Genomic DNA, 72,089 nt, shown 5'->3' with positions numbered 1-72,089 from the left:
AACAGAAAATCCACTGGACTTTCGCTAATCCTTCTCACTTTATTTCTTGCGCGTAAGAAACACAAAATCCACTGGACTTTCCCTAATCGTTCTCACTTTATTTCTTGCGCGTAAGAAACACATAATCCACTGGAGTTCCCCTAATCGTTCTTACTTTATTTCTTGCGCGTAAGAAACAGATAATCCACTAGAGTTTCCTTAATCGTTGTCAGTTTATTTCTTGCGCGTGAGAAACACAAAATCCACTGGACTTTTGCTAATCGTTCTCACTTTATTTCTTCCGGGTAAGAAACAGAAAATCCACTGGACTTTCGTTAATCGTTCTCACTTTATTTCTTGCGCGTAAGAAACACATCATCCACTCGACTTTCCCTAATCGTTCTCACTTTATTTCTTGCGCGTAAGAAACACATAATCCACTGGACTTTCGCTAATCGTTCTCGCTTTATTTCTTGCGCGTAAGAAACACAAAATCCACTGGACTTTCGCTAATCCTTCTCACTTTATTTCTTGCGCGTAAGAAACAGAAAATCCACGGGACTTTCCCTAATCGTTCTCACTTTATTTCTTGCGCGTAAGAAACACATCATCCACTCGACTTTCCCTAATCGTTCTCACTTTATTTCTTGCGCGTAAGAAACACATAATCCACTGGACTTTCGCTAATCGTTCTCGCTTTATTTCTTGCGCGTAAGAAACACAAAATCCATTGGACTTTCGCTAATCCTTCTCACTTTATTTCTTGCGCGTCACAAACACAAAATCCACTGCACTTTCCCTAATCGTTCTCAGTTTATTTCTTGCGCGTAAGAAGCACAAAATCCACTGGACGTTCCCTAATCGTTCTCTTTTTATTTCTTGCGGGTAAAAAACAGAAAATCCACTGGACTTTCGCTAATCGTTCTCACTTTATTTCTTGCGCGTCAGAAACACAAAATCCACTGCCCTTTGGCTAATCGTTCTCACTTTATTTCTTCGGCGTAAGAAACACATAATCCACTGGACTTTCGCTAATCGTTCTCACTCTATCTCTTGCGCGTAAGAAACACATCATCCACTGGACTTTCCCTAATCGTTCTCACCTTATTTCTGGCGCGTAAGAAACACATAATTTACTGGACTTTCCCTAATCGTTCTCACTTTATTTCTTGCGCGTCAGAAACACAAAATCCACTGGACTTTCCGTAATCGTTCTTATTTTATTTTTTGCGCGTAAGGAACACAAAACCCACTGGACTTGCCCTATTCCTTTTCACTTTATTTGTTGCGCGTAAGAAACACAAAATCCACTGCACTTTCCCTAATCGTTCTCACTTTATTTCTTCCGCGTTAGAAACACAAAATCCACTGGACTTTCCCTAATCGTTCTCACTTTATTTCTTGCGCGTAAGAAACAGAAAATCCACTGGACTTTCGCTAATCCTTCTCACTTTATTTCTTGCGCGTAAGAAACACAAAATCCACTGGACTTTCTCTAATCGTTCTCAGTTTATTTCTTGCGCGTAAGAAACACAAAATCCACTGGACTTTCGCTAATCGTTCTCACTTTATTTAATTGCGCGTAAGAAACACAAAATCCACAGGACTTTCGCTAATCCTTCTCACTTTATTTCTTGCGCGTAAGAAACACATAATCCACTGGACTTTCCTTAATCGTTCTCACTTTATTTGTTGCGCGTAAGAAACACATAATCCACTGGACTTTCGCTAATCGTTCTCACTTTATTTCTTACGCGTTAGAAACACAAAATCCACTGGACTTTCGCTAATCGTTCTCACTTTATTTCTTACGCGTTAGAAACACAAAATCCACTGGACTTTCCCTAAGCGTTCTTAGCTTATTTCTTGCGCGTAAGAAACACAAATTCCACTGGACTTTCCCTAGTCGTTCTCACTTTATTTCTTGCCCGTAACAAAGACATAATCCACTGGACTTTCCCTAATCGTTCTCACTTTATTTCTTGCGCGTAAGAAACACAAAATCCACTGGACTTTCCGTAATCGTTCTTACTTTATTTTTTGCGCGTAAGAAACACAAAATCCACTTGACTTTCCCTAATCCTTCTCACTTCATTTCTTGCGTGTAAGAAACACAAAATCCACTGGACTTTCCCTAATCGTTCTCAGTTTATTTCTTGCGCGTAAGAAACACATAATCCACTGGACTTTCGCTAATCGTTTTCACTTTATTTCTTGCGCGTAAGAAACACAAAATCCACTGGACTTTCGTTAATCCTTGTCACTTTATTTGTTGCGCGTAAGAAACACATAATCCACTGGACTTTACCTAATCGTTCTCACTTTATTTCTTGCGCGTAAGAAACAGAAAATCCACTGGACTTTCGCTAATCGTTCTCACTTTATTTGTTGCGCGTAAGAAACACATAATCCACTGGACTTTCGCTAATCGTTCTCATTTTATTTCTTGCGTGTAAGAAACACAAAATCCACTGGACTTTCGCTAATCGTTCTCACTTTATTTCTTGCGCGTAAGAAATACAAAATCCACTGGACTTTCCCTAATCGTTCTCACTTTATTTCTTGTGCGTAAGAAATACAACATCCACCGGACCTTCCGTAATCGTTCTCACTTTATTTCTTGCGCGTCACAAACACAAAATCCACTGCACTTTCCCTAATCGTTCTCAGTTTATTTTTTGCGCGTAAGAAACACAAAATCCACTGGACTTTCGGTAATCGTTCTCTCTTTATTTCTTGCGCGTAAGAAACAAAAAATCCACTGGACTTTCGCTAATCTTTCTGAGTTTATTTCTTGCGCGTAAGAAACACATCATCCACTGGACTTTCCCTAATCGTTCTCACCTTATTTCTGGCGCGTAAGAAACACATAATTTACTGGACTTTCCCTAATCGTTCTCACTTTATTTCTTGCGCGTCAGAAACACAAAATCCACTGGACTTTCCGTAATCGTTCTTATTTTATTTTTTGCGCGTAAGGAACACAAAACCCACTGGACTTGCCCTATTCCTTTTCACTTTATTTCTTGCGCGTAAGAAACAAAAAATCCACTGCACTTTCCCTAATCGTTCTCACTTTATTTCTTCCGCGTTAGAAACACAAAATCCACTGGACTTTCCCTAATCGTTCTCACTTTATTTCTTGCGCGTAAGAAACAGAAAATCCACTGGACTTTCGCTAATCCTTCTCACTTTATTTCTTGCGCGTAAGAAACACATAATCCACTGGACTTTCCTTAATCGTTCTCACTTTATTTGTTGCGCGTAAGAAACACATAATCCACTGGACTTTCGCTAATCGTTCTCACTTTATTTCTTACGCGTTAGAAACACAAAATCCACTGGACTTTCGCTAATCATTCTCACTTTATTTCTTACGTGTTAGAAACACAAAATGCACTGGACTTTCCCTAAGCGTTCTTAGCTTATTTCTTGCGCGTAAGAAACACAAAATCCACTGGACTTTCGCTAATCATTCTCACTTTATTTCTTGCGCGTAAGAAACACAAAATCGACTAGACTTTCGCTAATCGTTGTCATTTTATTTCTTGCGCGCAAGAAACACAAAATCCACTGAACTTTCGCTAATCGTCGTGACTTTATTTCTTGCGCGTAAGAAAGACAAAATCCACTGCACTTTCCCTAATCGTTCTCACTTTATTTCTTGCGCGTAAGAAACACAACATCCACTGCACTGTCCCTAATCGTTCTCACTTTGTTTCTTGCGCGCAAGAAACACAAAATCCACTGCACTTTCCCTAATCGTTCTCACTTTGTTTCTTGCGCGTAAGAAACACAAAATCCACTGGACTTTCGCCAATCGTTCTCACCTTATCTCTTGCGCGTAAGAAACACAAAATGCACTGGACTTTCCCTAATCGTTCTCACTTTATTTCTTGCGCGTAAGAAACACAAAATCCACTGGACTTTCCCTAATCGTTCTCACTTGATTTCTTGGGCGTAAGAAACACAAAATACACCGGACTTTCCCAAATCGTTTTCACGTTATTTCTTGCGCGTCAGAAACACAAAATCCACTTGACTTTCCCTAATCGTTCTCAATTTATTTCTTGCGCGTGAGAAACACAAAATCCACTGGACTTTCCCTAATCGTTCTCACTTTATTTCTTACGCGTAAGAAACACAAAATCCACTGGACTTTCGCTAATCGTTCTCACTTTATTTCTTGCGCGTAAGAAACACATTATCCACTAGAATTTCCCTAATCGTTCTCACTTTATTTGTTGCGCGTAAGAAACACAAAATCCACTGGACTTTCCCTAAGCGTTCTCACTTTATTTCTTGCGCGTAAGAAACACAAAATCCACTGGAGTTTCCCTAATCGTTCTTAATTTATTTCTTGCGCGTAAGAAACAGATAATCCACTAGAGTTTCCTTAATCGTTGTCAGTTTATTTCCTACGCGTAAGAAACAGAAAATCCACTGGACTTTCGCTAATCGTTCTCACTTTATTTCTTGCGCGTAAGAAACACAAAATCCACTGGACTTTCGCTAATCGTTCTCACTTTATTTCTTGCGCGTAAGAAACACATAATCCACTGGAGTTCCCCTAATCGTTCTTACTTTATTTCTTGCGCGTAAGAAACAGATAATCCACTAGAGTTTCCTTAATCGTTGTCAGTTTATTTCCTACGCGTAAGAAACAGAAAATCCACTGGACTTTTGCTAATCGTTCTCACTTTATTTCTTCCGGGTAAGAAACAGAAAATCCACTGGACTTTCGTTAATCGTTCTCACTTTATTTCTTGCGCGTAAGAAACACATCATCCACTCGACTTTCCCTAATCGTTCTCACTTTATTTCTTGCGCGTAAGAAACACATAATCCACTGGACTTTCGCTAATCGTTCTCGCTTTATTTCTTGCGCGTAAGAAACACAAAATCCACTGGACTTTCGCTAATCCTTCTCACTTTATTTCTTGCGCGTAAGAAACACAAAATCCACTGGACTTTCCCTAATCGTTCTCACTTTATTTCTTGCGCGTAAGAAACACATAATCCACTGGAGTTTCCCTAATCGTTCTTACTTTATTTCTTGCGCGTAAGAAACAGATAATCCACTAGAGTTTCCTTAATCGTTGTCAGTTTATTTCTTGCGCGTAAGAAACAGAAAATCCACTGGACTTTTTCTAATCGTTCTCACTTTATTTCTTCCGCGTAAGAAACACAAAATCCACTGGACTTTCGCTAATCGTTCTCAGTTTATTTCTTGCGCGTAAGAAACACAAAATCCAGTGGACTTTCCGTAGTCGTTCTCACTTTATTTCTTGCCCGTAAGAAACACAAAATCCACTGGACTTTCCCTAGTCGTTCTCACTTTATTTCTTGGGCGTAAGAAACACATAATCCACTGCACTTTCCCTAATCGTTCTCACTTTATTTCTTGCGCGTAAGAAACACAAAATCCACTGGACTTTCCCGAATCGTTCTCAGTTTATTTCTTGCGCGTAAGAAACACAAAATCCACTGGACTTTCCCTAATCGTTCTCACTTGATTTCTTGCGCCTAAGAAAGACAAAATCCACTGCACTTTCCCTAATCGTTCTCACTTTATTTCTTGCGCGTAAGAAACACAAAATACACTGGACTTTCCCTAATCGTTCTCACTTTATTTCTTACGCGTAAGAAACACAACATCCACTGCACTTTCCCTAATCGTTCTCACTTTATTTCTTGCGCGTAAGAAACACAAAATCCACTGGACTTTAGCTAATCGTTCTCACTTTATTTCTTGCGCGTAAGAAAGACAAAATCCACTGCACTTTCCCTAATCGTTCTCACTTTATTTCTTGGGCTTAAGAAACACAAAATCCACTGGACTTTCCCTAATCGTTCTCACTTTATTTCTTACGCGTAAGAAACACAAAATCCACTGCACTTTCCCTAATCGTTTCCACTTTATTTCTTGCGCGTAAGAAACACAAAATCCACTGGACTATCGCTAATCGTTCTCACTTGATTTCTTGCGCGTAAGAAAGACAAAATCCACTGCACTTTCCCTAATCGTTCTCACTTTATTTCTTGCCCGTAAGAAACACAAAATCCACTGGACTTTCCCTAATCGTTCTCACTTTATTTCTTACGCGTAAGAAACACAACATCCACTGCACTTTCCCTAATCGTTCTCACTTTGTTTCTTGCGCGCAAGAAACACAAAATCCACTGCACTTTCCCTAATCGTTCTCACTTTGTTTCTTGCGCGTAAGAAACACAAAATCCACTGGACTTTCGCCAATCGTTCTCACCTTATCTCTTGCGCGTAAGAAACACAAAATGCACTGGACTTTCCCTAATCGTTCTCACTTTATTTCTTGCGCGTAAGAAACACAAAATCCACTGGACTTTCCCTAATCGTTCTCACTTGATTTCTTGGGCGTAAGAAACACAAAATACACCGGACTTTCCCAAATCGTTTTCACGTTATTTCTAGCGCGTAAGAAACACAAAATCCACTTGACTTTCCCTAATCGTTCTCAATTTATTTCTTGCGCGTAAGAAACACAAAATCCACTGGACTTTCCCTAATCGTTCTCACTTTATTTCTTACGCGTAAGAAACACAAAATCCACTGGACTTTCGCTAATCGTTCTCACTTTATTTCTTGCGCGTAAGAAACACATTATCCACTAGAATTTCCCTAATCGTTCTCACTTTATTTCTTGCGCGTAAGAAACACAAAATCCACTGGAGTTTCCCTAATCGTTCTTAATTTATTTCTTGCGCGTAAGAAACAGATAATCCACTAGAGTGTCCTTAATCGTTGTCAGTTTATTTCCTACGCGTAAGAAACAGAAAATCCACTGGACTTTCGCTAATCCTTCTCACTTTATTTCTTGCGCGTAAGAAACACAAAATCCACTGGACTTTCCCTAATCGTTCTCACTTTATTTCTTGCGCGTAAGAAACACATAATCCACTGGAGTTTCCCTAATCGTTCTTACTTTATTTCTTGCGCGTAAGAAACAGATAATCCACTAGAGTTTCCTTAATCGTTGTCAGTTTATTTCCTACGCGTAAGAAACAGAAAATCCACTGGACTTTTGCTAATCGTTCTCACTTTATTTCTTCCGCGTAAGAAACAGAAAATCCACTGGACTTTCGCTAATCGTTCTCACTTTATTTCTTGCGCGTAAGAAACACATCATCCACTCGACTTTCCCTAATCGTTCTCACTTTATTTCTTGCGCGTAAGAAACACATAATCCACTGGACTTTCGCTAATCGTTCTCACTTTATTTCTTGCGCGTAAGAAACACAAAATCCACTGGACTTTCGCTAATACTTCTCACTTTATTTCTTGCGCGTAAGAAACACAAAATCCACTGGACTTTCCCCAATCGTTCTCACTTTATTTCTTACGCGTAAGAAACACAACATCCACTGCACTTTCCCTAATCGTTCTCACTTTATTTCTTGCGCGTAAGAAACACAAAATGCACTGGACTTTCCCTAATCGTTCTCACTTGATTTCTTGCGCGTAAGAAAGACAAAATCCACTGCACTTTCCCTAATCGTTCTCACTTTATTTCTTGCGCGTAAGAAACACAAAATGCACTGGACTTTCCCTAATCGTTCTCACTTTATTTCTTAGGCGTAAGAAACACAAAATCCACTGCACTTTCCCTAATCGTTCTCACTTTGTTTCTTGCGCGTAAGAAACACAAAATCCACTGGACTTTCGCCAATCGTTCTCACCTTATTTCTTGCGCGTAAGAAACACAAAATGCACTGGACTTTCCCTAATCGTTCTCACTTTATTTCTTGCACGTAAGAAACAGATAATCCACTGGACTATCCCAAATCGTTCTCACTTTATTTCTTGCGCGTAAGAAACACATAATCCACTGGACTTTCGCTAATCGTTCTCACTTTATTTCTTGGGCGTAAGAAACACAAAATACACCGGACTTTCCCAAATCGTTTTCACGTTATTTCTTGCGCGTAAGAAACACAAAATCCACTTGACTTTCCCTAATCGTTCTCAATTTATTTCTTGCGCGTAAGAAACACAAAATCCACTGGACTTTCGTTAATCGTTCTCACTTTATTTCTTGCGCGTAAGAAACACATCATCCACTCGACTTTCCCTAATCGTTCTCACTTTATTTCTTGCGCGTAAGAAACACATAATCCACTGGACTTTCGCTAATCGTTCTCACTTTATTTCTTGCGCGTAAGAAACACAAAATCCACTGGACTTTCGCTAATCCTTCTCACTTTATTTCTTGCGCGTAAGAAACACAAAATCCACTGGACTTTCCCTAATCGTTCTCACTTTATTTCTTGCGCGTAAGAAACACATAATCCACTGGAGTTTCCCTAATCGTTCTTACTTTATTTCTTGCGCGTAAGAAACAGATAATCCACTAGAGTTTCCTTAATCGTTGTCAGTTTATTTCTTGCGCGTAAGAAACAGAAAATCCACTGGACTTTTTCTAATCGTTCTCACTTTATTTCTTCCGCGTAAGAAACACAAAATCCACTGGACTTTCGCCAATCGTTCTCACTTTATTTCTTGCGCGTAAGAAACACAAAATCCAGTGGACTTTCCGTAGTCGTTCTCACTTTATTTCTTGCCCGTAAGAAACACAAAATCCACTGGACTTTCCCTAGTCGTTCTCACTTTATTTCTTGCGCGTAAGAAACACATAATCCACTGCACTTTACCTAATCGTTCTCACTTTATTTCTTGCGCGTAAGAAACACAAAATCCACTGGACTTTCGCCAATCGTTCTCACCTTATTTCTTGCGCGTAAGAAACACAAAATGCACTGGACTTTCCCTAATCGTTCTCACTTTATTTCTTCCGCGTAAGAAACACATAATCCACTGGACTTTCCCAAATCGTTCTCACGTTATTTCTTGCGCGTAAGAAACACAAAATCCACTGGACTTTCCCTAATCGTTCTCAATTTATTTCTTGCGCGTAAGAAACACAAAATCCACTGGACTTTCCCTAATCGTTCTCACTTTATTTCTTACGCGTAAGAAACACAAAATCCACTGGACTTTCGCTAATCGTTCTCACTTTATTTCTTGCGCGTAAGAAACACATTTTCCACTAGAATTTCCCTAATCGTTCTCACTTTATGTGTTGCGCGTAAGAAACACAAAATCCACTGGACTTTCCCTAATCGTTCACACTTTATTTCTTGCGCGTAAGAAACACTAAAGCGACTGGCCTTTCGCTAATCGTTCTCACTTGAAATCTTGCGCGTAAGAAACACAAAATCCACTGGACTTTCCCTAATCGTTCTCACTTTATTTCTTGCGCGTAAGAAACACAAAATCCACTGGACTTTCCCTAATCGATCTCACTTTATTTCTTGCGCGTAAGAAACACAAAATCTTCTGCACTTTCCCTAATCGTTCTCACTTTATTTCTTGCGCGTAAGAAACAGATAATCCACTAGAGTTTCCTTAATCGTTGTCAGTTTATTGCTTGCGCGTAAAAAACAGAAAATCCACTGGACTTTTGCCAATCGTTCCCACTTTATTTCTTCCGCGTAAGCAACACAAAATCCACTGGACTTTCGCTAATCGTTCTCACTTTATTTCTTGCGCGTAAGAAACACAAAATCGAGTGGACTTTCCGTAGTCGTTCTCACTTTATTTCTTGCCCGTAAGAAACACAAAATCCACTGGACTTTTCCTAGTCGTTCTCACTTTATTTCTTGGGCTTAAGAATCACATAATCCACTGCACTTTCCCTAATCGTTCTTACTTTATTTCTTGCGCGTAAGAAACACATCATCCACTCGACTTTCCCTAATCGTTCTCACTTTATTTCTTGCGCGTAAGAAACACATAATCCACTGGACTTTCGCTAATCCTTCTCACTTTATTTCTTGCGCGTAAGAAACACAAAATCCACTGGACTTTCGCTAATCCTTCTCACTTTATTTCTTGCGCGTAAGAAACAGAAAATCCACTGGACTTTCCCTAATCGTTCTCACTTTATTTCTTGCGCGTAAGAAACACATTATCCACTAGAATTTCCCTAATCGTTGTCACTGTATTTCTTGCGCGTAAGAAACACAAAATCCACTGGACTTTCGCTAATCGTTCTCACTGTATTTCTTGCGCGTAAGAAACACAAAATCCAGTGGACTTTCCGTAGTCGTTCTCACTTTATTTCTTCCCCGTAAGAAACACAAAATCCACTGGACTTTCCCTAGTCGTTTTCACTTTATTTCTTGGGCGTAAGAAACACATAATCCACTGCACTTTCCCTAATCGTTTTTACTTTATTTCTTGCGCGTAAGAAACACATAATCCACTCGACTTTCGCTAATCGTTCTCACTTTATTTCTTGCGCGTAAGAAACACAAAATCCACTGGACCTTCCCTAAGCGTTCTCACTTTATTTCTTGCGCGTAAGAAACACAAAATCCACTGGACTTTCCCTAATCGTTCTCACTTTGTTTTTTGCGCGTAAGAAACACATAATCCACTGGACTTTCGCTAATCGTTCTCACTTTATTTCTTGCGCGTAAGAAACACATAATCCACAAGAGTTTCCCTAATCGTTGTCAGTTTATTTCTTGGGCGTAAGAAACACAAAATGCACTGGACTTTCGCTAATTGTTCTCACTTTATTTCTTGCGCGTAAGAAACACAAAATCCACTGGACTTTCCCTAATCGTTCTCAGTTTGTTTCTTGCGCGTAAGAAACACATAATGCACTGGACTTTCGCTAATCGTTCTGACTTTATTTCTTGCGTGTAAGAAACACATAATCCACTCGACTTTTCCTAATCGTTCTCACTTTATTTCTTGCGCGTAAGAAACACAAAATCCACTGGACTTTAGCTAATCCTTCTCACTTTATTTCTTGCGCGTAAGAAACACAAAATCCACTGGACTTTCGCTAATCCTTCTCACTTTATTTCTTGCGCGTAAGAAACACAAAATCCACTGGACTTTCCCTAATCGTTCTCACTTTATTTCTTACGCGTAAGAAACACATTATCCACTAGAATTTCCCTAATCGTTGTCAGTCTATTTCTTGCGCGTAAGAAACACAAAATCCACTGGACTTTCGCTAATCGTTCTCACTTTATTTCTTGCGCGTAAGAAACACAAAATCCAGTGGACTTTCCGTAGTCGTTCTCACTTTATTTCTTCCCCGTAAGAAACACAAAATCCACTGGACTTTCCCTAGTCGTTCTCACTTTATTTCTTGCGCGTAAGAAACACATAATCCACTGCACTTTCCCTAATCGTTCTTACTTTATTTGTTGCGCGTAAGAAACACATAATCCACTCGACTGTCGCTAATCGTTCTCACTTTATTTCTTGCGCGTAAGAAACACAAAATCCACTGGACCTTCCCTAAGCGTTCTCACTTTATTTCTTGCGCGTAAGAAACACAAAATCCACTGGACTTTCCCTAATCGTTCTCACTTTGTTTCTTGCGCGTAAGAAACACATAATCCACTGGACTTTCGCTAATCGTTCTCACTTTATTTCTTGCGCGTAAGAAACACAAAATCCACTGGACTTTCGCTAATCGATCTCACTCTATTTCTTGCCCGTAAGAAACACAAAATCCACTGGACTTTCGCTAATCGTTCTCACTTTATTTCTTGCTCGTAAGAAACACAAAATCCACTGGACTTTCCCTAATCGTTCTCAGTTTGTTTCTTGCGCGTAAGAAACACATAATGCACTGGACTTTCGCTAATCGTTCTCACTTTATTTCATGCGTGTAAGAAACACATAATCCACTCGACTTTTCCTAATCGTTCTCACTTTATTTCTTGCGCGTAAGAAACACATAATCCACTGGACTTTCGCTAATCGTTCTCATTTTATTTCTTGCGCGTAAGAAACACAAAATCCACTGGACTTTGGCTAATCGTTCTCACTTTATTTTTTGCGTGTAAGAAACACATAATCCACTGGACTTTCGCTAATCGTTCTCATTTTATTTTTTGCGCGTAAGAAACACAAAATCCACTGGACTTTCCCTAATCGTTCTCACTTTATTTCTTACGCGTAAGAAACACATTATCCACTAGAATTTCCCTAATCGTTCTCACTTTATTTCTTACGCGTAAGAAACACATCATCCACTAGAGTTTCCCTAATCGTTCTCACTTGATTTCTTACTCGTAAGAAACACATCATCCACTTTACTTTCCCTACTCGGTCTTACTTTATTTCTCAGCCGTAAGAAACATATTATCCACTGGACTTTCCCTGATTGTTCTCACTTTATTTCTTACGCCTAAGAAACACGTAATCCACTGGACTTTCCCTAATCATTCTCACTTTATTATTCCTTGCGGGTAAGAAATACATAATCGAGTGGACTTTGCCTAATCGTTGTCACTTTATTTCTTACTCGAAAGAAAGAAATCATCGCCTAGACTTTCCCTAATCGTTCTCACTTTATTATTTCTTTCGCGTAAGAAGCACATAATCCACTAGACTTTCGCTAATCGTTCTCACTTTATTTCTTGCGCGTAAGAAACACATAATCCACTGGACTTTCGCTAATCGTTCTCACTTTATTTCTTGCGCGTAAGAAACAAATCATCCACTAGACTTTCCCTAATCGTTCTCACTTTATTTCTTACGCGTAAGAAACACATTATCCACTACACTTTCCCTAATCGTTCTCACTTTATTATTTCTTTCGCGTAAGAAGCACATAATCCACTAGACTTTCGCTAATCGTTCTCACTTTATTTCTTGCGCGTAAGAAACACATAATCCACTGGACTTTAGCTAATCGTTCTCACTTTATTTCTTGCGCGTAAGAAACAAATCATCCACTAGACTTTCCCTAATCGTTCTCACTTTATTTCTTACGCGTAAGAAACACATTATCCACTACACTTTCCCTAATCGTTCTCACTTTATTTCTTACGCGTTAAAAGCACATCATCCACTGGACTTTCCCTAATCGTTCTCGCTTTATCATGTCTTACGCGTAAGAAACACAAAATCCACTGGACTTTCCCTAATCGTTCTCAGTTTATTTCTTACGCGTAAGAAACACATCATCTACTGGACTTTCCTTAATTGTTCCCACTTTATTTCCTATCCGTAAGAAACACATCATCCACTGGCCTCTCCCTAATCGTTGTCACTTTATTTCTTACGCATAAGAAACACGTAATCCACTGGACTTTCCCTAATCATTCTCACTTTATTATTCCTTGCGGGTAAGAAATACATAATCCAGTGGACTTTGCCTAATCATTGTCACTTTATTTCTTACGCAAAAGAAAGAAATCATCGCCTAGACTTTCCCTAATCGGTATCACTTTATTATTTCTTACGCGTAAGAAGCACATAATCCACTCGACTTTCCCTAATCTTTCTCACTTTATTTCTTAAGCGTAAGAAACGCATCATGTACTGGACTTTCCCTAATTGTTCTCCCTTTATTTCTTACGCGTAAGAAACACATCATCCACTAGACTTTCCCTGATCGTTCTCACTTTATTTCTTGCGCGTAAGAAACACATAATCCACTGGACTTTCCCTAATCGCTTTCAGTTTATTTCTTACGCGTAAGAAACACATTCACCCTATTATTTCTAAAACCTTAGAAACGCATCGTTCTTATTCATCATATCTCTTCTCAAACTCTACTTTATTCGTTTGATGCTTCATATTTAGTTTATATGGGACTATATACACCAACAAATAATATTCTAAACAATACGGACAGAACCAACGTGTAACTTCCATATATATTACTTTAATAATCGGTTCAGTTTATTCCAAAATGATTCTTTTTTGTAAACAAAGTAGAACCTTTTATTCGAAAATTTACTTGATACAAATGAGTATACTTCATACTTGTTCATACAATATTGGCACATAATTTTATCCATTCTATTAATATGAGTCAATCATGGGACACAAGTCAATCAAGCCAAAGTGTAAGCCAATCGAGCCAATCGAGTCAATCAAGTCAATCAAGCCAAAGTCAAACCCAAAGACTAAGTCAATCAAGCCAATCAAGTCAGAGTTCAATTTGGGATTCTCAACCTTCGGATGAAGAGTGGTTGCCATCAGACTACGAAGAAACTGATTCAGACTAAAAACATATGGAGAGAAAACAAGATATATTATTGGTGATGGAATTGAGTGAAACAAATAAGTTTAATTGTGGAAATGTTATCCACGAAGAAATGATCAAAATGGACTACATCAATTGTCCATTTTGCGATGAAGAATTACAACAGCCAACAATTAAAATAGTGTCATGTTGTGAAAAACAAGACATGATAAATAACAAGGGTACAAATGTATGCCGCAATTGTGGTACAGTAAGTGGTTATGATACAGCCAGTGAGTACGTTGATTTTCATGAAAACAAGTACAAGATTGTCGGTTTAACAAAGAAAATATCATTTAGACAATGTGTTAAACGATATCACTAGTAAAAATGGATGGCAATTATCAGTACACAATAAAAATAGAATACATGATATTTTCCGAAAAATAGACAGGATAATGCCACAAATTAATGGTGATCGTAAACGAATGATTAACATTAATTTTATTCTAAAAAAATTTTCGAATTTTTGGATTTACCGACTGATAATATACCAATAACGAGGTCCAAAAAACTTTGCTGATGTTGAATATTATTGGAGTAAAATAATTAATCTTATTCACTTGTGAACAATTTATTAAACTTATCCTCAAACTTGTCGTATAATGGACACATGTCTATTACGATAGTATTTGTACAAAGCTTTCAACTCTGATATCTCAGCTTCGGTTAAATTGTTATCGATATGATTGAAATTGAAAGCAGTCTTTGATGCTTTCATATATATGGTTTAGATATTATTTAATCCAATTCAAAATATGTCCCCAACCTTTTTTTTCTGCTGCTACCATAGCGTGAAAAGCATCTCCACCAATTGCATAAAGGTTTGTTGTGAACCCCATTCGATATGTATTTTTGAAGATGTAGGTTGAGGAAAAGAACGTGTTGTTGTTATTGTACCAGGTATTCCTGCAATTTCGGCATTTATATTTTCACCGTTTTTAACAACCCATATCATGAATTGTTTATTTTTGAAATTATTTGTTATATCGATAAATAGTTGTTCGTTACGATTGAATGTGATTGTAAGTCGGTAAGTTCTACCACCACTACCACTACTGTCTAAACGATTCAGTATTCTTACATAGAATATGTCTCTCTGAGTATTTACAAACGCGCCAAAATTCTCTGAAAAATTAGTATCATGTTTGATAACGAAAAACATGGAGAAATCTTTCTGGACGTCGATATTGACATTCATTTCGCCATAGAAACCACGGAAACGGTAAGGTAAATTGAAAACAGAAAATGGTATACTACTCGGTGAACCAGTCCGAGTAGTCACTTTCAAATCGTCCAACGCAGTCACACTAGGACCACTTCTTTTGAACTCTTCTGGATCTAACAAGTCTGCGTAAAATTCGAATAATCTTTTTAACACCTCGTCGTGCAATGCCACTCGGGCTATTTGTTTTTCAGCAACGTATACTTTTGTTGTCAGTTCAGTGATGTTGTAGTTGAAAGGATCGATTTTGGTTTGCATTTCTCTTCTGAAAAATTTTACAAGATTATCTTCAAACTCATTCAGCTGTTTGATATTCACAGTATCATTATTTTCGACACTGTTTTGGACATTTTTTTATCTGATTTTTCATGTCAATATTTTCACTAAAGTTTGCCGTTTGAAATTCAACAGCAGTTTTGAATGTCAGTTTGCCATTTTCTAAATAATACAGCTCATCGAAGACATCTTAGCTCAGAGCGCTCTGTTTTCCCTCGATCCCATAAATAACCAAATGACCACGCCCCTGAGATGGACTGTTTGTAATACCCTGACATTTCAAGTCAAGTTGAACGTTGAATATGAACTCGCAGCGTGTTACACTACTTGTCCTCTTAGATTTAAGCGCTGCTTTTGACACCGTGGACCACGCGATTTTGCTAAAACGCTTGACCACTGATTTTGGTATAGGCGGGAAGGCTTTAGAGTGGTCCTCGTCGTATTTGTCGGGACGCAGCCAGCGTGTTTTGTTTGAGGGGGCTACATCTGGTAGCTTCGATCTGCGTTTTGGTGTCCCACAAGGCAGCTGTCTCGGCCTGCTTCTGTTTGTGGTTTACGCCTCCAAGCTCTTTGAGATAGTACAAGTCCACCTGCCGAATGCGCACTGCTTCGCTGACGACACGCAACTTTACTTGTCTTTTAATCCTAACAGGCCTATGGATCAAGTGAAGGCATTGGAAGCTATGGAGCGATGCATTAGTGACTTACGTAAATGGATGTACCGGGACAAATTAAAGATCAACGATGATAAGACTGAATTTCTTGTTATCGGATCGAGACAACAGTTGCTGAAAATTAATCACAGTTCAGTCCGTGTTGGCATGATCGATATTAAGCCTGTTAAGGTAGTGCGTAATCTAGGCGCCTGGTTGGACTCGCATTTTTCTGTGAAGGTGTTTTATTAAAGCATCCTTCGGGGAGAATGAAAAAGTCATTTGGTGACAGATCCTTCACTGAGTGTGTCTGCGCCCACTCTGTGTAACGCTCTTCCTGTTAGCCTCCGCATGATCAAATGTATTTCCACGTTTAAGTCAAATCTTAAAACTTATCTTTTTAAATTAGCTTTTAATATTTCTTAAATATGTATATATAAATAAATGATGTAGTGTTTTTTAAATTATTTTTAAATTTTATTGTAGATTTTTAATACTTGTATAGTTTTAGGTTATTTATTGTTGTAATGCGCTTTTGATCAGCTGGTATGTTAAAAAGCGCACTATAAATGAATAAATTATTATTATTATTATTATTATTATTATTATTAACGTAATTGTATTCAGGTGGAGTTACATCGTACTTATGGAAGTGAATGATGAATCCACTATATTTCGAAAACAGCCTGATTGTTTGTTGACTGATATTCAGTTAGGAGGAATCAACTGACACTGTCACCTGATCCATAGCTGGTGGGAAGAATTCAATCACCAAAGTGAATTCACCCTCAGGAAGTAGATACATGTTGAATCCCAGTCGAAATGAATACCAGTTTTGTGCGTCTTTTCCAATTCTGAAACTGTAAGCTTTCTTACTAATATCATGAGGTGAATCAGAAAAGTCTTCGATACCATCAACAATAATGTTACTCTCACGTGTTGATTGATTAACATCATCCATAAGATATTGGAAAACACTTTTTTTGTTTGTTGAGTCGCTGATATGTGAGTCATTTATTTTTTTTGTAAAACTATCAGTCAGCGTTATAATCATAGCCCCGTTGACTTGGTTTACGTACCTGATATTGGTGGCTGACAGCACGTTGTGGGAGTCAGTGGATAAGTTGATGATTTTGTTGTTACTCCTGTCTAAATCAGCAGCCATTTTATTTGAACCATCAAGTAAAAGCGTTTGATTTTCGTTTGCTTTGGTTGTTAACTGTTGATAATTGACTGCATCATTGTTGTCGCTGCCAGGTGTAATGTTTATTATTTTGTTGTTCCCCATATCTAAATCCACATTCATGGAAGTTCCACCGTTAATATTCAATTTATGACCAGTCTGACAAAAAGATGATGACGATGATAAAAAAGATGGTGATGATGATCTTGATAAACATCCAATAATTTTAAAATTTCAGTACTCCACCTACAGAGTATTAATAAAATTGAAAACAGGCTACCAACTAGATCTCACCCAATCAAATTTTCACGAGCTCGTTGGCTTTCTTAAAGATGCTGAAAATTATGGGTCACGAATGCCTGATTTAAGTCAAGATACAGAAATGCTAAACATACACTGTGATTTGGTTAATATCAGCCTTGTTAATGGAGGAGATACAGATATAATTTAATCTTTCTCAACCAGTATCCTCAAACCGTCATTTAGTTTCACTATGGAACCGCAAAGAGTCACATTTAATCCTGTGAATAAGAACACCATTTCAAGAATGAGAATATATATAACCGATGGCAAAAGACGACAGATAAATCTTAATGGCGCAGATACAGCTTTTAGCTTACTGTTGAAAAGAATTGTCGAATTTATTTATATGAAATCGTATGAATTCAAAAGATTTTACCATCCTCAAATGGGTAAATTTGTGTAAAAACACAAACGAAACGGTTTGATTGTTGACAATATATTCAAACCGATAAGAAGTATAGCATCATCTGTATTCCAAAATGTTGCCAAACCAATCGCGAAAAAAGCAATAAAATCTGGCCGGAGTAGAACACGCTGGTGAGCGTTTGGGTAAAAAAAGCAGCAGAGAAATCAGGTGATCTGATGATGAAACGACTAAGAGGTGTGAAACAAAAAACACCAACACTTCCAACGATAAAAGAAGAAAGTAGAGATATAATATTGAATCGTTTAATATCAGGAGAAGGTGTAAGGAAAAGGAAAGGAAAGGGACTACTGCTCGGAAAAACAGTCCATTCAACTCAATTCCAATACTTGGTCAAATATTATAAAACACGAATTTTTATCTAAACTAATAGTATAATGGCTTTTAGATGAAGTGAAATGTTACAACGAAATGAGTTTGTAAGATACCAGTCAGATGATGCAATCAGAGCACCAGCTAATGGTGAACACCAAGATAAAAATGGATACAAATTTACAATCAATGACAGATCAGCGTTTTACGATTGGTATAATGCTTATTTTAAAAATTCTGTTTCAAGTACCAAAACTCGCTGATGGAACAGCTTATGGTGGAGGTGATAGAATTACGGTCATCAATGGCTCACACTCTTTCATCAATCATCTGATGATCAAATCTGCTGGTAAAATCGTATATGATACAGATAATCTCCACAAGGTCAGTTTTGTTAAGAATCTATTGGAGTATTCTGATGATTTCAGCAGATCAGTTGCAAAAAACGGTCTTTGGTATTTGGATACTAGCCATCAGATTGCTAATGCTAATTAGAATGCAGGATTTGAAGCAAGACGAAGGTTAACAGTGGGAAATGCTGATGTCAATGTTATTATTCCTGTCAATAGATATTCATTCTTCGAAGTGTTAGAAGATAAGATGCTTATACCAATGCAATTACAATTCGATATAACACTTCAGAATGATGATGAGCTAATTCAAAAAGCAGATGCTGCCGATGATGGAAGAGTCGCCATTAATCGTTTTCTATTATGGGTGCCCAAATTAATTCCAAAAGATAGTCTATATGACAATTTTGTCAGCTCATTTTTGAAAGAAACTAAATGGTCCTATCTGAGATCGTGTATCAAATGTCCGCTCCAGCACAAGCAAGTGGTTTTGATCAGATTTCAACAAGTGTGGATTATGTTAAACATATATTTGTATATCTCGAAAGAAATAAAACTAATGTCGTGGCAGAAAATCCTTACTTATTTGATACTTATAAATTGAATGCCGCTGATGCTAATAGTTATCTGACGACGTGTACATTAGAATATGGAAGTGGAATATTTTATCCAGAAACTGAGTATGATACAGAAACTAAGGTGAGAATTTTTAACGATTTGTCTTATGCTGCAAGAAGAAATGATTCTAATACTGGTACACAACTGAATCTTGCAAATTTTAATGGTCTTTATGGTATGATATATTTTGATTTAACAAACCAAACAGAAAAAGTTACAAGGGATCCCAAACAGTTAATTTTCAGATACAAAATAAATGCTGCTCCAGCAGCTGCATTCAATGTTGACGCAATTGTCTTTTACGAAGAGATGCTGGTTGTGATTAAAAAAATTGGTAATGAGTTAGTTATTGTGTAAATAAATAGAATAGCAAATATAGAAGTTAGTTAGTTATTCTTCAATACGAGGATGTTTTTCAAAATACATATTTTATATAATCTATATAATATATGACGCAATTATTTGAAATAAGGGTGAAATTATCACCAAATCAGAAAAAGAATCTTGCTAGTGCATTTCATAAGCGTGAAACCATTGTTCTCAGGCTTTCAAAAGATGCACTAACTGGAAATAACGTTTTGTACGTTGCACAAAATGTGCCAAAACGATTGCACAAGAATAAAGAGCTGAATAAAGGATTGGACATCAAACTGGCTAAGACTAATATCAGAAACGAGGTTCGAGGTAGTCTGTTGACAAGCATATTAAGTTTAGGTCGTACTTTTGCACCTACCATAGCAAAGAAAACCTTGCATTATCTACATTGGCCGGATTAGCTTCAGAAGGTGCTTTCCAAATTGTGAAGAAAATAACGGGAAGAGGCCAAACAGGTGGTGTTTTTATGATACCAAATAATAGTATTAGTGATCTTGTGAATACTTGTCACCATCTATTAACCAGAAAACAAGCTAGAGATTTGGCAAGAGTATTAGCAAGAGGTGATCCGAATGTTCTTCTGAAACTCTCCAATAAACAAATAGGTTCCGGGCTAGGAATTTATAAGAAATCCAAAATTGCAAAAGAAAGCGATTGATTGGGGAATTAAGAAAGCAACTCCTGTTATTCAAAAAGTTGGATCTGAAGCAATTAATTAATTATCAACCAAAGTGAGACCAAATTACAAATATAAAACTGACAGAATGGATCTTGATGCTGACATGTACAAAGGAGGTACAATTGATATCCAAAAAGCGATTGGCAAAATACCAAAACCAAAGGCTGGATGGACACCAGGAAAGTACAAATAAATGGGACCATATAATCCATTGAATAAGCAATTAGAATACAACCCATGCACCGGTGAGTTCTTAAATGGTACGTACAACCGTGTAATAAGGTGGATGAGATAGCTGCTGATCACGATATTTGTTATGATATGGGAAAAAAAAAACAAAGGTGATTGTGATTGGCAAATGGTTTCATCACTGGATGAAATACCATATGGTGAAATGCCAAAGAGGGGATCAACAGCACGATTCTTGATTGATCGATAAAAAACAGAAACTGGGTCTTGGGGTATCAAAAAACGGAAGAATCCGTCGAGTGAAGTGAACTGGCAAGAAAAATTAGCTGATGAATTGCACAAACCAGTAAAACGTAACTTTACTCGACGGCGTGTAACAGTCAATCATATCGATGAAATATGGTGTTCTGATTTAGTTGAAATGCAGCAGTTCAGCAAGTAGAACAAGGGCTACAGATATCTTCTGATGGTTTTAGATGCGTTTAGTAAATACGGTTGGATTGTACCGTTGAAGGATAAAAAAGGTGAATCTGTAACTGAAGCATTCAAATCCATTATCAGAGAGGGAAGAAAACCTGAGTACTTATGGACTGATGAGGGTAAAGATTATTATAACAAGCATTTGAAGGACTTATTGGATAAGAATAACATAACACTGTATTCCACGGTAAATGAAGAAAAATCATTGTGAAAGATGGAATAAAACAATAAAAACCAAAATGTGGAAGCAGTTTACTATTTGGGGTAATACAGTAATCAGTATTTGGATATTCTACCCAAAATATTAGAACAGTATAATAACACCAAACATGGTTCAATAAAAATGACACCTGTTGAAGCTAGTCAGGAAAAAATGAAGGAATTGTATACTTTAATCTGAATAGTAATACAGAGCCATCATCAAAACCGAAGTTTAAAATCGGTGATAAGGTTAGAATAAGCAAAGGCAAGAGAAAAGTATTCGACAAAGGATATACCCCTAATTGGACTGAGGAAGTAGTTACAATTGATAAGATCCAATATGCGAATCCAGTCACTTACAAATTAAAAGATCTCCACGGTGAAGAGATAACAGGCAGTTTTTATGACCCTGAGCTGTTAAAAGCCAAACAGGATATATTCAGAATTGAAAAAATCCTAAGGAGAAATCATAAGAAGAAGCAAGCGTTAGTAAATTGGAAGAGATACAGTGATGATTTCAACAGTTGGGTACCACTAAAGGATGTGCTGAAAATATAAACGTTAATCGAGTAATGTATATTAGCGACATTACTTGGTTGTGGTGAAAATAGTATAGCCTATATATACAGATAGATCGTCTATCAGATGTGTTATTTTTGCCATATCTGCTTTTGCTATTATGATAGCCAAAAATATTATTGTTTCTGGCTATATGTATATTTTATATAAAGCCATATATTCAAAAGAGCCGTCTAACTTTGAAAAGGCATATTTATAGCCATATTTTTTATCGCAAGTCATTTTCACTGAACCAGCACTAGCATGAAGCTTTTTTCCAGCACTGGATAAACTTTTGAAAATCATAATCGTCCCATCGGAGCGGTTTATTGATTTGACTTTTTTCTTATTCAAATGATTATACTTCACAAAAGAATAATCTCGATTTTTTGCTGCTTTCTTACTATTCTCACTTTGTGATAATAATTGTAAATTACACAGTCTATTATCAGTTTTCACATCATTAATATGATCAATGACTTTATCACTCGGAATTGAACCGTTGAGACATTCCCATATAAATCTGTGAGCTAGCATTGAGTTTTGTTTGAATCCCAGCCCGCTGACAGAACAACGATTATATCCACAATGATTTAAGCTGCACCCAACTATTTTCATTGTTCTGGTATTAATAACCTTGCCAAGATTCGACGCGGCATATTTATTATACAAAGGATGAACCTTATATATTTCAATTTCATTTTTCATACTCATACTACCAATATATCAATAACGTTTCTCTTTTATATCAAATTCAAAAGCTCTGTTTTGCCACTTGGTGAATAAGTTTTTGATTTGCAGAGGCCTGAGATAGCCTAATTTATGCTGTTTCTGGCTAAAGGAGTTTTTTGATTTCCAGAGGGGTGGCAGGAGTACTTTTTGGTCATGACCCGACTTCGCGAAGGGTTTCTAGTAGAAGGATTTTTTTTTGATTTCTAGAGGGTTGGGAGACATGAAATTTGCCAATGAGAGGGCTTAGGACAAAACATACCCTAAGAGGCCTGAAAATGCATTTTTCGAGTTGAGGCCCGGCGAGGGTATTTTTTGGGTTTCTAGGGGAGTGGGTATGTCGTTTTTTGCATAATGTCCTAGTACCGCCATTTACTATACTACTTTCGGTTTTCAAAAAAATCGCCAGAAGAAAAACGTTTTGAAAACTTACTTATGAGCAGTCTGGCCGAAATATTAACTCACTTAGTGACTATAACTAGAAAGTTGCCGAGACCGGGCTAGGCACAGCGTAATTTTGACCAACTTTGGGTCGATTTCCAGGAATTTCCCAGCCCTAAGGTCTCTAAGCTAATTGGAGAAGACTTTGGTTTTCAGTGAAATGGCCAGAAGAAAAATTTTTGAACGCTTACTTATGAGCAGTCTGGCTGAGATATTAAGTCACTTAGTGACTATGGCTAGAAAGTCGCCGAGACCGGGCTACGCTGCAGCGAGATTTTGACCAACTTTGGGTGGATTTCCAGGAACTTGGGCGACATTTTCCAGTCGTAGGGACTCTAAACTAATTCGAGAAGACTTTGGTTTTCAGTGAAATGGCCAAAAGAAAAATTTTTGAACGCTTACTTATGAGCAGTCTGGCCGAAATATTAACTCACTTAGTGACTATCACTAGAAAGTCGCGGAGACTGGGCTAGGCGCAGCGCGGTTTCAGTTGACGAATTGTTAACTCACTTAGTGACTATGACTAGTAAGTCGCAAATACCTGGCTACGCGCCGCGCGATTTTGACCAACTTTGGGTGGATTTCCAGGAACTTGGGCGATATTTCCCAGCCCTAGAGACTCTAAACTAATTGGAGAAGACTTTGGTTTTCAGTGAAATGTCCAGAAGAAAAATTTTTGAACGCTTACTTATAAGCAGTCTGGCCGAAATATTAACTCACTTAGTGACTATGACCAGAAAGTCGCCGAGACCGGGCTACGCGCAGCGTGATTAAAGGGACCCTTGGGGAAATTAGCCGATCACCTCAATACTCTTTGTTTGGTTACTTCTCTTTTTATTTCCACTATTGATGACTTCATTAGAATACTGACAACGTTCCCCTACTGCCACTCTTGCCTGATTACAGCAATTACTACAACTCTGATGCGTAGGTTTGGCCCGCGCTCGTTTATTTGGATCACACCCGTGCTGTCAATCAGCTGTCTAATACGTCAAATTCGGAAATCAACGCTGATGTCAGTACATGCGCTGTGTTCTACTACCAAGAATTCGCAGAATTTACTTAGTGAAAAATCTTTTCATTTCTGAATTTCCACTATCAAGCATAGGGTGTATGATCCAAATAAATCAGCACGTTCAATATAACAATTATCAAGAATAAGTTTACAAATTAAAATCAAGGAAAAGTGCCAGGATCTCTAATAAAAGTTGTTGTTGAAAATTCTGTACGACTAAAGTGTTACAAGAAATAGGTGTGCAAACTCCCAGCTTCGTGGGAGGGAGTTCCAGTTGAAGCCATCCATCTCATTAAGTGAACGTGCTCTTTTGGTACAAACATATCTTAACGAGGTGCCGCTGCTATTGTAAGGAATCTTTTCTTTATTTGGGTCGAAGTGTGAACGACAATCCTCAACAAAAGTCCTTGGCACACCTGGATCAGACAGCACGAAAATGCGTTGACAAGGTATTTTGGGGACAATACCTAATCACATCATTAGAAGGGGGAACCCCCTTCCCCCCCGACAATGTTGTAAGCGGGCAATGACCACTTCATCACGATTAGCAAAATTGATTTGGGCGGAACGGGGCGTACTGATAAATTGCCCTGACAGATATTGCAAAATTGGGAAGGTGTGCTAAGACTTTTGTCGGAGATTGTAGGAATAAAGTAATTAAACATCGCTATAAAACTCCCTGAACAGCTCAGTAAAAAGGACAAGATTTGACTGAAAAGTTGAACAGGAGACTAAAAATAAGTTAAGGAGTCTAACGCGACTAATTCCAAAAGGAGCGCTTCCAAAATCTAGATTTCAATTTTTATTTTGTTTTCTCGATCGACACCCGCGAGTAAACAAACGAGTTGCTGAACAACGCAGCTGACCCGAAAACATGTAGTATAGCAACGGTGCCCGCAGAACATGAATGTACCAAGGTATTTTACTAGGTCTAACAAGAATCAGTTAACAAATTATTTAAGTAAATACTACATTAAAAAGAGTTAGATTACAGGGCACTATTTCCAGCGTAACAACAGTCAGGTAATTTACACATACGAAGAACTAGTTCCTAGGAAACGTAGCACCCGCGTATACAACAACAACGATAAGAAAGGCAACATTTGATCAGCTAGTCAAGGAGCAAGTCCGTAATGTCAATGTATCCCAAACACCTAAAGTATTCCAATATTATATTTCGAATGACCCAACACCTATTTCTTAAAACATTACCGTTGCCTTTTTACCCATTATTACAACGAATAAATATGGTTAAGAATTGATATCTTGTTTGCATTTTATTGTTTTACATATTCTCCACCCTTAGATTGAGCTAGTCCCTAGCTCACAGTGAGTTAATAGAATGCAAGCAAGATAACATGACAATACCATAACAAAAAAAAGGAGGCATATATATATATATACATATATATATCTTCACGAACTCAACACTACAGCTGAACAATGTATAACCTACAAGTAAAAATTATGTGGACATACGGCATTAAAAGAAAATCACATAAGCGAAGGGTTGATAGGAATAACAGTGTTCAAAAATGCTCACGTAAAATCTTAATTGTAATATAAAGTGTAAACAGAAGATTAAACCTAGTTGAGTTTCTTACTGCTGAGTTAACAGACAAAAATTTAGTAGTATTCGTGTCAAGCCCCGCTTAGTAACTTCATGAAATACTTAACAAAATTGTTTGTTGTTTGTTTGTTTCAGTGTTTTTTTTTTTGGTTTAGTTTATGTTTCTTTGTTTTCGTGAATGATTGGTAGTTATAAATAACCAAAGCGTGTCAATGGCTCATTCTAGTAATACAAGACGGAATTTCTGATTTATCGAGTGGTTTACGTTGTTTTGGCATGAAGAATTTGTAAGGAGGTGTATTGGCCTGACAAACAGTAACAATTGCTTCCTTTAGAGGGCTGTGCCTTGCAAAATCCAAAACTTTCCTTATTTCTTCCGTCATAGGAGTATTGGTCAGATATTCTGTTAAACTAGGAAAGGTTACTGCTTCTTCGTAAGTTGGCAATTTAGAAAAATCTTTAGCTGAGTCAACTGTTGTACTTGTTTCATTATGTTTGGAGCTGGAAATTTGCTGTGTTTCACACGCGTTGTCATGAACTAAGTCTTCTTGGCAGCTTGCTTGGCTGGGCAAGACAAAGAGACGAGAGTCAGTGGTAATTTCCTGTGAATACGAAAGAGTTTCGGTTTTCTTTGTGTGCACATTGGGTATGGCTTCCGAATCTAAATTCCTAGTCCTGAAAATACCTGAAGTGGTCTGACTGCGTAAGTCAGATTTTGGTAAAACCTGTTGTACAACTTGATCAGGGGTTTACAAGGGTTGTTTACTCACAATGCTTTGTTCATTTTCCTTTGGAGCGTCTTCCATTTCTGTGTGAAATATTTTCTCGTTAATCTCTTCTCTTAAAATTGGGTAACTTCTTTTCTGTTTTAATATTGGTTTTAATTTAACTGACGATATATTATGATTTCTTGTATCTATTTTTAACTTCTTCAATGCGTTTCCGTTCTCCTATGGTTTCGTCACTGTTTGTGGTGATAACATCTTTCAGATGTAATTCTTTCCTTTCTAGGTCATCTACGTAGGTACTATGATGTTTATCAATAATCACGGTAACGCCAGCGTTAATGTTTCCATCGGGACAAATTGACATGTTGTTAACACCTTGTGCGGCGTCATCGCTGAGTGAGAAAACTGTCTGATTTTGCGGTATTCTCTTGGTAATATTAATATGGACATAGCCAGTCTCCATTTTATTTTCAATTTCTGATAAATGATATTTGCGCACTTTCACTTGTGTATTTCTGTTAACCTTTCTTTTATTGCGTCTCGTATGTTGAGAACTCTGGTTCAATTTGGTAACTGTATTTAATTTTCTCAACATGTATTATCAAAAGTTACATTGTGATTACTATTTTTCGTCGCCGAAGAAAGCGGACATAAAGATTCCCTAGACTGTGTTTCAGACACGATATTTTTAGTAGGATATGGGTGTCCCGGGATTACCACGATATCCGAAATAGGCGAGTCAGAAAAACTGTCATCAAGGCGATTGTGACTATTTACAATTGGCGATTCCGTGCGAATATCATCAATACTATTTACACCTGTTTTACAAGTAGAAACATTATGTCGAGCAACCGAATGTCTTGGAGAGAATCTGCTATCTATAGTGGTAAAACAATTTCTGGGCTTATAACTAACTTGATTGTTGTTTCTAGTTGCTCTTCGAAAACCTTGTCTATAATATTTAAATAATTTTGTTCTGCCAAAACGGACTCTTGGGGTACCAACAAGAGTCCTTAGGCGTTTCCCTGGTTGGAATTTGGTGGTTCCTCTATGGCTAACATAGAACGTCGATTGTAGAAGGGGTGAATACGGAATTCATTACTATATTCATCATTCCAGCCTCTGTAAGATCGGTCATATGAGCGATTGGCGGAATGGCGCGGATTCTGATACCGCCTTAAAACACTCTCTAAATATGTTAACCGTCGCTGTAACTGGTCTAGTTGACTGTTTGGTCCCTGCCAATTACTAGGTTGAAAAGGGCGCGATGTCCCAGGAGGCTGATCATCATAAGCAGCCATAGCATAAGTTGCGTTTATGTGCTGCTGCTGACGCTGTTGTTGTTTTTGGAGTGTTTTAATGTGATTGGACAATTCGTCCAGTTTCTTTTCAGCAGCTGAAGGACCTGGAGCTGGCGCAGCGGTGGCTATCACCGCATTGTTCAAGTACTTGAAGGTTGCTCCAGGAATTTAGTAAACGTGATTTGCATTTTCGTTAACACAGATTGAGTATCTGAAGCAGCCTGGCGGCGATTGACGATGTCCTTCATACGCTTGAGACTCGGCCTCCTGAAACGTCTTTGGCCTACCTATAGTGACACATAGGCTTGAAGGTCGCCCTGTAATACCTCAATAAAATATCTCACTGTTTCTACGTCAGACAATTTTAATCGTTTTCATAGGCGCGTAATATCAGTAATGTAATCGTCAATGGGCTCGTTTGGAGCGTGTTTACGCGCACTTAATTGTTGACTTAAAATCCAATCCTGTGGGCCAGAGCCAAAACGTGCGCGAAACGCATCAAAAAGAGCAGATAAAGTGCTGGTAGTTTCCTCAGCTAATGTGACAAAGCAGGCGTGCGCAATGCCCCGCAAATAGAGTGAAAAAGCATTAGGTTGCAACTCCTCCGACCAGTTATTTCATTTGGCTATGCCACGAAAATTCTCCAACCATACTGACGCGTCCGCTATAGGATTTCCATCAAAAATTTCTGGCTTCAAACCGTGATCATGACTAGTTGCTTTTTGGTCAATCTTGTTTTGTAGAGAATCTAATTGTGTGCGTGTCGTATGCGCTTCTTTTTCTAGATCGCCTTTTATTGTCGTCAGAAAAGAGGTAAAGAAGGCTTTAAATTCTTCTTTTTGGGCAGCATTCATGATACCGGATACAGGACAAACACAAATATTACTTTCTCTGTGCGTTTCAATCAGCTGTGCCTGATGTATTTGAGAACGCGTAACGATCTTTTTAGAGGCTTTAGGCCTAAGTGGCATAAATTGCAACAACCACTATTCCTATCAATCCCAATTAAATGTCGGTGCAAACTTTTAACTAAAAGATAACAGAATTGGATCACCACAACGAACAGTAGCACAAGTACGTAAGTACTAACAAATATATTATTTAAAACTAACATAGGGTGCTAGAAAAGGTTACGAAAAAGGAATAATGAGTACGCAACATCAGTAGGCCTTACGCTCCATCTGGCGGGTTGATTTCCTGGCTTGTCCTGGCTTGACCTGGTTTGTGCTGGCTTGACTTGGCTTGACTCAGCTTGTCCTGTTTCTCTTAGTTCTGCAAGTAACTCCGTAAAAGAAAGACACGCACGCGTCGGCTTCTACTTCTTGGAACTTAACTCTGAATGTTCAGTTCTGTTTATTTTTTGTCTCAGCTCCCTTTAGACAGCGACTGTAAACGTTAATGTTGGCGTTTAATCCACCGTCTGCATATGATGATGATGTTAATTACAACATCCACGGTCGAGCAGTTGGTAACCGGAGTGGTCCGGTTAAAACATTACGGCCATAGCCACGTCTAGTCATCCACTGATCGGATTTTCGACACAAAATCCGGGCCGTCGGGCACCGAAACCGGAACTCCACCAGCTTGTTAAAGCGACCTTGGGGAAATTAGCCGATCACTTAAACACTCTTTGTTTGGTTAGCTCGCTTTTTATTTCCACCATTGATGACTTCATTACAATACTGACAACGTTCCCCTACTGCCACTCTTGACTGATTACAGCGATTACTACAACTCTGATGCGTAGGTTTGGCCCGCGCTCTTTTATCTGGATCACACCCGTGCTGTCAATCAGCTGTCTAATTCGTCTAATTCGAAAATTAACGCTGATTTCAGTACATGCGCAGTGTTCTACTAGCATGAATTCGCAGAATTCACTTAGTGAAAAATCTTTTCATTTCTGAATTTCCACTATCAAGCATAGGGTGTATGATCCAAATAAATCAGCACGTTCAATATAACAATTATCAAGAATAAGTTTACAAATTAAAATCAAGGAAAAGTGCCAGGAACTCTAATAAAAGTTGTTGTTGAAAATTCTGAAAAATTGGACAGGAGACTAAAAATAAGTTAAGGATTCTAACGCGACTAATTCCAAAAAGAGCGCTTCCAAAATCTAGATTTCAATTTTTATTTTGTTTTCTCGATCGACACCCGCGAGTAAACAAACGAGTTGCTGAACAACGCAGCTGACCCGAAAACATGTAGTGTAGCAACGGTGCTCGCAGAAGTAGTAGTAGTAGTAGTAGTAGTAGTAGTAGTAGTAGTAGTAGTAGTAGTAGTAGTAGTAAGACTTTTTTTTACTAGGGTAGCATTTGACAGTAATAAAACTGATAACCTAATGGCCCTCAACATAAATGTACCAAAGTATTTTAACAGGTCTAACAAGAATCAGTTAACAAATTATTTAAGTAGATACTATATTCAAAATAGTAAGATTACATGGCACTATTTCCAGTGTAACAACAGTCAGGTAATTTACACATACGAAGAACTAGTTCCTAGGAAACGCAGCACCTGCGTATACAACAACAACGATAAGAAAGGCAACATTTGATCAGCTAGTCAAGGAGCAAGTCCATAATGTCAATGTATCCCAAACACCTAAAATATTCCAATATTATATTTCGAATGACCCAACACCTATTTCTTAAAACATTACCATTATCTTTTTACCCATTATTACAACGAATAAATATGGTTGGGAATTTATATCTTGCTTGCATTTTTATTGTTTTACAATTTTGACCAACTTTGAGTTGAATTCCAGGAACTTGGGCGATATTTCCCAGCCCTAGGGATTCTAAACTAATTCGAGAAGACTTTGGTTTTCAGTGAAATGGCCAGAAGGAAAATTTTTGAACGCTTACTTATGGGCAGTCTGGCCGACATATTAGCTCACTTAGTGACTATGACTGGAAAGTCGCCGAGAGCGGGCTACGCGCAGCGCTATTTTGACCAACTTTGGGTCAATTTAGAGGAACTTGGGTGATATTTCCCAGCACTAGGGACTTTAAACTAATTTTAGTAAGACCTTGGTTTCTAGAGAAATGGGCAGATAAGAATTTTTGACCACTTACTTAGTAGCAGTCTAGCAAAAATATTAACTCACCTAGCAACTATGACTAGAAAGTCGCCGAGATTGGGCTACCGGCAGCGCGATCTTGACCAACTTTGGGTGGATTTCCAACAACTTGGGCGATATTTCCCAGCGCTAGGGACTCTAAACTAATTCGAGAAGACTTTGGATTCTAGTGAAATGACCAGAAAAATATTTTTGAACTTTTACTTATGGACAGTCTGGCCAAAACATTAACTTACTTAATGACTATGCCTAGAAAGTCGCCGAGACCGGGCTACGCGCAGCGCGATTTATACCAAGTTTGGGTCGATATCCAGGAACTTGGGCGATATTTTCCAGTCCTAGGGACTCGAAACTAATTCCAGAAGACCTTGGTTTTCAGTGAAATGGCGAGAAAAGGTGTTTTGAACGCTTACTTATGAGCAGTCTGGCCGAAATATTAACACACTTAGTGACTATGACCAGAAAGTCGCCGAAACCGAGCTACGCGCAGCGCGATTTATACCAACTTTGGGTCGATTACCAGGGACTTGGGCGATATTTCCCAGCCCTAAGGAGTCTAAACTAATATGAGAAGACATTGGTTTTCAGGAAAATTGCCAGACGAAAAATTTTTGGACGCTTACTTATCAGCAGTCTGGCCAAAATAATAACTCACTTAGTGACTATGACTAGACCGGGCTACGCGCAGCGTGATTTTGACCAGAAGAAAAATCGACCAGAGGAAATCGACTAAAAGTTGGTCAAAATCGCGTTGCGCGTAGCCCGGTCGCGGCGACTTTCTGGTCATAGTCACTAAGGGAGTTATTATTTCGGCCAGACTGCTCATAAGTAAGCGTTCAAAACTTTTTCTTCTGGCCATTTTATTGAAAACCAAAGTCTTCTCGAATTTGTTTAGAGTCTTTAGGGCTGGGAAATATCGCCCAAGTGTTTGGAAATCGACCCAAAGTTGGTTGATTGGTTGATTGTTGAGTTGTTGAGTTTTTTTTCCATAAATAACCAGAAGAAATGTTTGAAATTCATTACAAAACTGATTGGGTGCGAGGTCTATAATCACGGTGAAAAATGGTTAAGGGCTCTTTTTATGACTGGATATGTTGTATGCAAGCTCACTAACAAGACTCAACATCTGAGACGTTGTCAGATGTGATACTGTCAAGCAAACCCAACTCTTTAAACAATGTGTGGCCATAAATTTACTTTGACTTTTATCCAGAATGCCTGGGATTTAATGGGCTGGACGTCCATAAATTTCTACAAGTAATTAGGCAACAAGAATTGAGAGCTTCGTTAATAAGGGGTTTATTACGCAACTGAAAATGTTCAGAAAAATGCCACGATCACAAACTGGAGAAACATTGCAAACTTCAAACGCGCAATTCTGATTGAAAGCCGACTAGTCGCATACTCGCGCCTGATGTTAAACAAAACAGAAGGGAAAAAGAGTTGGAAAGAAAACAAAACGAGTGTTTCGTGTGATCAAAGCAAGCTCTTTCAGAAACGCCATAACACTAACGAAAATCTTTAACAGTGATCGTGGGGGATCATTCTGGACAGTGCCCGGTCCAATGCTTAGGGAATACTGTGCCAGCAATGAAGCAATTTGATTGGTTAATCTGAGTTCTTAACCCTCTGAACTAACTTAGTGATGAAATATAAACTAGTTATGTAACGTTTTCTCTTGGTATACATTGGAATATCCCGCTTGTATTCACTTGGTATATACAAAGAAAATACAAGTGACACAAGAGAAAGCGCTGCATAAGCGTTGCGTGCGAAAGGATACCCCCTATTCCCTCCCCGTTTACACCTGCTATGCAGGATGTATACATGGCTTATCATTATAAAAATAACAAAAATATCATTACAGCCGTAAAATAATGTTTTCAGTGACACGGCTGCAAAGGTAACAGAAAAGAAATACCACAATGTACAGCAAACACAAATTAATTTTTATTCCTAAAACATTCCAAAGCAAACAGAGGATGGTAATATTATCTAAAAAAAAGCTGGAAACACATCCATATCTACGAAGAGGAAAACAAAAGGAGCAATGTCAATAACAGGCCAAAATACTCAATACTTCTCATGAACACTACTATTAAGCTGCATTTAGCCAAGTCTTGCCATCACCTCGAGTATTCGTTTTTTTTTTCAATAAAAGGTCATTTACAATGCGAAACAGCATCTCGGTAATCGATCAACAGATTATTACAAACAATTCCTGCTCTAGCCAGTGCCAGAACCTAAGGATTAATTCACCATGCATATGGAATGTCATTCATTTTTATCTTGTTCAGTATCAACTAAACTGCAATATTAATTCTCAATACTGATGTTCATTCAGCTCCATCTTGCTCATTTCAGAACTAAGATAGTAATTCTCCACATTAATTGTCATTCAGTTTTATCTTGCCCAGTGTCAGAACTTAAATAGTAAATCTCCATACTGAATGTCGTTCAGTTTTATCTTGTCCGTTGGCAGAACTGATATTGCAATTCTCCATACTGATTGCTGTTCAGTCTTATCTTGTCCAATGTCAGAATTGATATTGCAATTCTCCATACTGATTACTGTTCAGTTTTATCTTGTCCATTGTCAGAACTGATATTGTTGTAATTCTCCATAATGATTGTCGTTCAGTTCTATGTTGTCCAGAGTCAAAATTAATATTGCAATATTCCATACTGATTGTCCTTCAGTTTTATCTTGGTCAGTGTCAAAAATGATATTGTTGTAATTCTCCCTTCTCATTCTCATTCATTTCTATCTTGTCCACTGTCAGAATTGTTATTGCAATTCTCCATACTGATTGTCGTTGAGTTTTAACTTGTCCAGTGTCAAAACTGATATCATTGCAATTCTGCATACTGATTGTCGTTCAGTTTTATCTTGTCCATTTTCAGAACTGTTATTGTTGTAATTCTCCATGCCGATTGTCATTCATTTCTATCTTGTCCAGTGTCAGAACTGATATTGTTGTAATTTTCCATGTTGATTGTCGTTCAGTTTTATCTTGCCCATTTTCAGAACTAATGTGGTTGTAACTCTCCACCCTGACTGCTGTTCAGTTTTATCTTGTTTAGTGTCAGAACTGATATTGTTATAATTCTACACACTGACTGCCCTTCAGTGTGATCTTTTTCAGTGCCACAACTGATATTGTTGTAATTCTCATTACGAATTGTCATTTAGTTTTATTTTTTGCAGTGTCAGATCTGAAAATGTTGTAATTTACCATGCTGATTGTCACTTTTTATCTTGTCTACTGTCAGAACTGATAATGATGTAATTCTCCACACTGACTGCCGTTCAGTTTTATCTTGTTCAGTGTCAGAACTGGTATTGTTTAATTCTCCAAACTGACTGTCATTCAGTTTTATCTTTTGCAGTGTCAGAACTGATGTGGTTGTAATGATCTATACTGACCACTGCTCAGTTTTATCGTGTCCGTTGTCAGAACTGATATTGTTGTAATTCTCCATAATGATTGTCGTTCAGTTCTATGTTGTCCAGAGTCAAAATTAATATTGCAATATTCCATACTGATTGTCCTTCAGTTTTATCTTGGTCAGTGTCAAAAATGATATTGTTGTAATTCTCCCTTCTCATTCTCATTCATTTCTATCTTGTCCACTGTCAGAATTGTTATTGCAATTCTCCATACTGATTGTCGTTGAGTTTTAACTTGTCCAGTGTCAAAACTGATATCATTGCAATTCTGCATACTGATTGTCGTTCAGTTTTATCTTGTCCATTTTCAGAACTGTTATTGTTGTAATTCTCCATGCCGATTGTCATTCATTTCTATCTTGTCCAGTGTCAGAACTGATATTGTTGTAATTTTCCATGTTGATTGTCGTTCAGTTTTATCTTGCCCATTTTCAGAACTAATGTGGTTGTAACTCTCCACCCTGACTGCTGTTCAGTTTTATCTTGTTTAGTGTCAGAACTGATATTGTTATAATTCTACACACTGACTGCCCTTCAGTGTGATCTTTTTCAGTGCCACAACTGATATTGTTGTAATTCTCATTACGAATTGTCATTTAGTTTTATTTTTTGCAGTGTCAGATCTGAAAATGTTGTAATTTACCATGCTGATTGTCACTTTTTATCTTGTCTACTGTCAGAACTGATAATGATGTAATTCTCCACACTGACTGCCGTTCAGTTTTATCTTGTTCAGTGTCAGAACTGGTATTGTTTAATTCTCCAAACTGACTGTCATTCAGTTTTATCTTTTGCAGTGTCAGAACTGATGTGGTTGTAATGATCTATACTGACCACTGCTCAGTTTTATCGTGTCCGTTGTCAGAACTGATATTGTTGTAATTCTCCACACTGACTGCCATTCAGTCTTATCTTGTCCATTGTCAGAACTATTGATGTAACTCTCCATTTTACCTGTCGTTCAGTTTTATCTTGTCCAGAGTCAAAATTGATATTGTTGTAATTCTCCCTACGGTTGTCGTTCAGTTTTATCTTGTCCTGTGTCAGAACTGATATTGTTGTAATTCTCCATACTGATACTGGTTAAGTTTTATTTTGTCCAGTGTCAGAACTGATATTGTTGTAATTCTCCTTACAGATTATCTTGTCCAGTGTCCAAACTGATATTGTTTTAATTCTCCACACTGACTCTCATTTAGTTTTATCTTGTGCAGTGTCAAAACTGATGTTGTTGTAATTCTCCATACTGACTACCGTTCAGTTTTATCTTTTCCGTTAATAGAACTATTGTTGTAATTGTCCATACTGACTGCTGTTCAGTTTTATCTTGTCCGTTGTCAGAACTATTGTTGTAATTCTCCATACTGACTGCCGTGTAATTTTATCTTGTCCTTTTCAGAGCTATTTTTGTAATTCTCCATACTGACTGCCATTCAAATTTCTCTTGTCCATTGTCAGAACTATTGTTGTAATTCTCCATACTGATTGTCGTTCAGTTTCATCTTGTCCAGTGTCAAAATTGATATTGCAATTCTCCATACAGTTTGTCCTTCAGTCTTATCTTGTCCAGTATCAGAACTGATATTGTTGTAATTTACCACACTGAATGTCACTCATTTTTATCTTGTCCGGTGTCAGAACTGATATTGTTCTAATTCTTCGCATTGACTGCCATTCAGTTTTATCTTCTTTAGTGTCAGGACATTGTTGTAATTCTCCACACTAACTGCCGTTAAGTTTTGCCTTTTGCAGTGTCAGAACTAATATTGTTGTAATTGTCCATACTGAATGCCATTCAGTTTTATTTTCTCCGTTTTCAGAACTATTGTTGCAATTCTCCATACTGACTGTCGTTCAGTATTATCTTGTCCAGTGTCACAATTGATATTGCAATTCTCCATACTGATTGCTGTTCAGCTTTATCTTGTCCAGTGTTAGAACTGATATTTTGCTGTAATTCTCCATACTGACTGCTGTTCAGTTTTATTTTCTTCGTTGTCAGAACTATTTTTTTTAATTCTCCATACTGATTGTCGTTTAGTTTTATCTTGTAAAGTGTCAGAATTGATATTGCAATTCTCCATAGAGATTGTCGTTCAGTTTTATCTTGTCCAGTATCAGAACTGATATTCTTGTAATTCACCAAACTGATTGTCATTCATTTTTATCTTGTCCAGTGTCAGAACTGATATTGTTGTAATTCTCCACACTGATAGTTGTTCAGTTTTATGTTGTCCAAGTTGGAACTGATAGTGCTGTAATTAACTTTCTTATATCTCTTAGTTAGTACACGTGCTGTGATTGGTCAATTTATCAGGCTGTACTTTCCATTAGGCACACTAAAATTTAAAGCTGGTTTTGTTGAAAAACTGTTTTGTGATTTATCGCCAAGTGTTCCTAACTTTTATAGCAAGTAAACATTTAAGACTTTTTTTACTCTAAATTGTGTATTAAAGCATGCTAACAACTTAAAAACAATTTCAAATTGACTCGTTTTGATTTTGAGGTGCATCAGACATTTGAAGGCATTCCGCTTAAATAGAAATCGTTCCTGAGCCCGTCATACACACAATAGAGATATAATAAATATCTTACTAACCTCGTTTTCTCGGTCTGTACCGTAAGTTAGGGATCCTCGTTTTTTCCCCTTCGATTTATGGCCTGCGTGCTTTGCCCTTGAGCCATAAATTAAAGGGGAAAAAAACTTGGTCCGTAACTTATGGTACGGCCCTCAAACTCGGTTAGTAAGAGGTATATACCGATTGTCATTCATTTTGTATTTTGTCCAGTGTCAGAACTGACATTGTTCTAATTTTTCACACTGACTGCCGCTCAGTTTTATCTTGTTCAGTGTCAGAACTGATATTGTTATAATTCTCCATACTGATTTTTATCCAGTTTTATCTTTTGCAGTGTCAGAGCTGATATTGTTGAAATTCACCATACTGATTGTCCTTCATTTTTATCTTGTCCAGTGTCAGAACTGATATAGTTGTAATTCTCCACATTGACTCCAGTTCAGTTTTATCTTGTGCCGAGTCAGAACTGATAATGTTGTAATTCTCTGTACTGACTGCCGTTCAGTTTTATCTTGTCCGTTGTCAGAACTTTTGTTGTAATTCTTCATACTGATTGTCATTCAGGTCTATGTTGTCGAGAGTCAGAATTAATATTGCAATTCTTTATACTGATTGCCCTTTGTTTTTATCTTGTCCAGTGTCAGAACTGATATTGTTGTAATTCTCCCTACTGATTCTCATTCATTTTTATCTTGTCCAGTGTCAGAGTTGATATTGCAATTTTCCATACTGATTGTCCTTTAGTTTTGTCTTGTCCAGAGTGAGAACTGATATTGTTGTAATTCTCCATACTGATTGTGTTGTTCAGTTTTATCTTGTCCATTGTCAGAACTCATATTGTTGTAATTCTCCATACCGATAGTCTTTCATTTTTTATCCAGTGTCAGAACTGATATTGTCCGGTGTGAGAACTGATGTTGTTGTAATTCTCCATGTTGATTGTCATTCAGTTTTATGTTGTCCAGTGTCAGAACTGATAATGTTGTACTTCTCCACACTGACTGCCATTCAGTTTTATCTTGTCTGTGTTCAAAAGAATTGTTGTAATTCTTCATACTGATTGTCCTCCAGTTTTATCTTGTCAAGTGTGAGAATAAATATTGCAATTCTCCATACAGGTTGTCGTTCAGTTTTATCTTGTCCAGTATCAGAACTAATATCGTTGAACTCACCATCCAAATTGTCATTCAATTTTATCTCGTCCAGTGTCAGAACTGAGATTGTTGTAATTCTCTCTACTTAGTGCCATTCAGTTTTGTGTTGTCCAGTCTCAGAACTGATAATGTTGTACTTCTCCACACTGACTGCCATTCAGTTTTATCTTGTCTGTGTTCAAAAGAATTGTTGTAATTCTTCATGCTGATTGTCCTCCAGTTTTATCTTGTCAAGTGTGAGAATAAATATTGCAATTCTCCATACAGGTTGTCGTTCAGTTTTATCTTGTCCAGTATCAGAACTAATATCGTTGAACTCACCATCCAAATTGTCATTCAATTTTATCTCGTCGTGTCAGAACTGAGATTGTTGTAATTCTCTCTACTTAGTGCCATTCAGTTTTGTGTTGTCCAGTCTCAGAACTGATAATGTTGCACTTCTCCACACTGACTGCCGTTCAGTTTTATCTTGTCTGTTGTCAAAAGAATTGTTGTAATTCTTCATGCTGATTGTCGCTCAGTTTTATCTTGTCAAGTGTGAGAATAAATATTGCAATTCTCCATACAGATTGTCATTTAGTTTTATCTCGTCCAGTGTCAGAACCGATATTGGAATTCTCTATACTGATTGTCCTTCATTTTTATCTTGTCCAGTGTCATAACTGATATTTTTGTAATTCTCCTCACTGACTGCCATTCAGTCTTACCTTGTTCCTTGGTTAATCATTTTAACCTTAGTTGGAAGTAGATTTTTAATCCTAGTTCTAGTTTAAAACCTTAGTTTTAGTCTCACGTTTTTATTTTTTATTACTTCTGTATTTTAGACATTAATTTTAATGTATATTTTAGACTTGTATTTTTTAGAGGACCCTCCTGGAAACCACCTTTAGGTGATTGGAGGCCTCCTTTTAAAATATCAGTTTATCATTATTTTTTTATTATTATCATTAAATCCTCAGTAGTTACAAGACATCGTATTGATCACAGTTTCAGGAATATTAATAACATATCCAAATTAGGGAACTCTTTCCTCAATACCAGTGCTTTCCTTATCACCACAAATGTTCCCAAAGTAAGATTTGCAATGCTGTCAGATAAATGTCACATAGCAGATAGCAGTGGCTTCATTCATTTCTACCCATTCATTAAACTTAAAATTTTCAACAGATTTTCCTTCTTTATTAAGGAAAAAACAACGTTGAGATAACAGTGACCCAAAATGTTCTCCAGCTTTTACAGGTATTAAACCAGTCGTGCTGAATATTTTCCTTGACTCTTCTTCAAAATGCCAATTTTCCCTAAATTAACAAAAAATTCATTGACCTTAGAAGAATTTTTTCCTGACCATTTCCTGACCTGGTGTGGCACCCCTGTTTTAACTATTACACAGAAAGCTAAACCATAAAATTTATCGAGAAATGAGGCTCCCAACCATCATCCAATTCACAGATTCTGACATCAGACTTATTACCTTAGAAAAACCACTTCACTAACAACTGGTTCAAGTTCAGCAGTAACTTTCCTTGAAACCCTCAACAACTACCATCCCTCTATCAAATTCACCATAGAAGTGGACACCAATACAGTTGACTCTTGTTATAGTGCACATCCTTGAGATCGTCATTTGTTGCCGTTATAGCAGGGCTGCCTGCAGTAGAGGGGTGAGATGAAAATGACTCAATACAAGTCATATAAACCCACATGCAGTGCACATACTGCTTTGTGCTTTTAAGCAAAAAATTGTAATATATGTAGTATAGGTCAAAATAGTGTACAAACTACTAGTAGTAAACACTCCAAGACAACAGAACAATGACAAATCACTCAATACATTCAAGGTGTCCCTCGTAACGATTGAGAAACACTAAAAGAATCAGTGTGGGATCATATGAAGTGTTCACAATTTTGCAATAGGGATAGGATAATAGCCATAAATCAATGGCTGCTCCATCATTCAACTCTCTGCCAAACAGTGTCAGAAAATTGACAGATTAATTTTCATTCATTAAGGCCATAAGACACCGTCTGTTTCAGAAAGTGATTAAGATTTATTATTAAGATTTAATAATAAATGCTATTTTTATTCTAACACTTAGTAGTTTGTAGTCCATTGTATTAGTTTTAATATTAGCTTTAATGTTTCAGTTTTAATATCCTATTATATTTTTTTTCTGAGATTTTTACAGTTGGTGTGATATCACAGGATTTTTACCGACTTAACTAAGTGCAGATGTAGTTATATTCTATTTTGCCAATTTTGACATCTAAATTATGGTTTTTAGTGCAGAGTGCACTATTGGGATGGTTATGGGGGTTGCCTGCCGCTAAGGAACTAAGGCGCTATGGCACTATGGCCCTATGGCGCTAAGGTGTAAACTTTAATGTTTGTTTAATTAATTAATTTCAATTAATTAATTAGTCTAGAGGCAAGGAAGTAATGGGAGTAGGGTGGGAAAGGTACATGTGTACTCTACGTAAAACACATTCCATCGCCGTCGCTTAACTTTGAACATCGCAAAGCTATATATTTGTTTCAGGTAACCCCTTGCTCTCCTTGTGGTACCATTCTCCTTAGAACAAAACTAATTTGCCCTAAACGCATGCATAGATTAGTTAGGGTTCGTGGCTTCTATATTAGGTGAAGGATACATTGCATACGGAATCACGCACAAATGTTGAGTGGTTTTCCTTATGGTAGAGCTCAACATGTAAGACGCATGCGTTCTAACATTGTTAGTGTTATACACTATCTTTACGCGCAGTATTTTATATATCGTGTCATGCGACCAAGGATGGCAGTTATTTTTCAGGTAGCGCCAGTTGTCCCTTTTTATTGCAAAAGTGAAACATTACTGTGGCTGCGTAGCTTTTAGAATTACAAACAGGTCGGTTCAACAAATATCATCTGCTGTTTTCAATCTACAATAGTGTGCTTGTCAGAGTTCAAATATATTGCTTCTCCTCAGCGACTTGTTTATTTCTTGCCTTAATTGTGTCTGTAAGAGAGACCAAAAAGTTCTCAAGTTAGTGGCGTTAATACTCCGCAAATTGTGAATTTGTAACAAAAGAAACCAGGAAAATGCTCAAATATTGCTGCAGACGCCGTGGCACCTAATGAAAGCGCAAATTAATTTAATCAGTCTTTGAGGAGACTCATTCATATCAGCCAAGTAGCGCTGTTTATCTTCAATAGTTTTCGTTGAAAAGCTTCTCAGCCATCAATATCGTTGTGTGTTAATTTTGAATTGTTTTATTGTTAACAACAAAGGTGGCAACAGAAAAAGAAAGTGGTATTTCGTGACTATCTGATAATTAAATTAGTTCTTGTTCATCGGTAAAAATTTGCATTTTTAGTAAAACATCGTCTCTGTTCCGTTTCTTCATCACGACATCAGATATTTAACTTTCTTTCATTTATCTCCAAAAAACAAGGACATCTTCCGTATGTTTTGGAGAAAACAAGGGTTTCATATTACATGGCTTTGCGAGGAAAACAAAAGTATCAAGTTACAAAGTTGGCGTGAAGAGCTAAATTGTCACGTTTGCTGCTTCAGCGTATTGTTGAATTTAAAATGAACGAAAATCAACTTAAAGCACCAGTAGTAATTAATTTGTGCGTAATGTTTGGACCTTGAATGAAAATACAACCTTGAAACATACACACTGCAAAGGGGAAAAGCCATAGCAGACTACCAAGGTAGACACAAACCGGAAGTGAGCCGAGTAGGGGTGAGTACTTATGGGACTACTGTACCAGAGTTATCAATTGCGCTCTGCACTATCTGAGATTGTCTCACTAGTTCATATATAGCCTCTATCAGTAACATCAGGCTGTCCATAATAGCAGGGGGTCTGCAAGGCAAGAGTTGTCGGTAGTGTGCTACCAGTTATTGCAAAAGAAAGGCTGCAAACTAGAAAGGAAAGATCTCTTGCCTTATTGTAAAAGCCTTGCCAACTTATTACCACTAAGGCAATGGATCAACACCGTATGCTACACAAAATGACAGCAGCTGCCAACAATTTTTCTCTTAAAAACATGAAAGATGACTGATTGATACTTTCAGCAGGGCTCGACTTTCAGGAAAAAACCTTGGGGCCAGCTGGCCCCTTAGTTTTCATATTAATTTTAGTCACCAGGAAAAGTATTTCAGTCAGCAAAAAGCATGGAAAGGTAGTTGCCAGTGAAAAAATTGGGTTGCATTGGTGACCCCAGCAGTCACAACGTTGAGTTCTGATCAGCTTACAAGCACCAATCCTCGCCCACGCCAAAATCTGGGGAAGTTCTCTCTCTGATGTTGCTGAGGAAGGAAGGTTTCAAGAGCTAATCAGAGAAACTTCTCCAAGCTAAATGCAATGCCACATGGCCAGGGCAAAGGCCACAAAAAGACTGCAAGTCAGATGAAAATGATGACCAGTCTCCACAATGCCCTGTACCCTACAGGGCATGATGAGTCCATTGTTGCTAAGACATGTTTTCTTTGTTTCTTCTTTTAGTCTTCGACCACAATTTGGATGCATTTTGTGTTAAAAAAAAATCAGTTCATAGGCCATCATCCTGTTCAATATAACTAAACAAAATCCAGTAACAAAATTAATTAAGGACCATGGCACAGGTGTAGCTTATTCATCTTTTTTATTTAAGTTTGCAATAAATTATTTTCATTTGCATGAAAATAATTGAGTGATGTTTCTTCTATGCACCTTTCATTATTATATACCAGTAATTTGTCATCATATCATTATTGTGGAAATTATTTCATTTCAATTTAATTGTTATGTGTACCGGTTTGTACCAACTGATTCCTATAAATGGCTTGTTCTTTTCAGGGTGTTTTCACGAAAGCTGTGAAACAAACTATTTCTTGATGAATATAACTTAATATTGTCTACTGCATACAATATTTCATAAAGACAACTATTTCAGTTTAATTATTACTTTAGCATATTTAGCTTTGTATCATCTCATTACACCAGGATCTCTCATTGCCAACAACAATTGTAATCTATTGGCAGTGTTTAAAACAGCTATTTCATCTACCAAAGGCAGCCCTAAAAGCTGATTACTGAATAACATTCCCTAACAGTCCCTGGTGCAGTTGCAATTTTAAGATCCACTGGACAACGTTTTATGTCCAAAGTCAAGCTGGCTTCACCTCTTGACTGCAAGAGAGGAATTATGCACACATTAGTGCAACAGACCTTTGACTTGGGCATGGCCGAAAAAGCTGAGGGTGGGCTGATTGCAGGAGATAGATGAATCAGGTACACAAATGATGGACCTGAAGGGGAATAAAATTGTATGTTCCAATCAAGCAGCCATGTAAGGTGCAAGACTTAGCCAAAGTTTCTGTCAACATCAGCCTGTTGAGAAATATTTTTCACACTTGATTTGCAAAAAAAATGTGACTGTATGTTTCAGCATGCTGCAGTTTGTTGTTTTCTGTTGAAGTCATCTCAACTCAAATGATGTTTTTGAATTAAAGTCAACAAAAGCAAATCATTCTGTAAAAGCTGAACGTTGAGGGCAGGAAGGTTAATGTATATAATATTACTCGGCATTCTTTACCAGGATAATTGAGTCATAGAATGACCAACCACTTGTCATTATAGCAGGCAATTTGTCAGCTTTCAAAAATGAACTTGAATTTCATTTAGGTATTTATATAATTTTACTTTTGCAAAACGCTTGCATATGATTTTTACTATCTTACTATTATATTGGTGTTGCTTTTCTTCCCTTCATTCATGTTTGTAATTTCAAGGAAGTTTTCAATTATGGCCAACCTCACTTACTTCCTTGCAGGGTGCCTATTTACTTCTGTTTGTGACTAATCATTTGTCATTGCTTTGTTTTACTCTTTCATCTTGTTACTTCTATTGATTTGTATATTTGTATTGTACTTTCTAGTGTTACACGAGCCCTTTAATTGGTGCAAAGTTTACAGATCTAGAACAAGAAGAAGTCCTAGGTCCACAACCTACAATTACAAAATAAATGTCAAAGAGTTACCTCCAACAGTAATAATAATAGTAATAATCATAATGTCTTTATTCATTTGATAAAAATGCATATCAAGTGTTACAATTAATAAAAGAGAAAATGATTAAAAAGATATCTAAAAAGCAGTTTTGCCTCCAGCAATGTCCCCAACAATATATGCTCTCTTTCCATGGTCTTCATGAAGCAACCGACTGTTGACATACTACCCAAAGTAATCCTGTGCCTGTGCTGCTCTCCTCCAAACCCCAAGCTTCTCAGCTAAACACCCTGGGTAATCCAACACAGGAGAGCATAACAGAAACAGCCCCTGAACCAATGGCAGCACCATCTCAAAATATATCAGACTGTCCAGTCGACCAACCAAGTCCAATGTTATATAGTAAAGGGAAAGTGACTTGCCCTCAGTCTGGATCAAATACCCAATAAGGCATGAAACAAAACAACCTAACCGAGATTAGATCAGGCTGTATGTCCAAACCACTTGTGTGCGTAGACCTGTGCACTACCATTTCAGCCATCAGTATGGGGGCATGAAATGGTGAAATCCCAACATTACAATGGACACGGTGTGCAGTATGCATAGTGGTGAGGCAGAGACTGGCCGTTCTCTTAATACTGGAATCTTGAAAGCCAATAACTAATATCTCATGATTAAACTTTCACACAGGTCCTCAAATTCACAGGATTCTGCCAGCTGGCCCACTCACACCATAATCAATCAATAACCTCATGTTCAGCTTGATTGTTGAATTCATCAAAACTTCAGGACAACTCGGATTAATATTAATCCATGGATTATAATAATAATAGATTATTATAATTCAGTAATAGATTAAGGCAAGGCAAAAAAATTGGAAGGATTAGATAATTAATATCATTTGGATTAATATTAATCTCAGAAATTAAAAAGTTGCGACAGGCCTGCACAACTCCCATTGTACCCAAATGCGTATTTTTTGCCTTTAGCGTTTGTCATGTACTTACGCATTGTTTAGACTCATTTTTATTGCAAGATTTGTTTGAAGTCTCTACATGTTTGCTTTCAAGGGACAAAATACGAACCTTTCTGTGAACATTTTACTTACTTGCGTTATATATTATGACCCCGGGCCAGGCTGTGATAAGAACTGTTTGCCAGCAGTAGGTACATCCTTATCACAGAAATCATACTATTTGTCCTCGAATGGTTTTCTTCGGAGATGCTGTAGCTTTACTTCAAGAAAGCTATATGTTTCTCTAGATACAAATTTTATGGATTGTTGAAGCAGTTGAACAGTTGGCATCATTGTCCCAGGTTAGAAGTGGCAACATTCTCATTACAGTGAATAACAAGACATGTATAAAGTATCATTATCAACGCATACAGGATATATTATCAGCAAGGTCACTTGCCAACATAATGCTAGGGTTCTTCCGTACAGCTGAGATTGGCGGCAGCTCTTCAGTAAGTCAGGCGCCCTCGTGGACCTCACCAGCTAACCAACCAGCAACAATAGCCCCTTCTATGACATCAATCCTGAAACCCTGTCCTTCATCACAAACTCCTACTCTAAGTCCAGTATATACGTAGATGGTCCATTTTTATGCTCCCAAGGAAATGGCAATCTCTATGGATCCAACTCAGAAAGGCTAAGTCTTTCAGCAATAACTGGAAGGGATTCACAGATTTCCTTTGATGACGTGCGTACTGACATCCATTTCACTTTGTTATTTTTTAAGTTACTCAAGATCTTTATTCTATTCTACATTAAGAATTTTCATGGCCCTGCAAAAAAGTCAGTTGCAACTGTACTGTATTACCAGCAGAGCTGACACAACTGCCAACTTCTGCTACTAAAATATCATAACCATTAATAAAGATTGCAAAAGTTGACTGAGTGTAACAACATAAAAGAGTTTTCTTCACAAACTACTAGCACAAGAAGCATATCCATTGTGGTTGGAATAGAATATTTTCTTTATTGACAGACTTGTACAAATTTGTGCTGCCAAGTCTGTGTCATATGAACGAAATATTTCCACAGCTTATATAGAACTTTATGTAAACGATTGATACCATTATTTAACAAATTGCCAAGAGATAGTGATAAGGATGCCTTAGATTGTTAAATGATGTCAATCTTCAGAAGCTTTGGTCAAAGATTAATCCTAGGTAGGAATAATATTAATGCTACAAAGGATTAATAGGAATCCTATGTAGGATTGATATTTATCAGATTAATATTAATCTTCATAAGATTAATATTAATCCTGATTAATTAAGGCATGGCTCGAACCTCAGTAAAGGATTATAATAATCTATTACTGGATTATAATGATCTATTACTGGATTATAATAATCCATTGCTGGATTATAATAATCATTAGGATTAACATTAATTCGATCGATATTAATGCGAGTTGTTCTGAAACTTGACCCCTTAAAATAACATGTTTCTGTGGCATAAAATGGTTGCTTAACTGAGGAATACAGAATCTTTTCAGGGTGTTTCTGATCTGCAGCAGTTAAGATAGCAATATTCATAACTTCAAATTCACAGTTCTGGTGCTTTTGAAGGCAAAAATTCCTTGATCACACTCTGCTACTAATACACAAATTTGCTGCCTCTTGTCCCTTCTGACACCAGATTGAAGCTTGACATATTCAAGAGGTGAGTGACACTAACACAAATAAAACCCAGGAAGCCATAGATATAATTCTGCCCTTTGTTATAGATCCTTTGGGTTAACATGCGATGCTTTATAATCTTCTTTAATGAAAAGTTGTTGAGACCATAGGATTTGCATAAGAGGGGAGCTGGAGGTCTGCTCATCTACCATGACTAATCTTCAGTAGAATTTTGTTCTTGCAGAGTAATTTTCAAATTCTTTTTGTCTCAAAATTTCTTTTGAGACGAAAAGGCATGATGTAAGATTGCTGTTTTTCCACTTAGTTGAAACATACCATTTCTTATATTGAGGCCTTACATTCATGCATTCAAGCATACAATGTGTGGTTATGTGTACATGTACATCTGCGCACTCTGTGTGATCCCTGCCTTGCAGAGGACTTTTCACAGCTTTAGACTATTTGGTCTAACCATCCCTGATTGCTCAGAGCGTGAAATGTTAAACTGGATGATAGAGTATATTATTTTCAAATCAATACTCTATCGTCTCTCTATAAAAATTAAAATTAAAAAAAAGATTATGGGGAATTTTTATCATCTAATCCTTACAAAGACACTTGTAAACAGCTGTTTCTGCCTTTTTAAAGCAACAGTTAGCTTTTTGTTGCATGATCAAGTAAAGGGGAAAATTTTAGCACCTGGTGCACTGCAGGTGTTGAAATAAACCCCTTAAACCTTCTTACCAAAGAATAAGCAAATGAACAAGACTGACAACATTAACTTCATCATACAATGCACTTTGAATGTACTGTAATCTACCTCAAGCAACTTAAACCAAACCAAGTATTCACACTCTGCATTCCGACAACACGCAGGGCTGGTGATTCATTTTGCATCAACTTGACGCTGTTGTGCTGTCCTGAAACTCCACAAGCTCCATCGCCACTTGCAGTTTTCTAATAACATCATCACTGATCCCATCCTATGCAGTTGAATTTCTCAAGTAGTTTCCCATATAGTTGTCATGAATCATGCCTGTTTTAAAATACCTCCAAGAATATTTCATATTAAGTTTCATGTTCCATACTAAAAATGCAAAGTACATTAACATTTGTCACAATCACAAATATATTCTGCAATAAAATTAGAGCAGAGGAAGGGGAAGGTCGGGTTATCCATCCTGACTTCTTTCCTGACTTTTTTCATTTCAAAGCTGGACCTAAACAAGTTGAAAGGCTGGCCATTTTCTTTCGCATGTGTTGGAAGATTAGACACTGACAAAATATGTTGACTTCGACATCTTGCTTTTGAGTCTTGCAAAATTCTGGTTGGTATTAAATTACAAGTCATGAGAGTTACATGAGCTCTTTAAGATCCAGTCACTACAGACCTTCGATTTCATATTAAACTCCTCACTCTTATCACCATTTTAGATGATCAATCTGATCAAGAACAGACTTAAAATTAATTATGAGCGAAGTATCCACCATACCAATACATGCCAATCTGGATGCACAACTTCAAGTTTTACTAATTTAGAGGTTTTCTGTTTCTCATTGCTATCCCAAACTTAAATCCACCCAATGAAGGGAAGTTTGCTTAAAAGTTATTTATAATATAAAATTTTAGGTTTGACCAGCAAAGCTGCTTGGAGACTCTTTATTATCTATGGACGTTCCCTTAAAATAGCCTGTGGCAGTCTGGCCAACTTATAAATTTTGTCTTTTCCATATCCATTAATGCTTCCCAAGCCAAAGTCCCATTATAAGGTATAAACTGTACCAGACAAATTCACTGGAAAAGGTGGGAAAGGACTATACTTAAGCATTACCTACCAGTAAGTCCTAAGTCAATTCATTGCCAGCTGCTAGCATCAGTCAACTACATGTACATGTATCTAGCCAGCTTAAATTTGGCTGCTCCAATATCCAAATTGATTTATGGTCTGCCTTTGAGATGTTGAATCAGAATTCTTCATGATTTAAAGTTGACATCACAAGTGTGCACTGTTGACAATAACTTTTTTGCCAATGTTGGGAAGGGGTAGTGGGAGGTTGTGCGGGGGTAGGAGCTGATGGCCTAATGGTAAATCAGTTGGACTCTGGATCAATAGGTCCAAAATGGAGCCCAAGCCAGAGTTGCTGTGTCATGTTCTCGAGCAAGACACTTGACTCTCCCAGTACCTCTCCCCTCCAAGGAGTGAAAATGGTACTGACCGATTGTAGGAGCAACCTGACAAAAACAAGGGGTAACCTGTGATAGACTAGAATCCCATCCAGAAAGAGAGTGGCAATACCCCTGGGCATTTCATGTTGCAGAGACCAAAGGTAAGCACTAGCACTGATGAGCCATCTGGCTCATCCATATCCCGAAGGGGTGGAACAGAGTTCCCTGCCCTGCAGCCGGTGAAATAATCACTAGAGTGTTCTCATTCCGAGCCGCAAAGACCAGACGAGGGATTTGATTTCCTGTTTAAAGCAAACCTTTTCCCATAAAAGTTTAACCCCCTTGACTGGATGTACCAACAAAACGTTCAAGTGAGGGAGGGAAAAGGACATTGGTTAATATGCATTTCAAACAGACAGCTACACTGCAGACGGCTGGAAATGTAAAATGACAGCTTGGGACCAGAGTAATGGTGGATCATGGAATGAGGAGAGGACATCGGAGAGTGATGCTCCTCGAGTGCGGCTGTACAGGCAAGTTGATTCAAGAACCCACAATGAAGGATGATCCCCCAGTGGTGATGTGGTTGGCATGTGGTGTTGTGGTAACCAAGGCCACTATTCAGATTTCTGAAGGAGCCATTTCTTATTATAGAAAAAAGACAGGCAGCCTTTGTAACAACAGTTATTCCTTTTGATATTTAAATGCCACATCTGATAGGGATGAAACCCAGCTTTTGATATTTGTTGAAAATTGGGAGAATAATGCATTCCATGCCCAGTAGAAATAATGTTACATGTTCCAAGCCATAATGGCAGTAGGTGGGGTGGAGAGTGAGACATGGTGGCGGATCTTTCCTTCATGTCAGTGACATTTCTGTCCTTCAGGCATTCAGTTCAAGATGCTCAAGTGTATATCTTGCAGGAACTACAGTGCAAGGATTTTCTGGCTGTGATGAAGGAAAATCATCCATGCATTCAGAAAAAGTACCACGTGATGAAATGACACATCTTGATGAAGAGGTGGCTAACAGCAATCGCATGAACTGAGGAGGATTCAGGTTATCTGCCCAAAGGTGTCACAGCAACAAAGATGCTGCACATGCACCCCTGCCCACGCGCGCCAAACTTTGCCTCCAACCATGCGCTCCAGTGCCGCGCCATCACCACATCTGCATTGCCTCCACCTTTGCTGCTGTAACACCTTTGTGCAAAAGCATGGTGAATCCTCCCCACCTCATGTGACTGATGTAAGCTACTTCTTTGTCGAGGTGTGTCACTTCATTGCTTGAGACTTCTCCTAAATACATGGAAGATAATGCTTCATCACAACTAGAAAATCCCTGCACTGTAGTTCCTGCAAGAACACACTCAAACATCTTGAGCTAAATGCCAAAAGGATGGAGACGTCTCTGAAATGATAAAAGGATCACCAACCATGACTTTCTTTCCACCCCATCTGCTGCTCTGTTATAGTATAAAACATGTGACATCATCCCAACCAAGCATGCAATACATCATTTTCCCAATTTTCAACAGCCAATCAGAAGCTGCGCATCATCCAAATAAGGTGTGTCATCTGAATATCAAGCACGAATAACTGTTGTTTTATAACCTATCTTTTTCCTATAACAAAAAGACTCATTCAGAGGTCTGAATTCTAACCTTGGTGACCACAATAACATGTGCTAACCAAATCACTACTGAGGAATTCTCCTTCACTGTGGACTCCTGAATCAACCTGTCTGTACCACCAGACTCAAGGGGTACCATTCCCTGATTTCCCACCCCATTACACAATCCACAACTGCCCTGGTCCCAATCTGCCATTTCACATTTCCAGTCGTCTGTTGCATAACTGCTTGCTAAAAGTGCATGTTAACAAATGCCCTTTCCCTCCCTCACTTAAACGTTTCATTGTATATCCAGTAAAGGGTGTTGGACTTAAATGGTGAAAGGTTTGTTTCAAACAGGACACCAGATCCCCCTGCCAGTCTTTGTGGCTAAGAATGGGTACATTCCAGTGATGTCTTCCCTGGCTACAGGGCACGAAAGTCTGTTCCATTCCCAAGGGAACAGAGAAGCCAGATGGATCATCAGCACGAGTGCTCCCCTCCAGTTTCTGTAACATGAAGTGTCTAGGAGTGTTGCTTCTCCCCTTGGATGGGATGCTAGTCCATTGCAGGTGACCCCCAGCAATTGTCAGGTTGCCCTAACAAATTGGCCAGTACCATTACACTCTTGGGTGGAGAAAGGTATTGCAAGGGTAAGGTGTCGTGCCTGAGAACATGACACAGCAACCCCAGCTTGGGCTCCATGTTGGACGTATTGATCCAAAGTCCAACTAACTAACCATTAGGCCATCAACTCACCACCCCAACCTACAACCCCCGGCCGGCCCACCACCCCTTCCCAACATTGCCAAAAAGTAATTGCTGACAGTGCACACTTGCGATAACACCTTTAACTTGAGAAGAATTCTGACAAAACATCTCAGTGACATGCCATATATTAAATTTGATATTCAAGTAGCCAAATTTAGCCTGCCTTGATACATGTAGTTGATTATTAGAAGCAGTGAGCAAACTTAGGGCTTACCAGTAAGCAATGTATATAGACTACAATTGTTTCTCTTTTTGCTGCCTGGCTCATTCTCAGTAGAGTAACCAGTGAACTCTTAATGTATTCTCTTCCTATGGTTAGACGTTTGTTTTGCTTTATCCTGTTAATTTGGTCAGGGCTCAACACTAATGGTAGCCAACTTGCCACAGGCTAGAGTAGGAATTAAGTTTTGGCTACAGAGCTGGGCGCTATTTTTTCAACTTACTGGCCTGGTGGCTAGTGACAACTTATATGTCACTAGACAAAAAAAAAATTGCTAGCCAAGTGTTGATGTTGACTGGGTGCAATAACAGCAGAATCACTAGCAAGACTTGAAAACACAATGCAAGCGACTCTCTTTAATACATTATGGAATTAATTTTAAAGGAAAAAATACACAATGCAATTTTGCATCTGAAACCTCTTGACCAGTTGACATACAGTTGGCACACCTTCTGTCACGCTTGACTGGTAATATTAAACACAAGGGCGAACCAAGTTATGACCGAATTGCACTGGTTTTAATTTTGTTCAATGGCCTCATGTTTTCCTCACATCAAATCTCTCAAGCCAACAGATCACAAAGAAAAATCCAGTGATTTTCCTGAAAAGACTTTAAGGACTCTTTGATACCTCCTTGTAAAAATATCCAGACCCCAAGAAGTCATTGTAAAAACTGTCGAGACTTCTTCAGTCTCTTCACAGACAGGAGCTGTAGAATTCAAACTGTTTCAAAGGCAGCATTAGCAAAATTTGACTGCTAATAAAGGTCAAAGGAAATAAATCTTTCTCACATAATTATTTCTGCAGTGGTAAGTTCTGTCAGTATGGAAACAACAACAAATCACCTGTATGTTGTTACGCTAAATGAAATGTTATCCCTTTACAGTTCTGCACGATTTTGTACATGATTTTATCAGGGTGCTCATGTTTTGTGCTACTAATTTGTAACAAGAAAAGAACATCGATGTATGCTTTCAGAAAATGCTGTCTTGTTTGTCAAATATTTCTTTCAACATAATAACATGCTCAGTTTTTATACCCTTTCAAGTACCAAACAACGAAAAGTAAACATGATAACACCACAACGAAATTCTTACCTTGTTTCCGAGAAAAGTGTTAGTGTTTGTCTTCACTGAGGAAGACAGCAACTAGTTTGGCCAATTTCATTTTGTTTACTAGCTAAAGTGGCTAGTGGAAATCAGAAACCTACTGGCCAAAACAAAATGTCTCCTAGTCTGTGGCGAGGTGTCTACCATTAATGTCAAGCCCTGTGGCTAGTAGGTTTCTGATTTCCACTAGCTGCTTTGGGTTAGTCTCAAGCAATGAACTGACACACCTCGACAAAGAAGTAGCTTACACCAGTGACATGAGGTGGAGAGGATTCACCATGCTTTTGCACAAAGGTGTTACAGCAGCAAACGTGGAGGCAATGCAGCTGTGGTGATGGTGCAACACTGGAGTGCATGGTTGGAGACAAAGGTTGGCGTGTGTGGGCAGGGGTGCATGTGTAGCATCTTTGTTGCTGTGACACCTTTGGGCAGACAACCTGAATCCTCCTCAGTTCACGCAATTGCTGTTAGCCACCTCTTCATCAAGATGTGTCATTTCATCACCTGGTACTTTTCCTCAATGCATGGATGATTTTCCTTCATCACAGCCAGAAAATCCTTGCACTGTAGTTCCTGCAAGAGATACACTTGAGCATCTTGAACTGAGAAAATCATGCACAAAATCATACAGAACTGCAAAGGGATAACATTTTATTTAGCATAACAACATAAGTGATTTGTCATTGTGTCCATACTGACAAAACTTACCACTGCAGAAATAATTACATGAGAAAGATTTATTTCCTTTGACATTTATTATTAGTCAAATTCCACTAATGCTGCTTTTGAAACAGTTTGAATTCTACAGCTCCTGTCTGTGAAGAGAGTGAGGAGGCCTTGACAGTTTTTACAATGACGTCTTGGGATATCGATATTTTTTACAAGGAAGTCTCAAAGAAAAACAGAGTTCTGAAAGTCTTTTATTGGAACTGGTTTAGTAGTAGTATTGGCATTATTGGACAATCTAGTCCATAATTTTAGCATGTTAGTAATTGTACATTTCCTTAAACATTTTCTGAGATGGCTTTGGAGTCCGATTCGTGATCGGCGGATGCAATGACAAGAACCACAGACATAAGTGGAATCAGTGGATGGAGCAAGGGCCCTGGCCTTCTGACGTTCTCTCCTGGTATCCGCTGTGATGTGCAGAAGCTTTTCTCCCTCTCGTAGGGCTTTGGTGCAATTTGTTTTCCACGCACTCCTGTCACTGGCAAGAGTCTCCCATGAATCGATTGGAGCTGGTTTACACACAAAGTAATTACCAACAATAGGTATTAAAGAGAGTCGCTTGCATTGTGCTTTCAAGTCTTACTAGTAATTCTGCTGTTGTTTTACCCAGCCAATGTCAACACTTGGCTAGTTAATTATTTTTATTTGACTAGTAACATAAGGTGTCACTAGCCACTAAGCTAGTAAGTTGAAAATCTAGTGTAGAGCAACCTCGTTCCCAGGGTCTCTAATCTTACCGCCCTCTGGAGCGAGCGACGAGAGACCCTGGCTGGGTCTGGTCACATCCCACTTTGACAATTGAGAACATCAGGGAGGGGTCCTCTGTAATCAGCAATTTGTTGCGTTGAGCTTTGTCGAATTCAAAGTATTGCCCTGCGACTGCCATTATCTACGGCGTTTATCAATACTTAGCTTTCAGGCTGAAATTTCCAATAATATCTACTCCAACGTTTACCTAAAGGTTAAGCAAGTCTGTCTCAGGCAATTTAGTGGTCGTGATTTTCAGTGTTGCCGTCTTACCCACTGGATTTATGGAAAGTCACTCATATTTCAACTGTGGGCGTCGAGCAGCACAATTTCATCCCGTAGTAATTGTTGTTTCTCCTCTGAATGCACACGATCAAATTGGTGCAAAAAACATAAGAATGTCTCCAGGAAAACGTATAACTTTCCCAAAGTAAAGCTACGACAGTCTCTGAAGAAAAGCTGGACGAAGATAAATATGATATTCGTGCAACGCACTTTGCAAACAGTTCTAATCAAATAGCCGGGCCCGGCGTCACCTGCGGTGTCACAATATCGAATGCAAGTAAGCAATATCTTCGTGGAATATTTTAATCTTTGTCCCTGGAGAGCCAATACTTAGAGCCTTAAAACATATCTTGCAATAGAAACGAACCTAAACAAAGTATAAGCACGGCATGACAAATTACAGAGGTGTCAAACTCTGAGAAGCGACATGCACTTAACAGCGGAAACCATGCAGACGTGTGACCTCTAACAATGCTGTAACATAATCAAACGACTCCGCTCAACTGATAATTTCCATTTCTTCTTGCAACATGGCCAACCAGGGTCTCTCTTCACTCACTCCAGGGAGCGGTAAGATGAGAGACCCTGGGAACGAGGTTGAGTGTAGAGCCCTGTTGGTAATTTTTTTCATTCTTTTTCAGAACAAGAGCAAGACAACAAAACACAATTTTGCTATTCCATTTTTGGGGGCTATTTAATTTCCTTTCTTCTGCTAACCCTCTTCATTCACCTTCACCTATCTCTTTTGTGACTAGGTGTCACACAACGCCTCACCCCTCTTTATTGCTGTATCTTATCCACAAAAAATTATTCTGTTCCACGACATATGGTTCTATACATGCTAACTTACAGGCAGCATCCACTACCTGTTAAGTACACTAATATAATGCAATATCAAACAATCTAACTATCAGTGAGCAATGGACAATAAACACACTCGAGGCAGGAAAGAATATTTTGCAAATCCACCAAAATGCGAGCAACAGCGATGAAATGCTGCAAGAGAACAAGGAACTTTGGGAAAAAAATCAAGAACCGACCAAACAAATATCTACTTTCCATTGAGGTATGATGGATACTTCACTAAGACTAAATTTATAGTTTGTAGTTCGCTCAAGTATATACCGAAGGGCCTATCTCACAAGTTGATCTTGTCACCATAATTTTCAGTGGAATGAAGCACTGCTCATAAAGCCCATATCCAGATTTTACTTGTTCATAACCATAACCTGCACAATTAAAAACATTTTGTGATCTTACCGTGAAATAGCATGCACAACTTGGGCCTTTCAATTCAAGCTAGGGTTGTAAAGCAGCGACAGCTACTGTAGTGACCTGGTTAAACATAGATATCAAAGCTAGACTTCCTTCAAATGACCGTAAACTAAACATGAGCAACATCTTTGGTCAAAAGCACGATGAAATAACTGCAGCTTACTTGATTTAAAAACTCCCGCGTCTTCCCCAAATTGAATATTTGAACACATTCGGACTAACCTCCTCAGGAGTAGGCCTACACCGAGTGGTTGCGAGTACAGTCTCGTTTGACAGCGGTTTCTGACAATGGAAAGGGACGTACTAGAAATCTGACCAATCCTCGTTTAGCTTAAAATTTCCCAATCTAAATCCAACATGGCGGACGAATTTCTACTTATGGGGTAGTTTGTTCCCCTAATCCTGAAGCGTTGAAAGGCTGTTTCTTTCAAAGCTACTTTCCTTGACAGAAGGGGTTCAAGAAGGCAAGCTATTTCTTTGTCCTTAGGCCGTCAGAGTAGTGGAGGAGCGTTTACTACTCATGAAAATCGCCGAATACAGCAAGAGATAAAGTGAACTAAGATCAGAGATCGCCTTGGTTATGTTGCCATTGAGAAATCTTCCCTTCCAACTGGGGCAGTTTGTATTTGGTGCCTGAAAACTTCAACTGCAATAAGATGCCGTTACTGTGGGCCTCAAACGTTTTTGTGTCGCGAATGGGCTAGGAAACTTCATTCCAGTATCACCACATACCATGTTTTAGAGTTGTAGAAGGTACAGCAATGACCTGATCATCTCTTTATTTAAAAAAATTGACTCACTTTACTTAAATGTACATTTATACGTACATGTAGTTGTTGCAAACTATTAGCTTTAATATATAAGCTTACACCGTGTGTAAAACATCTGTGTAGTAAAATACGTTTTATCCAAGAACAATCACACAGAAATTAATCTTAACCCCACCTAGTTCAGAAGTAACCTTATCTGCCAACACTATTAATTCAAACTTCAGTCTGCTATCTGCTAATGACTGGCAGCGATGTAGCAGGATACATCCTGCTACATCGTGATAGTTTACGTGTAAGCTGGTTTAAGGCCGTTGACCGTACATGTTAGCCAATGTTATAAAACTAACAAATTGTACTAGTGTACTAATTATAGCTAGAAACAACCAGAAACAACAGATCAGTTATAATTGCTAGCACTATATTTTATACATTGCCACTAAAACTTTTGAATGTTTCATCATAATCTATTTACCCTTGTTTAATCATATGTATTTTTATTTAGCCTAGTATATTACTTACTTCCAATATAGTTGTATGCACTTAGGAGCCTGCCTGATTTCTTGCTAGGTTAGTTAGGTACCCCAAATTACAGTGCAGCTCAGATATATGCAAACTACGCATACGCATTTTATACGACCATATTTTGCATATACACGTACATCAATACGCGCACATATGTGCGTGTATATGCCCACATATACAGGTATATATGTGCATATATGTCTCTTTGTTATGCATTCCCATAGGTTTCTTTATGTGAAGCATTGTTAGTCAAACAAAGGACATTATATTTCTGGGAATGAAAATGCTTCAAAGCGAAATTTGCATATGGTTAAAACATCGTGCCAATCAATGAAAGCTATTATATTTTGAGTTTTCAATCACTTCGCAAATTCACTGACAAACTACCGTTTATTAACACTTGCTTGATCTTTAGCTACCAAAAATGGGAAGAAAATTGAAGCAGTCTCTTGAACTCCCTATTTTAACACGTGAACTCTATGTTTTTACAAGTAAAGATCTATGTTTCAGCATGTGTCGGCAAGTTGTTTGCAAATGTTTCTTTGTCTGAATTAAGTGTTCTGAAGATCCTAGTCAAAAAAATAAAATCTCTGGTTATATTTGACACAGATCATTTATTCAAATGGTAAAATACTCTTTCCTTGACGAAAAAATTGTTTATCCAAGTTTCTATGGTGCGCTGCTCATGTTTAGTTATTTTTTCTGCAAGAAAAAGTTCTGTGTTTCGACATGCATTGGCAAGTCATTTGCAAAATGTTTATTGTCTGAACCGTTCTGAGGATCCTTTTTGAAAAAATGATATCTCTGGTTCATTTAAACTGTGAAATAATCCTTCTTTAGCCAAAGAATTGTTTACCAAAGTTGCTATGGCGTGCTGCTCACATCTAGTTATTTTTTTTCTTCAGGGAAAAGTTCTGTGTTTCAGCATGTGTCGGCAAGTCGCTTGCGAGATGTTTACTGTTTGAAGCCTACTTTGAAGTATTCCGAAGACCTTGTGGAAAAATGATATCTCCCATTATACATGTACATGTATCTGACACAAACCGTTCATTCAAATGGTAAAATACTGGAAGTTTCTATGGTGCGCTGCTCACATTTTGTTATTTTTAATTTTCTTCAAGGAAAAGTTGGGTGTTTCAGCACACGTCTCCAAGTTGCTTGCTTGGACCCGTGTTCACTTTGCGTCAAAAAAATGTTATCTTTCGGTTGTGTTTGCTCCATGAAGATGAAATTGCTGAAGCGTGTATCCCCAGTTCTATTTGACAAAAAACAGTAAATTTATGATTTAATGGCAAAATACTCTCTCTTTTAATTAATATTCAGTCAGTTAATTTTGTGTCAAGTGCCCAATTGCAAAATGTTAGTTTCAGCTTACATTTTGCTAATAAGTCGTCTGAAGGCATATGTGCATATACTGTATACATGTGTTCAAAATAAAGAAAACTCTTTCTTGCTCTGGGGCAAGCTGTCAAGCCATTGAAAACAACAATGACCTGTTACGAAAAGAAAAAAACAATAGGTTAGCTCATACATACATGTACTAATCAGGCATATGCGTATATACTGTATAATTATGTGTATATGCATACGCGTATGTGCGTATATATGTATGTATACGCACATACACATATTGGGCTGACGCGAATTACGCGTATTTTTTGGTTCGGATATATCTGAGCTGCACTGTAGTAGTACTGCAGCCAGTTAGAATGTGATTGTTATTATTATGATTTTGCACAGGATGGAATGTTTGTTCCTCTTTTTCTAAATCATTTCATTTTGAAAAAATTTAATCACCACTGCTTGTCTGTGGAGATTCAGAGTATCACCTGTATAGATGAATACGGTAAGATATTTTTTGGTATAAATTTGTATATATAATTACAAGTTTTGTTATTAGTATGTTAAAGTTGCATAACTGCAACATGGATAATTATTTACCAGTTTATCAATTACACGGTTTTGCATATAGGTAACCATCATTCCAAGAGAATTGCATTCTCAGTTTCAGGTGTAGTGCATCAAGTATTTTGTACTTGTAATTGATTGTTTCTTTTTGAAATGTGCATTCCAGGGTTTTTTCAAGAATAGCAGTTATTCCTATCAGTAAAGTTGGTGGGAAACAAAGGTTGGAACACTGCCTTAGTTTAAAAGCTGAATTACAGCCAGTCCTTGAAAGGACATTTCTCAGTGTAGGGACACTGATAGAGCTGGGATCCTCCTTTGCAACAATGAGAGAAGATGACCTTTCTAAAGAGATGTATGTAACATCATGGGAGAAACAAGACTGGATATGAGGAGCCAAATGAATTATGCTCTTGTTTTGTTTGCAACTGGAAAGGTAAGTATATAGGCAGGTAATGCAACAAAATTCTGACAATCTTGATTTTGTTTTCGGTTCTCTGAAAATACTTTAGAGAATCAGTAAGAGAAATTTCCTTTTTTTTTTCAGAGTTTGATCTGTACTCCAATTTTCAATTTAGTTGAACCTAAGGAGTAGAGTTTATTGTCTGTGTTATCAAAATGTCAGTAATATTATAGAAGTGGAAGTTATTTGAATTCTGGTTTCCATGCCAGGGCAAATTATGTGAATCCATACCATACTTTTAAAAATATGTGATATTTATGAATGTGGGTCTTATAAAAGTTGTGAAATTTAACAAATTGACACTGGTTTTTTAAGTATCTGTCCTCTTATTAATGGTAAATTGCATCATAAAGTTCATTGTCAAAGTAGTCTGCAGATCCACTTGCCTTCATCCATACAACTTTGACAATGTAATATTTATGACCAAATTTATCATCAATAAGAACACAGATGCATAAGAATCTGCTTGCTGTGTTTTTTATTTTCATTACAGTGAAACCTGTATTAGGCAGGCACCCTTCTAGCGATTGCTAGGCAGACACCCTTACTAGTGTCTGCTTAACACAGGCTGTCAGCTCAAAACAGGTTCTAGTATGTTGTGCAATAATAGTCAATTATTAACCGTTTTGTAACACAGCTTAGCATGTAACATCAAAGAATAGCTAAGACTGCTCATAGCACAATGTCCAGTTGATCACTGCATCAATCTGGAATAATCACTCAGCTTAAAAACGATATTGCTGAACAATGTACAGGAGTCTCAGCTGAACGTTTAGAAGTAAAATGAGCCCTTTAAGTGTCCGCTTACTGCAGGTTTTGTGCAACAAAATGTCTTAATATTGGTGTCTGCATCTGTTTAATTAAGAGGTGTCTGCTGAATGCCGGTTGATTTTTAATTACTGTAAATGTGGGAAAAAAATTTTGGGACTTATTAAAGCTGGTGTCCACTTAAAAGAGGGTGTCTGCTTAATATGGGGTCTGCCTAATACAGGTTTCACTGTTAACAAAATCCAAAATTGTCAAATGGAGGCTTCACTAGAGGAAAACACCGGTTAAAAGCTAAATTGAATTAAGCCAAAATGATCCATAGAATCACGGCCTTTATTCCACTGGGAAATTCCTGAAAACATACTGAATTATTCCCAAGTTTAGTTTATTTTCATCAAATACTCGAACACAGCAAAAAAAGGGTTCTACTGTATTGCGGTAAATTTTCATGCCAAACTACAATAATTTACCCAATCTTTTTCACTTCACAGTTGAATTCATTATATTCACAAGCTGATCTTCAGGCTAGCTATCTGTTAATCCTGTTTAGATGCAATTTTTGGCTATATTGAGAAAGCAAAATCATATGCTAAATGTCGCTGAAACCGTTCACGATGATGTCAGCTGTGAGTCTGTACTCCTACTGATGAGAAAAATACATGTAAGCCAGTGATCGTGCAAGAAAGTAGGCAGTCATTGTGAACAATTAAATGTACTTGTAAAATTGAGTCTCTCTATAACCACTGACAACAGATGAAGATGGGCTACAAACACAAGACTATATATTTTTGATTGTGACTTGATCTTTGTACAGACAGTTTTGTTGAGCAGACATACATTGCTATGGAGATTAAGAATGAGATCAATGGTAGTAATATAGAATGAAATTTATGAAACCTGGGTTTCAAAACTCCCTAGACTGTTAGCTGGGAAACAGTTATATGTTACGGATGTGGTCATGGTATTTAAGAATTGAGTCATAGAGGGTTATTCATTAACAGTAAGAAAATAAAAAAATCTTACAACATGTACTTTTGGCAAATTATTTGTAATAGCTTTACCTTAGACTGACATCAATAAAATACCGCAAGGGAGCTTAATTTTGAAATTTGTTTCCTTGTAGATACTAGGGAAACTCCAATTGAAAGAAGCCTATCTTAATATAGTAGAGAGCCTCTTCTCTGAGAAAGTAGTGCCCAGGCACATGCAGCTTCTGGATCAAGATGAAGGGAGGGCAGACAGTGCTGTTGATTATAATGAGGAGGAAGTGGCAGAGATGACGGCAGTGGTCAACAGGATTGTTCAAAGCTGTTCCATTGTTCCTGAAAAGGTCTTGCTTAATTTGGTTTTGGTTTATTATATACTTTTGGATAACATGTCAAATGCAATAACTTATAATTTGCTTGAGTGAAAAATAATGTACAAATGACACAATCCTGAGTTACATGTAAGTCAGGCTGCAGGAATTAATCACACATACATGTAAGACACATTGCTCATTATAGCCTAATACTGTTTAACCAATCTCATTTTGACTATGTAATTGTATATTTTTTTTCAGACAAAGCATTTCTTTATCCCAAAAACATCTTTAACCAAATGGAAGTGTGGCGATGTCTTAGGATTTAAAGTACTTGTAGATGAAGCACTTGTTTTCACTGGGAAGAGGATGTGTGGGATGACTGACTTTGCCAGGAAGAGGACAGTTGTCAGGATGCTTGCACGTTCAAAGGCGCCTTTATTTCAACCGAGATACTAATCAACAATGATGAAGGTATATGCGTATAGAGAAGACTTGTGACATTCTTTTAACAGTATTTTTTGATGGTGATAGTAAACAACACACCAAAGGTGTCCAGGGCTAGGAACTGAGGATATATGATGTCACAGGTCAATGAGTGACTGCCACTGTGACTAGCATTTACTGTTCCCCTGGTTCCATTTGACTGTTATTAGTTATGCAGCCAAGACAGTGATGTGTTGGACAACTATAATGATAATCTCATGACAATCTGCATGCGTGCATTCACTTTGTCTATAGCTGTCAGAGCTAACTAAATATGATCATGTTGAATTCCAACTTGAAAATTTACAAATTCACCATTGATAGTGATTCCGTTTTCCTCAAACAGTATGCAGAATTTTATTATTCCAAGTTGTTGTTTTGTACAATGCAGATTGATTTAAGAAATGTACCAAGATTGATAACTCAGATGCAGAGCCCTTATACAGCTTGTTGAATCTTTTGTTTGGTGGCATTCGTGTTTCTGTCATGGTGGTGGTTGCATTAGCCCCCTGAGTAATAAGTTTAAACTGTTGTTAAAGTTACTAGATAACATTATCTGTCAAAAATATATTTTCTTTGATGTTTTTGTATTATCATTGTTTTTACCTCCTTGTCATGTTTAAAGCCTTTTTTGAGATAACAATAACAGACACCATGAAATAATTTTTTGGCTTTTTTGAAATGTGGTCTATATACCAACTTGGGAATAAAGTCAATGTACAGAACTCACTTTTTCTGTTTTGTTTTCAAACATTCGTTCAGCATATGAAGAAACCAGAGAATCAAGTTTTTGGGGATGTCCTCAAAGAGGTAAAATAATTAAAATTGATCAAGTTATAACTTACTAACAGTTAGTAATAATCTTAACAACAAACGAATGTAGTTCCCATTAACAGCTGTGCTGTCTGTCTTTATAAAGTACTGCCAATTAAAAATTAATTTTTAATCCTTCTCTTTTGCCATATTGTGAGACATTACGCCTGATCTCAAAAAAAAAAATCCAGGACTCACAGAATTATAAATAATAAATTTAAAGTCTTGTGCTACACAGTTCCATCACCTATGTAAAGTGCTAGCAATATTGACAAAGATGCTCGTGGCCCATGTTAAATTATCACTTCTTGTAGAATCCATAAATAAATAAAGAAAAAAATGCTGTAACACACTGTATGTTGTTTTAAAGAGTGAAGAAGCAGCCAGTGGAACTTCAGTTCCTGTGGATACCATTTTAAATGACAAGGTAATATTTAGCTTCTCACTTTAACCCATTGACTCCTAATTTTTATATTCTAGAACAGGGAAGTGGATGGTTTATTCACTGTTGAAATGACGTAACTACACAATGTTTCATTTATGCACACAACCTTAACTTGTTAAAGATGTATGATTTTAACAATTTTTCTGGGGGCCCACATGGGCATTTGTAGGTATTTTGAACTTTTCTTAAATTCACAAAACTAAAAATGCAGCAGGACTTGTAAACATAATTTTTGAAAATAGTTTTCCAAGGGGTCTTTCAGGTAAAATAAAATAAATTATAAAATTTCACTCCTGCATGTTGCATGATTCTTCATATTTACAGGCAAGAGCACAAAAGTAATTATATTGAGTATTAATGAATTTTTTATAATCAATTTCTGTAATATGTTAATAAAGTAAGTTCTAGATTATTGTTTTTATAGGTATCAACCCCTTTGGAGACTGTTGTTGATGATGACGAAATTTTACTTCAGAATGTTCGCCAAATACTGAAAATACCTTTTTGGAACAATATTATGCCCTTTTATCGTGACAAAGTTAGAGCAAATTATGTCCTAAAAAGGACTTGACTGTCTATCAAAATTAATGCTATAAATAACAGTTCTCTTTGTAATACGCTTTGTACGTTCAAACCATGACAAATGGTTATAATTGACTGTGGTCTTTTCATCTTTGATACCTGCAGAAATGGAATCTCATAGGTCTAAAGGGCCAGAAACTGGAAAGGAAGAAGGTGATGAATTATAAATTTTATTTGGCAGTATAAATGCACTTTAGAAATGCAATAGTTGCGCTACTTTCTGATGGCAATGATATATCTCTAAGTTATAATAATTAAAATTAAAATATTTATTTCATGATATTCTTATTGAAATGAGACGTACTGAAAGAAACTATACAGAATTCTATACAAATGTCCAACTAGTGGCTCAAACAACTAAGTATTCTGTCTCAATTTTGTTGATTTCTATATATTTAGGTACCAGTAGTAATGCCAGAATGGACCAGGATGATGTGGACAAATTGGTAAATCTGTTTATTGGGATTAGCTGTGTATTAAAGCACTACAGTACTGACGTTTTTTCAGTTACCACAATGTTTTACACAAAAGGTTTAAGTAAATGCTCAGACAGGCATGTTGGAAAGTAATTCCTTGCAGAAGTTTGTAATCAAATGATGTAATTTGGCAATAAGGTGGATGAAAAGGAATGAAAACTTCTCTTCTAAAAAATGGAAAAACAATACAACGCTTTGTTAGATGGCTTGTGTTTGTAGCCTTTAGAATGCGAGCTCTGATTAGCTTATTATACGGCATTATTCTCCCGTAATGCCCACGGGTCGATTACGGGCCTGCTAAACTAAAGCAAAAAGCCATATAATAAACAACTTATTAACCTCGAACATTCAGTCCATAAGGAAAAATCTCAAGCCACGGCCTTGCCGTATTGACTTTGCTATTAGGGAGTTTAAGAAGCTACGACGACGACGCCGAGGAAAACGTCGATTAAAAAATGAATTTATATGTTACCTACGAATCTCGTGATACTCTTAAGTCATTTACTTTGTTTATGACTGTCAAAAGTATGACGAAACTGAATCTGGGACACAGAGATAAATTTGAAATAGAAATTTCAAACCTTAGCTGTTGTGGTTTACGTTGTTCAGACAACGCGGAATTTGGCCATTTCACGTTCTTGTTTTGCAGGGGACGGCAAAGAAATGTACCAAGAATCATAACGCGCGTGCACAGTCATTGTTCTGCTCATTAAACCTTTTGTTTAGCGACGTTGCCGTTGCCGTCGTGGCTTTCTTAAACTCTCTATTGCTCGGTTAATGCGGCATGGTCCCGGTTTGAGATTTTCCCGTAAAGACCTCACTCTCGGTTAATTAGTGGTAAATATTACCATCCGAATGCGAAATTCATCAAATGTGACTGACTGATCACATGTGATGAGTTTTTAGAATCATTTAATACAAGTGAAAACTTAAGTATGAACTCTGCCTAGTAAAATATCAGTTGTTTTAGTTTCACAGTACTTGTTCATGATTCTTATATCAACATCTGATCAACAGGCTTTGGATGAAGAGTTCACAAAGGCTGCCCTGGTTAGAAAAGGTAAATGTCATAATATTTATTTATTTCTTAATGTATTAATTTAGTCAGTAAGTCAGTCAGTCAGTCAGTCAGTCAGTCAGTAAATCAGTCTGTCAGTCTTTCAGTTACTGATTTATTAAGGTTAGGCTGCGTTAAAAGGCAACAAAATAAGCAATATATTGCAAAATTACCATTTATGTTGTGGTGCACATAAAGTAAAAACACCAAAAGCAGCCTCCATGAAGCATTTTCATTGGTTATTTTTAAGGTGGCTCCCTAGGGTAATTACGAACACCCTCCCTATAGAGCGCGAGTTAGAAAAGGAAACTTAGTTAATTTCTCTTAAAGTTTTACCCGAAGAGATTTACCAGTATGGGTACTGTTAAAATAAGGCTTATGTTTTGGTTGTCAACTTTTGGATTAACGCCGTTACTATGGCAAAATCTAATCTAATGACAGGCAGATGTATTCCTCATTTTGACCTAAACTCCTTAATATTTATACTTTCCTTTGGTGAAATTGTTTCATACTTCTCCACATCATGGAAACGATACTGGCTGACACTTTGAATTGGTAAAAAGTCAAGGTTGTTCAGACGGTTTTTCCAATAATCTGTAATTTGTCATTATTCTAAATATATTAGATTAGCTCTGAGAGATTTTCACAAAAATAGGGTATTTTATTGGAATTGTTTGTGGTTAGAACTGAGCCAAATTAAAGAAAAATTCACCCAAGGGAACGCGAGAAAATTAGCATTTATTTGGTCACGCTGACGCCAAAAAAATCAGGAAAACACGCGTGGTGTCACGCGTGGTTATTTATTTAAGTGCGCGCTCATGAATGAATGAAGGATGGACTTGATTGAGATTGTGCTGTACGGCATGCGCAACGGCGTGTGCGGCCTCTACGAGTCTTAACAAAAATGGCTTCGTTCACCAAAACCAGGGAATTTATTCTATTCTACCACATAGGCTTGATTAATGACGAGGATTTCTTTCTCCTGCATCCATTTTACATCTGCGAGACCTATGTGGATTTGCCTCTCAGGCTTAATTTCAACCACAAAACAAAATAATACTGATAAAAAGCTCGATTACAGCAGGATCATGGTGTTTGTACAACGTGCTCAGCAAGAAAAAAAGTTTGATCCTAATAAAATACATTTTGAACAGCAAAAAACAGTTATAGCTCAGCTCAGTACATACGGAGCTCGTCATCTGCGACTGTTCGGCCCGGTACAGATACGACTGTCGCTCACGGTAGATGGTTAAATCGTTTAAATTTTCTGCAGAAATGACAAAGAAACATTTATTTTGGACGGAATTTTATGATTCCATACTTTATCTTCGAACTAGGCTGTTTAAACAGTGAAAAAAGCGTTAAAATGAGGATTAAACAGCTGGCTTACACGAGGGAAAAGCAAGGCCGGAAAGTCGTACTGGAACGCGCGTCATGACGTCAATGGAATTGATATTTACTATTTGCCGCCTTTCTTGTCCCTAATTTATAATTGCTCATCAGGCATTTTGGATGATAGTATCAAAGAAGTAAATTATTCAAAGTGAAAGCATGATGTTCGGACTCCAAAAGGTAGTCGTTGGTCACATGATTTAAAGGAAAAGGCATATTTCATTACGCACATCAGTACTGCTATCATAATTAGAATCTACCCTGGTACACATGTTATACGACCCCATTTTTGTTTCTCCTCTGTGGTCGTTGTAAAGGGGTTACATTTTATGGTTTTTAATAACAGTAACAGTAATAGTGATTTAAATTGACTCAGTTCTTTGTTGTTTTAGGTGCTGACAAGCAGTTAGTAGATGGCCTACACCAAGGTCTTACAACAGGTATTTTTACATCAAAGTAAATGTGAAAAAATGAACTGAACAAAATGGCACCAATAGAAAATGAATGGTACTGCAGGGCAGGAAAACAATGAAATCCTGTTGCTCAGTGGGCCAGTACATTTCAGTTTTCAGCTGCCCCTACTAAAATATTAATTGCCCAATAAGTCTGCTTTGTTCATTCCTTATCAACTAAAGGCCGCCGCACACTAGCCGATTTTTTGTCGGCCGACAAAAAATCGGCTAGTGTGCGGCGGCCTTAACAAGACTGCTGAGGCTAATTTCACTTGCCCACCGGACTATCAATCTTCCATTTTCACTAGCCCAAGAGCAAAATTTACTTGCCCTGGGCAATCGCAAGTGGTGTTTTTTTCCTGCCTTGTACTGAAGCTATCAGCAAGGCTACCTAAAGCAGCTTTCTCCAAAGACAAACGCACTTGGGATTGTTTTAAAAGTATAACGTTTCCAGCAATTTGCAAACTCAACCCAGGAAACACCAAACATAAACTCTTTGATAGGCTGCCCTCCCTCTCCTCTTCCAATGCTGTAGCAACACAAAACAATTCCATGTGGGTAATTTTGCAGTAAGCTCAACATTTAAAGGGGTGGAGCAGAGCAAAACTAATTACTTTTTAAATACATAAATTGTCTCTAGCTGTAGAAAGGAGTGGAACTAGTATGGGCACAATGAAGCATTTTGAATTCCAGTATACAGAGATCAGCTCAACAGGCCGTTAATTACATGTTAAGACAGGAATAGAACTTAAGTGGACGGTTTGGAGGGCACTGAAATAGAGCTTTGCAAATATTTCAAAATGAAGCCCTCGACCCATTTCTGACCTGCATGGAATTTGGCCACTTCGAAGAAAAATGACCAATCGGAACCAGGGAAGGTGATCTTTTTCGTATACAGACCAGTGTCGTTTAGGAGTCCAGAAAATTTGAAACCAATTGAGAACGAACACAGTTGAATTTGTGAAGCACCGAAACCTCTATGCTGCCTACTCTACGGATCCCATATTTCCTGGCCAACTATTATTCATAATTACATATTATACACAGTATTTTAACTTGAAAGAGCCAAAGAAAAGACACTTAACATTTTAACGTTCTTGATCCATTTACGAGGATGGTTCCCCTTATTCTCAATAAGCGTCTTCATTGGATACTTTTCTTCAAAGTTGCTAGGATCAAGTAGTCAACAGACACAACAAATAAGAACAAAGGCACTCACCTTTTATAATTTATTATCTTCTAGGCAAGAGGAACCGTAAAGGAAAAAGTTGGAAGAAAAACCTTGAAGAGGATTAATCTTTTTCTCTGACAATTCAGTTCTGGGAACTGTAAATCATTCATCCAACTGACTTTGTCTCGTAATTGTACTAACGAAAGGCCTTGTGGAGGATGCAATTAAGGTGGCTACGACTGCATGGTCAAACAAGATTGATAATCATATCTTCCTTCGAATAGCTAAATAATGTCGAAATGCTCTTTTCATCAATTTTAACCATCGTTCCCGTTCCCGTTTTTGACAAATGAAGATCGATTTTTACTTTTTTCAGGTGTGGTTTAACATGAAATTGGATTTTTTTTATAGTACTGAGAAAAGCGTTAAGTCAGTGATTTATATTAAAACACTAATATTACTGGTTTACTTAAAATCGAATATAAATAGGGCTTATTTTACAACTCCTGGCAAATGTTTTTCAAGAACAGTGCCAATGAAGGATATTGGCTGTTATCGCATTTTTCAGCTTGTACTCAATAGTGTTTGTAAGTAAGAGCATTGCACATTCTGAAGAATTTCACACTACCACGGTCTCTGTAAATTTCTCTATTTTGTTATAATAAAGCTTCCCACAATGCCACCTTATTTTAGTGTTGTATTTCCCCAAACTCTTTTCACATAATCAGTATTTAAGGTGGCTCCCTATAGTTTTACGATCGCACGCGCACTGAGGACGAAAAGTCGAGTAATCCGCGCGCGCTGAAAGGAGAACGTCAGTGTTTTTGGATATTTTATGAAGTCAACATGAGCACAAAAAGCAAAACTGACAGTGAATATTTTCTTTTGGTATCAAACATGTGGGACGGCATGGCAATCATTTACTCTTCAGCTGTAAAGCATGTCTTGTCCCCCTCTCCGCCGAAAAGTAGTGCTTTTCCATAGTGAGCCACCCTCCTCCATGTGGACTCGAAATCTCCTATTACAGAATTTTTTTGTTAGAACTTTCAAATTTTAGCTTCAAATTTCGTACTTGAAACCACCAGAGATTGGTGCACCTCCGGTTGGTGTCCAGTGTAATTAACACATGCGGACTTACAGTTAACTGCAAATAGCCTGTTCCAGGCGTTTGGTTAGTGAGGAACGGCGGAATGAAAACATGAGAAATATTCGTTGGTGTTTTATTAATCGACCATCGAACGGGGGAGCCGCGAATTAATCTAGAACCCAGATCTTCCAAGACCAAGCAGAAGGGAGATTTCACTTCTCAGGGTCAAACAGAGTGAAATCTGGGTATGAGATTAGCCGCGAGCCACTCGAGTTTAATTCTATCATGAAATCTGATTGGCCAACAGAAAACAAAAGTTGCTATGTCACAGAACCGTTTTCTGGCTCGAGTTCGCTGACGTTATTTTTCGGTGTAGACAAGCGACAGGCGGAAATACGTCTGCATTCGCAGGCTGTAGAGCACTTTAAAATAATAAACACTGTAGGCTTCCCAAATACCGGAAGGGGGTGCAGTATTCCTTGGAATCATTGGCAGGCGCGTGCCGTCCAGTTCTCTAAATCCTGACCCCATTTCAGACCAATAAATGTCACTTTTCATACCCTTTTCTAGGCTTGACCTCTAAAATGCTGTTTTCAAATATGCATGACCGTTCAGTGTATTCTGCGAGGCAAATCGCGCTTTATCGTGGTATTAAAATTGATTCCTCTCGTTTTTGTTTGAAGATGATAAACTCGACAAAAAGAGACATAAATTTCAAGTAATGTCTATATTATGGTTTATTTCAAATTAAGCCATACTTTCGCGGACCAAACCGGCGAAATCATTCTACCCATTTTCAAACCAAAACGGTTGACAAGCCATAGCCTTCAAAAAGGCGGCACATACCTTATATAGGGTAGAAACCCCTCTCCCCACGCCCTGAATTAGCTTCTTCTCAGTAACAACAGCTGGAAAGTAAGGAACGCATCTTTAGTAATCAACGAATTAACAGTACGCAAAAACATCTCGATCGAGATAGCGAAAAGTCTCAAGTATGTACAGTGAAACCTGTATTAAGCGGACCCCATATTAAGCGGACACACTCTATTAAATGGACACCTGCTCAAGTCCCACCTTTTTTTCTTACATTTACTCCAAAATAAACGTGCATTCAGCGGACACCTCAGTTAAGCGGACACGGACACCAATATTAACCCATTTTGTTGCACAAAACCTGTAATAAGCAGACACTTCAAGGGCTTTTTAATTCTGAAAGCCCAGCTCAGACTCCGTCAACCTTAAGTAGGTTCCATTCGCGTTGTTCCTTTACGGGAAGCCATTTGAGTTTCGTAAGGATGTCTTCGGATGACACAAGTCTACCAAGCACAAAACTAGCTGTAGCCTTTTGTACTCTCTGGAGACGTTTCATTAAATAATCTGGGAGTGAGTGGTATACTATGTCATTATAATATAGCTTGCTTAGAACCAATGCCTGTGCCAAATTCTTTTTGATATGGAAAGGCAGGATGTTCTTTAACCTCCTTAGGGTTGTTAGAGTAGCATAGCAGGACGCTGCTACTTGTCTGACATTTCCTTCCCAGTTCAGATGCTCATGGATGTGAGACCCCAATAATTTAGTGGTGGTCACTCGTTCCAAGGGGATGCTGTTGATTGTGATGTCGAACTTTTCAGTGTTTAAATGATGGACCTTTGATAACTGCGGAGTAGATAATAACATCAGCTTAGTCTTGGAAGGATTAATGACTAAGTTTGCTTCACGTGACCACGCTTCCAATTTGCCTATACTTGCAGAAAGTTCAGTTAGAGTTGATTGAAGATCTGCTGGTTTGCACTGTGTGTACAATGTGGTATCATCAGCATATTGATGACATTTAACTCCGCGTACATATGACTGAAGGTCAGCCACGTAGAGATTGAAAATGAGTGGCCCCATGATAGAACCTTGAGGTACGCCGAAACTCACCCTACAAAGCTCTGACGTTTTGTCGTCGACTTGCACAAAGTGTTTCCTTCCTGTAAGATATTGGATCGTCCATTTAAGATATTCCTTGGAAAAGCCCAACAGGCTGAGCTTTTCAAGAACAGTCTTGTACTTGATGGTATCAAACGCCTTAGAGAAATCGGCTAGTACCATGAGGGTAACTTCTCCTCGCTTCATGGCGCGAACAATGTCATCTCTGATCCCTAATAGAACAGTAGTCGTTGAGTGTCCTTTCCTGAAGCCTGAGATATTCTCTTTTAACAGGCAGTGAGAATCAATGTAATCGATGACTTGGTGGTGTACGAGTCTTTCAAAAACTTTTGAAAGGACCGGAAGTATTGATATCGGTCTCATGTCTGATACACTGAAGGTAGAGCCACTGGTCTTAGGGATTGGGGTTATCCTCGCAACTTTCCAAGCGTCGGGAAATGTTGATATGGCAATACAGGAATTTATCACGTCTGTCAAAGGCCCTGCAATCAGGTCGGCTACAGGCTTTAGGAACTTAGCTGGTATTTGGTCAGGTCCTGTCGATGTATCGGAACGAATTAATTTGATTTCCTTGAGGACCTCTTCATATTTAACGTGGCGCAAAGTGAATGATCTTTCCCCCATCAGGCATGGCTGCAAGCTATCAACAAAGTCAAGTTTCACCTGTATTAACGTACACCAAGCAAGTAAAGAACAGCAAGCAAGTTAAGTACACCAAGCAAGTAAAGTACACCGAGCAAGTACGGTAAGCCAAGCAAGGAAAGTACATCAAGCAAGTAAAGTACACCAAGCAAGTAAAGTACACCAAGCAATTGAAGTAAATCAAGCAAGTAAAGTACATCAAGCAAGTAGAGTAAATCAAGCAAGTAGAGTACAACAAGCAAGTAATGTACATCAAGCAAGTAAAGTACACCAAGCAAGTAAAGTACATCAAGCAGGTAAAGTACACCAAGCAAGTAATGTACATCAAGCAAGTAAAGTAC

The 72,089-nt window shown here is 37.8% G+C and overlaps 2 protein-coding genes, 1 long non-coding RNA gene and 2 pseudogenes across 5 annotated transcripts; 3 read left to right on the top strand and 2 right to left on the bottom strand.

Moving 5' to 3' along the window:
- Nucleotides 1-18,522: 18,522 nt before the first annotated feature.
- On the top strand, nucleotides 18,523-19,782 carry LOC149095566 (uncharacterized; annotated as a pseudogene).
- A 6,736-nt stretch (nucleotides 19,783-26,518) lies between these two features.
- LOC149095565 (uncharacterized) lies at nucleotides 26,519-29,011 on the bottom strand (annotated as a pseudogene).
- Nucleotides 29,012-32,704: 3,693 nt separating this feature from the next.
- LOC149095564 (uncharacterized) lies at nucleotides 32,705-39,720 on the bottom strand. Its single transcript, XR_016204859.1, has 2 exons — nucleotides 39,432-39,720; nucleotides 32,705-32,800 (listed from the first exon to the last, which is right to left on the bottom strand). It is a non-coding gene; the product is annotated as an uncharacterized LOC149095564 (long non-coding RNA).
- A 19,313-nt stretch (nucleotides 39,721-59,033) lies between these two features.
- Nucleotides 59,034-61,424, top strand: LOC149095563 (uncharacterized). Its single transcript, XM_089281893.1, has 2 exons — nucleotides 59,034-59,117; nucleotides 61,036-61,424. The coding sequence occupies exons 1-2, from the start codon at nucleotides 59,049-59,051 to the stop codon at nucleotides 61,321-61,323; spliced, it is 357 nt and encodes a 118-aa protein (XP_089138019.1). The 5' UTR covers nucleotides 59,034-59,048; the 3' UTR covers nucleotides 61,324-61,424.
- LOC149095562 (uncharacterized) lies at nucleotides 61,173-68,768 on the top strand. Of its 3 annotated transcripts, XM_089281892.1 has the most exons (9): nucleotides 61,173-61,242; nucleotides 61,474-61,686; nucleotides 62,461-62,508; nucleotides 62,882-62,938; nucleotides 63,644-63,691; nucleotides 63,938-63,984; nucleotides 65,032-65,074; nucleotides 66,856-66,903; nucleotides 68,159-68,768. In XM_089281892.1, the coding sequence occupies exons 2-8, from the start codon at nucleotides 61,678-61,680 to the stop codon at nucleotides 66,871-66,873; spliced, it is 270 nt and encodes an 89-aa protein (XP_089138018.1). In that variant the 5' UTR covers nucleotides 61,173-61,242; nucleotides 61,474-61,677; the 3' UTR covers nucleotides 66,874-66,903; nucleotides 68,159-68,768. The 3 variants fall into 3 exon arrangements, with proteins under 3 accessions (XP_089138018.1, XP_089138017.1, XP_089138016.1); XM_089281891.1 differs by lacking the exons at nucleotides 61,173-61,242; nucleotides 61,474-61,686 and having other exon boundaries at nucleotides 62,235-62,508; XM_089281890.1 differs by lacking the exons at nucleotides 61,173-61,242; nucleotides 61,474-61,686; nucleotides 66,856-66,903; nucleotides 68,159-68,768 and having other exon boundaries at nucleotides 62,235-62,508; nucleotides 65,032-65,135.
- Nucleotides 68,769-72,089: the final 3,321 nt, after the last annotated feature.

Source organism: Orbicella faveolata, unplaced genomic scaffold (assembly GCF_042242905.1).
Source record: "Orbicella faveolata isolate gen_17 unplaced genomic scaffold, um_ofav_v1 contig_50, whole genome shotgun sequence".
Taxonomy (NCBI): Eukaryota; Metazoa; Cnidaria; class Anthozoa; order Scleractinia; family Merulinidae; genus Orbicella; species Orbicella faveolata.
This window is presented reverse-complemented; position numbering and strand designations above follow the sequence as displayed.

Bases quoted from the DNA above. Each gene is read 5' to 3' on its own strand.
- LOC149095563 (XM_089281893.1), top strand. From the start codon at position 59,049: ATGGGAGAAACAAGACTGGATATGAGGAGCCAAATGAATTATGCTCTT. The intron at 59,118-61,035 runs GTAAGTATATAG...GTTTCCTTGTAG, and splicing joins TTTTGTTTGCAACTGGAAAG to ATACTAGGGAAACTCCAATT.
- LOC149095562 (XM_089281890.1), top strand. From the start codon at position 62,380: ATGTGGTCTATATACCAACTTGGGAATAAAGTCAATGTACAGAACTCA. The intron at 62,509-62,881 runs GTAAAATAATTA...GTTGTTTTAAAG, and splicing joins TTGGGGATGTCCTCAAAGAG to AGTGAAGAAGCAGCCAGTGG. The intron at 63,985-65,031 runs GTAAATCTGTTT...TCTGATCAACAG, and splicing joins AGGATGATGTGGACAAATTG to GCTTTGGATGAAGAGTTCAC.